General features: G+C 47.2%; 3 protein-coding genes across 3 annotated transcripts; 1 reads left to right on the top strand and 2 right to left on the bottom strand.

The window, feature by feature from the left end:
- Positions 1 to 36413: 36413 nt before the first annotated feature.
- Positions 36414 to 36895, top strand: UCN3 (urocortin 3). Its single transcript, XM_063134424.1, has one exon. The coding sequence runs from the start codon at positions 36414 to 36416 to the stop codon at positions 36891 to 36893; it is 480 nt and encodes a 159-aa protein (XP_062990494.1). The 3' UTR covers positions 36894 to 36895.
- A 5929-nt stretch (positions 36896 to 42824) lies between these two features.
- Positions 42825 to 47355, bottom strand: LOC134404038 (tubulin alpha-3 chain-like). Its single transcript, XM_063134594.1, has 3 exons — positions 47160 to 47355; positions 45392 to 45540; positions 42825 to 43805 (listed from the first exon to the last, which is right to left on the bottom strand). The coding sequence occupies exons 1-3, from the start codon at positions 47338 to 47340 to the stop codon at positions 42825 to 42827; spliced, it is 1311 nt and encodes a 436-aa protein (XP_062990664.1). The 5' UTR covers positions 47341 to 47355.
- Positions 47356 to 56048: 8693 nt separating this feature from the next.
- TSGA13 (testis specific 13) lies at positions 56049 to 70057 on the bottom strand. Its single transcript, XM_063134505.1, has 5 exons — positions 70001 to 70057; positions 65369 to 65575; positions 59757 to 59845; positions 57906 to 58012; positions 56049 to 56242 (listed from the first exon to the last, which is right to left on the bottom strand). The coding sequence occupies exons 1-5, from the start codon at positions 70055 to 70057 to the stop codon at positions 56049 to 56051; spliced, it is 654 nt and encodes a 217-aa protein (XP_062990575.1).
- Between the last annotated feature and the right edge of the window lie 986 nt (positions 70058 to 71043).

The raw sequence follows: 71043 nt of genomic DNA, 5'->3' as shown, positions 1-71043 counted from the left end.
TCTCGAAGTTGTTAAAAGCCATTAAGGCTTCTTTTTATTGCTGCCGATCCTTTCCGCCACCCGGCGATTGCTTCCGTGACATTTTTATTGAGAGCTCCTTGTGCCACGGGCGAGGGAAGGGGGAGGTGGAATCCGGCGAGCCCGCAACGATCAATATTTAAATCACAGCTAATTTATTTGCATGCCCTCATTAGCCGCCGGTTCCATTTCCTTCCACGGCAGCGGCACCGAGGGATGAGCAGATAATGGATCCGTCTCGGCGCAAGCAGTGGTGCGCCCCGCGGCCCATTGCGAGGTGAAGAGCGCTGAATTAAATGGCATTTAGGAGAGTCACTGCCACACGGTAGCTTTTATAATGGAGCTCGTGGGAGACACTTAAAAACCGGCTCAACCGGTCCTACAGAACCCCCCCCCCATCTTTTCTGCACGGAGGACATCAGGCGGCACGCCAGGCCTTTGCTCGCTGTGGAGATAAACTCAGTGCAAAGTTGAACGAGCTCTCCCTGAAAACAGCCGGCTGGCAGTGACGCTGCGGTTCCCCTTGACTTCGCTTTACAATCTGACCACCTGTCGGAGGCAGGTCTTGTGGGGTAAGGTTGGGTCGACGGAGTCCATGTGATCATAGAATCAAAGAATAGTAGAGTTGGAAGGGGCCTACAAGGCCATCGAGCCCAACCCCCTGCTCAATGCAGGAATCCACCCTAAAGCATCCCTGACAGACGGCTGTCCAGCTGCCTCTTGAAGGCCTCTAGTGTGGGAGAGCCCACAACCTCCCTAGGTAACTGGTTCCATTATCGTACTGCTCTAACAGTCAGGAAGTTTTTCCTGATGTCCAGCTGGAATCTGGTTTCCTTTAACTTGAGACTGTTATTCCGTGTCCTGCACTCTGGGAGGATCAAGAAGAGATCCTGGCCCTCCTCTGTGTGGCAACCTTTTAAGTATTTGAAGAGTGCTCTCATGTCTCCCCTCAACCTTCTCTTCTCCAGGCTAAACATGCCCAGTTCTTTCAGTCTCTCTTCATAGGGCTTTGTTTCCAGACCCCTGATCATCCTGGTTGCCCTCCTCTGAACACACTCCAGCTTGTCTGCGTCCTTCTTGAAGTGTGGTGCCCAGAACCAGATGCAATACTCAAGATGAGGCCTAACCAGGCCCGAATAGATACTGCCTTGCAGCCATGTCCAACCATCTCTTTTGGACCAGTGGACCACTAGACCACTGGCGTTTTTCTCCCTCTCTCATAATACTAGAACCCAGTAAGGTCATCCCATGAAGCTGATGGGTGGGAGATTCAGGACAGAGAAAAGGAAAGACTGCTTCACACAGCACAGAGTTAAACTGTGGAATTCAGGATGTAGTGATGGCCACCAAAGGAGCTTGAATGAACCTATGGAGGAGAAGGCCATCAATGGCTACTAGCCCTGATGGCTACATGCTGCCTCCAGTATCAGAGGCAGTATGCCCATCTGCACCAGTTGCTGGGGAGGGTGGGAGGGTGCTGTTGCACCCATGTCCTGCTTGTGGGTTCCTGGCCTACAGCTGGTTGGCCACTGTGTGAACAGAGTGCTGGATTAGATGGACCTTTGGTCTGATCCAGCATCAGGGCTCTTCTGATGTTCTTATGCCTTGTACTAACTCAAACCATTGGGACAGCTTGTCCAGTGTTATCAGCGGCTCTATAGCGTCTTGGGCAGAGAGGAAATCTTCTCTATCCCTGGTTCTTCTGAGTGGAGCTGTGGGGGATCAAAACTGGGACCTTCTGCATTGAAAGCAGGGGCTCTACCACGGAGCTACGGTCCTTCCCTGTCACCAGCAAGGGGGGCAGAACCTTCTAGTTGCTCCGTCCGATTTATATACAATTTATTTGTTTAGAATATTTCCCAAGGCAGTGTACCACAATAAAATGCATATAATGGAATGCATATAACAAAACAACAACAACACCCTGATGTGGTGATGAAAACAGCAAATGTTCCACAAAATAGCAAACACCAGCGGAAGGCAGAAGCTACAACGCAATTGCAGCTATCACTGGGGATGGATGGACTCACCCCAGTCCGCCTCGCGTGCCACGCACTGGACCCCCGCCTAACACCCACCCTTGTTTGACACACTGCACAAGCTGCCAGATGGCCTGTGAGAGCCGGGTGAGCGGCCTGTGGTTGCCCGTTCCCTCAGGGAGCTGCCATTTTGCATCAATTATGGCCATAAAAGTGGCCATTTATGCAAGATTCTGGGCCATTTTCAAAGGCAGCCCCACATATAACGCATTGCAGTGATCCAGACGAGAGGTTCTCAGAGCATAGATAACTGTAGTTAAGCTATCTCTGTCCAGGTAAGGATGTAGGTGGTCTATAAGCCTAGCTTACACTGTTTCTGCTTCCTTAGCAAGTGAGTGTTGGGGCTAACTGGCCTGTTCATAGCTACTGGCATAGAGAAGTGGGCAAGAACATGAACTGTGGAGCCAGGAAATCCCCAGTTCCAAACCCGTCTTCCCCACCCTGGTGCCCTCCAAATGTGTTGGATTGCAACCCCCATTCTCAGCCAGCAATTAGAAAGATGGGAGTTGCAGTCCAACACATCTGGAGGTCTAAACTCCCATCTCGGTCCAGGGGACACAGGCCAGAAACATCAGCGGTATGCCTGGGTGGCAACAGGGCCGTGATGTGAAGTCTTGCCTGCCCCTTGGAATGCAAAAACTTCCTCAAAGACTTTGTCGAAATCCTTGCCACAACTGAGTCCGCATATCCCCTCAGAGAAGACTAAGAGGAGACGTGATAGCACTCTTCAAATACTTGAAAGGTGGTCACACAGAGGAGGGCCAGGATCTCTTCTCCATTCTCCCAGAGTCCAGGACACGGACTAATTGGCTCAAGTTACAGGAAGCCAGATTCCAGCTGGACATCAGGAAAAACTTCCTGACTGTTAGAGCAGTACGACAATGGAATCGGTTACCTAGGGAGGTTGTGGGCTCTCCCACACTAGAGGCTTTCAAGAGGCAGCTGGACAACCATCTGTCAGGGATGCTTTAGGGTGGATTCCTGCATTGAGCAGGGGGTTGGACTCGTTGGCTTTGTAGGCCCCTTCCAACTCTACAATTCTATGATAATTAAGCCCAACTGAAATAAATGCACATTCTTCCACTGTATACACCGCCTCCCTCCCTTCATCTCAGCCCCCCCCTTCCTCTATATTGCCACTCCTGTGTTGGGTTTTGTATTGTAAGCACCTTGGGGGCAAGGACTTTATCTTCGTGATGCATCGACTCAGCACCATGGTTCGTTTTGCACGATGATTTCTTTATCTGCACTTTGATTTGAATTGTTACATGTTGTTACCCCACTCAAGGCAACAGTAAAATGTCCCTCCCACCCCGTTCATGAATTGTTTGGTGGGAATGTGTCCCCATGCAGATCCGTGCGCCCTGCCGATGGACGAAGGCTCCTGTCTGCAATACACGGTGCTCTGGTATTATCACCAGGAAACCAACAACTGCCGGCCATTTATATTTGGAGGCTGCGGTGGAAATGCAAATCAGTTTCCGTCCAAGCAGGAGTGTGAGCTGTGGTGCAAGAGGACGACAGGTGAGGTGTCTTTGTGAGGGTCAAGACTAGAAAGAGCCAGAAAGTCTCCATAAGCATTTTCCCCTTTTACACAGCCACTTAGGTCCTGCCTGTACGTTCTGAATGATTAGCCTGGAGAAGAAAAGAGGGAAGGGAGACATGATAGCACTCTTCAAGTGCTGGAAAGGTTGTCACACAGAGGAGGGCCAGGATCTCTTCTCAATCATCCCAGAGTGCAGGACACGGAATAACGGGCTCAAATTAAAGGAAGCCAGATTCCGGCTGGACATCAGGAAAAACATCCTGACTGTTAGAGCAGTACGGCAATGGTACCAATGACCTAGAGAGATCGTGAGCTCTCCTACACTAGGAGCCTTCAAGAGGCAGCTGGACAGCCATCTGTCAGGGATGCTTTGAGATGGATTCTGCATTGAGCAGGGGGTTGGACTCCATCGCCTTAGAGGCCCCTTCCAACTCTACTATTCTATGATAAGTGGAAAGGCTTTTCCTATACCAACTCAGGTTCTGGTGGATAGTGCAGTGGGGTGTAGTGGCAGGTTGCATATGTGAATACATATCCCAGAGTGCAGGACACGGAATAACGGGCTCAAGTTAAAGGAAGCCAGATTCCAGCTGGACATTAGGAAAAACTTCCTGACTGTTAGAGCAGTACGACAATGGAATCAGTTCCCTAGGGAGGTTGTGGGCTCTCCCACACTAGAAGCCTTCAAGAGGCAGCTGGACAACCATCTGTCAGGGTGGATTCCTGCATTGAGCAGGGGTTTGGACTTGATGGCCTAGTAGGCCCCTTCCAACTCTGCTATTCTATGATTCTATGATACTCCTCCATTGAAAGACTCCCTACATATAGAAAGCCAACATGTCAAGGAACCGGTGTGGCTATAACCTTCATTGCTGACACGCTTAATTTCTGCGTGCATTGAGGCATGGGTTTTCTCTCAGTGGAGGAGTATTGATACATGCGCACGCACACACGTTTCATGGCCCAAGAGTCCAGGAATGGCCTGAACCTGGACATGAAGGCTGAGGCACCTGAGATCCCAATGCAGGAAGCATCCGGCCTGAGCATCACGGTGGAAGTGCAGATCCTTGAACCTGAGATGCCGGAGAGCCAGGACCAAAACCTGCAACCCCTGAGCCCAATTCCAGCAATGGGCCGGTATACCCTCCTCCATGGAGCCAGTGCACCAATGCAGGCAGCGCACCCGACTGTGAGCTTTCGGAGGGAGGGAGGGAGGTGTGCGAGGCTCCTTTAAGGCTGTCCACATTGCAAGGAAGGGGTGGAGCCTGAGAGGGGGTGGAGCTGTCCAGGCATACCAAGCTTCAGTCTGGTCTCAGACCTTGCTGGAGCAAGTGGCTCACTGGGAGCTCTCCTTGGTGCTGCAGCATCTGGCCTGCTTTGCGGTGCTGAGTTCCATGAGCGACCCCTTGGGATCAGAACATGCCAAGACCTGTCAGAGCTTGAGCCGCAATTCAGCAAAACATTGCCAGTCGATATCCTGTTGGCTGTACCCAAGCTGGCTTTCACCTCCTTTTGCTGAGCAAGCTCTATTTCCTTAAGACAAAGGGGAGGGTCAGTCCGTCGGTCAAAGGAGGCGCAGGTCCAAACAAGAGGACAGAGGCTGCTTACGGGGCCCTGTGCCCGCTCCTTGCCTTCGAGAGGGCTGTGGAGCAACGCAAAGGAAGATGTGTGGTGGGTAAGAATGGAACAACATCTAAGGTGACACGCCCATCAGGGCTTGTCCCAGGCCCGGGGTATGGCCTGGGACAAGCTGGCCTTTCGCCTTGGCTGAATATTTATGCTCTGACTACCAGCATCGCTGTCCACCCAAATCCATAGAATTCCGCTTGTCCTCATAGAATCATAGAATAGCAGAGTTAGAAGGGGCCTACAAGGCCATCGAGTCCAACCCCCTGCTCAATGCAGGAATCCACCCTAAAGCATCCCTGGCAGATGGTTGTCCAGCTGCCTCTTGAAGGCCTCTAGTGTGGGAGAGCCCACAACCTCCCTAGGTAACTGGTTCCATTGTCGTACTGCTCTAACAGTCAGGAAGTTTTTCCTGATGTCCAGCTGGAATCTGGCTTCCTTTAACTTGAGCCCGTTATTCCGTGTCCTGCCCTCTGGGAGGATCGAGAAGAGATCCTGGCCCTCCTCTGTGTGACAACCTTTTAAGTATTTGAAGAGTGCTATCCTGTCTCCCCTCAACCGTCTCTTCTCCAGGCTAAACATGCCCAGTTCTTTTAGTCTCTCTTCATAGGGCTTTGTTTCCAAACCCCTGATCATCTTGGTTGCCTTCCTGCTCCAAAGCTGTAGATCCGGTGCTGAGTTTCTTTCCCTCCAAACCGCATCCCTTGGTCACAACAGTGGTACTTAGGAGCCCTGCTGGGTTGCCGTTGCTATGCTGAAAATCTGCCAGCTTAAGGCTAAGGCAGGAGACATAGAATCATAGAATCATAGAATAGCAGAGTTGGAAGGGGCCTACAAGGCCATCGAGTCCAACCCCCTGCTCAATGCAGGAATCCACCGTAAAGTAATCCACATATTTCTTCCTGCTCCGCCCCTTGCAAGCCTGCTGGGGGTGCTGATTTTGGCTACTCTTGAAGGAATTGGCTGCAGCGGACAATGAAACAGCCCATGCCAGCTGCTGCTCCTCCCTTTAGCAAAAGTTTTGATGAGCTAACATGCAGCCATCCACTTCTGTGCAACCTAGAAGACGCGTTCCCCATCCAGGTGGCCTCCAGGTGGGTTGGACTGCAAGTCCCATCATTCTCAGCCGTACTGACTGGGAATGATAGGAGTTGTAGTCCAACCCATCTGGAGGCCACCCAGTTGGAGAAGGCCGGCCTAGAGCCTCAGCACAGGGGTTGGTTTGAGTCTCTTCGGTTCCTCTCTTTTTTTCAGTGCGAATGAGAGTTGAATTGCAATATGGGTAGAAAGTAGACCAAGGAAATTCCCAGTCACTCCAAGCTTTTTGCAAGAGCACAGATTTGGAACAGAGGTGTGCACTCCCCTCCCTGAGAAAGGTCCTGAATCTCATCCAAATACTTCTTCATTTCCCTCAACATAGACATGTAATAGAAATAATAATAATAATAATAATAATAATAATAATAATAACAACAACAACAACAACAACAACAACAACAACAACACTGGCCAAGGAAGTCAAAGAACTATGGCAACAGGAAAAGGTCACAATTATTCCGTTAGTCACATCAGTCACCAGCATCACATCAAAAAACTGTACAGAAAACCTTCAGAAACTGGGCCTATCAGAACCTTTAGAAACTGGGCCTACCAAATTACATCCACACCAACATCCAGAAAGCAGTCATACTTAAAACAGGCTCAATTGTCAGGAAATTCCTGAATCTGTAAAAGACAGCATGACTTGGCAATGCCCGTCATGTCCGTCTAGAACAGCCTTCCTCAACCTGGGGCGCTCCAGATGTGTTGGACTACAACTCCCAGAATGCCCCAGCCAGAATTCTGGGAGATGCAGTCCAACACATCTGGAGCGCCCCAGGTTGAGGAAGGCTGGTCTAGAAAAACCTCCACGAGCGAGAAAGAGATGATAAATAATAATAATAATAATAATAATAATAATAATAATAATAATAATAATGTATTGCTTTTCTATACTGCCTAACTCTCTACAAACCCTTTCAAACTTGTCTCAAATTTCAACCCAGGGAAAAATACACTGTCCCTAAGAAAAAATAAGAAGAGCCCTCTCGGATCTAGTCCATTATCCTTTTCCCAGCATTCCACCCAGATGCTTTTGGGAAGTATGCAAGCAGGGCATGGAGGCAAAAGCCCTTCCCAGGTGTTCAGTCCCCACCTACAGGTATTCAGGGGCCTCCAGAAATGGAGGCTCAGTGTAGCCATCATGGCAAACAGATCAGGGGTGAGGACCCTCCAGCCCATGGGCCAAACATCGACCTGCAGGCCTCTCAGTCCAGAACTCTGGGTCCTCCCTAAGGCCCCCTCCCCCCTCCCTCACCAGCGCTGTTCCAGGTTATCATTATCGTACTGCAGAGCTGATGGAGGGGACCTTGCACAAGTCCTCTCCATCATTCCTTCCTCCATTGGGGAAGGAGAATGCCTGGATGCAAACGCTTTTTTCATTGCATATTGAACTGACGTAAGAATCACTCCCTCTGCCCATTTTGCGGCTTTGACCTGGCCACTTTTTAATCTGCCTCCCCCCCCCCCCCGTTGCTGGGGTGCAGATGTTCCTCCAACAGCTTTTGATTGAGGTGATGTGGACTTCGACTGGAAAAAGTTTCCCCACCCCTAGTTTAGACTAGGATCTCTCCTCCATGAATTTGTCTCGTTTTAAGTGTTCTAGGCCAATTGTGACCATTGCTACGCAGTGAACTCTACAAGCTAAGTATGTGTTGGGCAATTCTATGGTCAGTCCTGGATCTGCTGGGCATACGACCACAGGCAGGAACTGAATTGTTCTGCAAGCGAAAGGGACCATCTTTCTTTCCATCTGCAAATGCTCAAGAGACAGAGTATATCTCACTTCCAGATGGCTTAAAATATACCCATTCCTTTGTCTGTTTTTCCCCCTTTCTTTGCTTCTTGAAATCTATCCCAGGAAGGTGACCGGTTGCAGGAACGAAGAGGCGATGGCAAAGAGAAGCAGAACCCAGCCATTTCCAAGACTGTATATATGGCAAATGGAATAGTTTGACAAAAGCTGTATTTTTGCCACTTACCTGTTCTGTGAACAAAGGAGATCCCAGTTGTGAAAATAAATCCATTGGGGGAAAGGGGCATCATTGATTTGCTTGGTTTACTGTAACATTCTGTTAGGCTCAGAGGCTAGGAAAACCCCAAGTGTCAACTGACCGACCAAGACACCATTGGTTCTTTTCTCCATGGAGATCCCACAAGATTGTATTTAGAGGGGGGGGAGGAGGAGGAGGAGGAGGAGGAGCAGAAGAAGAAGAAGAAGAAGAAGAAGAAGAAGAAGAAGAAGAAGAAGAAGAAGAAGAAGAAGAAGAAGAAGAAGAAGAAGAAGAAGAAGACGACGACATTGTCACTGGTTCAAATGTAGTTAAGGGCAAGCAAGTAGATTTTGCTCTGTAACATATTTTTTGTAGCGAGTTTGTAAAGGCGCCTTGAAGCTATTGATGCAAGTCAATCTAGTCCTACATGAGCATTACTTGGAGTCATAGATATCAGGGTGATATTCACACTGTGAGTTCTTCCACTGAGCTTCCCATTATACTGCCTTTGTCACTCAGGCAAGAGATCCTTCAGGCCTTGCTCTTCCCTTAGGGAAGGGTCGTAGCCCAGTGGTAGAGCTCCTGCTTTGTGTGCAAAAGGTCAAAAGTTCAATCCCATTCATCTCCAGGTAAGGTGGAGAAAGATCCCTGTCTTGAAACCCTGGTGAGCTGCTAGCAGTCAGGGGGTGGATAAGAGAGAGCTAAATCATAGAATAGCAGAGTTGGAAGGGGCCTACAAGGGCATCGAGTCCAACCCCCTGCTCAATGCAGGAATCCACCCTAAAGTATCCCTGACAGATGGTTGTCCAGCTGCCTCTTGAAGGCCTCTAGTGTGGGAGAGCCCACAACCTCACCAGGCAACTGGTTCCATTGTCGTACTGCTCTAACTTTAACTTCAAGTTAAAGGAAGCCAGATTCCAGCTGGACATCAGGAAAAACTTCCTGACTGTTCGAGCAGTATGACAATGGAACCAGTTACCTAGGGAGGTTGTGGACTCTCCCACACTAGAGGCCTTCAAGAGGAAGCTGGACAACCATCTGTCAGGGATGCTTTAGGGTGGATTCCTGCATTGAGCAGGGGGTTGGACTTGATGGCCTTGTAGACCCCTTCCATCTCTGCTATTCTATGGTTCTATGATTTGCTGCAAAAGGGTTAGCAGCCTAACCATGGCTTAGTGTGTTGTCTGAACAAGCCCATTAACTGGTCGTCACTTTATGTTTACTGAGCCATTCTTTTCTTAACGCTTAGACCAAGCTTGACACAAGCTCTATTAAATGCACGCAAATCCGAACAGGTTCCACAATGAGGAGAAACATGGTAGCCTAATATGGGAGAAATACCTCTAATAGGAAACATTTATACAATTGATTTACTATCTTGACGGCTCAAGCCAGAGCATTACGGGAACGTATCTCCCGATTCTTCCCATTATCGTGTTTCTTTGGAAATGTCAGTCTGCTATAATTGAGTTTCTCCGGTTTATTCGATTGCTTGATAGAGGAAGGAGGGTAGGGCCACCGTTATCGAGAGCAGGGCATGTTGCTTGTGTGAATCATAATGGAGGGAGCAAGGGATGTTCAGAGAGGATTTTGATTCCCTAGATACTTTATTATACTGTGCCTCTTAAAAAAGAGTCTGACAAACGCTACGTCTTGCTTGAATTATGCTTTAAGTGAAGCAAGGAGATTGGACTCCGTCTATCTTTTTCCCCTTTGGTAGCAATATAGTGGCTACATTGCTTCAGGACATGACCAACGGCCAGATCTAGACCTTCCAGGGAGCCAAGTCCAGGCTGTTTGGATTCACAGGGACATTCTGTATATAGGCGGTGGGAGGAATGCATCCCCCACAGGCAGCTGCCACGTTTTTCCAGAACAGGTCTATGAATATTGATTGATTGATTGATTGATTGATTGATTGATTGCATTTCTATACCACCCAATAGCCGAAGCTCTCTGGGCAGTACAGAGTTCCCCAACCTCAGCCCTCCCAAGTTTGATGGACCACAACGTCCGTAATCCCCCAGGATGAAAGGGGGGGAAGGGTTGAATAGATTTCCACTGGCCCCCAAAATTATTATTTTAATTATTATTTATTTATATAGCGCCATCAATGTACATGGCCTTTGGGCTCCGTCTACAATGTCACATTTCTGATAGCTGGCTCACGGGAGCCATTTTTTTTAAAAATCAGGTCTTCCTGAGCAAGGACATGGGGTGTGACATGGCTCTCATATCCTTTACCATGTGCAATCCACCCTGGCTCTGAATCTGCTTTGAACCAGCGATGGAGAGGTCCACGTGCTGCTTCAGATGGTGACATGGGCTGCTCTGGAATCCCTCATCCTCCCATCACAGCCAAAGAGCCGTCCAGTCGTCCCCTGAAGGATTCGCTCCGTCATGCTTCAGTCATGCCCTCACCCACCATTATGCTGGCTGTACCATTATCAAATTACCCCGTCAGGCTGTCTGAGCCTTGGTGTCAAGTGATGCATTTTCTCTTGTCAGGGTGACAAGAATTATCTGCTACCATGAGATACCTGGCTAAATCCAGTCCCTCCCTCCACTTCCCACCTTTTGAACTGCACAGTCAATGATCCAGGGACTGGAGCATCTTCCCGATGAGGGGAGGTTACAACAGCTGAGATTGTTTAGCTTGGAAAAAAGGAGGCTAAGGGGAGACCTGATAGAGGTGTAAAAATCATGTGTGGTGTGTAGAATGTGGATAGGAAGACATTTCTCTCTGTGTCTCTATTTTCTCTGTTGTTATTGTTGTTAATTCATAGAATCATAGAATAGCAGAGTTGGAAGGGACCTACAAGGCCATCAAGTCCAACCCCCTGCTCAATGCAGGAATCCACCCTAAAGCATCCCTGACAGATGCTTGTCCAGCTGCCTCTTGAAGGCCTCTGGGATGGGAGAGCCCACAACCTCCCTAGGTAACTGATTCCATTGTCGTACTGCTCTAACAGTCAGGAATCTTTTCCTGATGTCCAGCTGGAATCTGGCTTCCTTTAACTTGAGCTCGTTATTCCGTGTCCTGCACTCTGGGAGGATCGTGAAGAGATCCTGGCCCTCCTCTGCATGACAACCTTTTCAGTCTTTGAAGAGTGCTCTCATGTCTCCCCTCAATCTCCTCTTCTCCAGGCTAAACATGCCCAGTTCTTTCAGTCTCTCTTCATAGGGCTTTGTTTCCAGACCCCTGATCATCCTGGTTGCCCTCCTCTGGTTGCCCTCCTTTATCTCCAGGTTGCCCTCCTTTATATCCAGCCTACATACAGAATACCCTAGGTAGTAGAATATCCTACTAGAACCTGGGGTCAACCCATGACCAAAGGAAGTCCTTCACACAGCAGAGATGGAATTCCTTCCACAAGTTGCGGTGATGGCCATCAATTTTATGGACGGCTTTAGAACAGGGTTGGATAAATTCCTGGAGGAGAAGGCTATTAATACCTACTAGCCCTGATGGCTCTATGCTTCCTCCATGATCAGAGGCGGTGTGCTGTTGGACGCTGTGTGAAAAAATGTTGGACTAGATGGACTGTTGGTCTGGTTTGGCAAGGTTCTTCTGGTGTCCAGAGCAAACACAATTTGTAATTAATTGTTGCCCACAACCACTCCCACCAAATTTCAGAATCTGTCAATGACATTCAGAAAGGATCAGGAAGTTTACATTTTAAATTGAGATTTTAACAAATACCAGTACTTCATTGCTTGGGTCCAAAGACCATTGCAAGATAAAAACAATATCAATCATTAAAACAGTAAAAAGGCTTACATATTTTGGACAAAGATCACAATTTAAAATCAACACATAAAGCATTAAAAAGTTGGATAAAATTAAACAAAATGCCGCTTATACAACCATAAAACATTGCAATTAAAAGGCTAAACGAAGGGTTAAAATATTGTCAAGGTGCAATTTTAAAATTATTTTTATTATTACTTATTTATTTATATAGCACCAACAATGTACTTGGTTCAGATCTCCAAGTTCCTATCGCCCTTTAGGAATCAGGTGAATAGAGGAACTTTTCTCTGTGTTGTGCAGCTTTAGTCACAAACGCTGCAACCCTCTGAACAATGAACTGATTTTCCCATTGTAGAAGGAAGTCCAGTTTGTGTGATATACCCTAATATTTCATTTTCTTTAGAAAATAATCTAAATAATTTTCTCTAATAATTATTAGAGAAACCACCCAGAGAGCTTTGGCTATTGGGCGGTATAAAAATGTAATAAATAAATAAATAAATATAATATAATATTGGAGTATAACCTAAACTCAACCACATAATGGGCCAGATCCTCCAAAACTAGATCTCCACAAATACATAATCTCTTCTGTACTGGGATGCCATATCCAGGGCTGGCACTGCCATAGAGGCCAGTCAGGCAGCTGCCTAGAGCGACAAGGTAAGGGGGCGCTGAACGCCGTGCCCCGAAGTCGCCCTCCCACTCCCAGAGCCACTCTAGCTGAGCGAGGGCAGCTTCCGTGCGTGTTGTTCCGAAGCCTCCCTTCCGGCCCCCCACCCCAGTGTCCCTGGCTTGGCTTTGGCTGGGCGCCTGCCCAGCCAAAGCCAAGCCAGGACACTGGGGGTGGGGGGGATGGATGGATGGCTCCACGTTCTGACATCCTGCGCGCACTGGGACTCAGAACATGGAGCCGTCCGTCCACCCCCCACCCCAGCGTCCCGCCCAGCTGAAGCCAAGCCGGGACACTGGGGTGGGGGTGAGTGGACAGACGGCTCCACATTCTGGCATCCGGGCACACCGCACGTCAGAACACGGAGCCGTCCGTCCGTCCGCCTGCCCGCCACCCACCCAGCGTCCCACCCAGCCGAAGCCAAGCCAGGACACTGGGGTGGGGGTGGGCGGACAGACGGCTCCACATTCTGGCATCCGGGCACGCCGCACGTCAGAACATGGAGCCGTCCGTCCATCTGCCCGCCACCCACCCAGCGTCCCACCCAGCCGAAGCCAAGCCAGGACGCACGTTCTGACTTTGGGCGAGGGAAAGGTAACGCGGCCTCCATCTCCACCTGTCTCCACCTACTGGGGGTGGGGGGTACACTGGTGGGTGGGGGTGAAAACAGCTCACCTTGCCAGCCAACTGAAAGCAGCCTCCAGCCTTGCTCCTCTTCTTCGCCACTGCAGTCTGCTTCTTCGCCTGCCTCTTGCTCTGGGCCCCACGACAGAGGTGGTGAGGTGGAGGTGCATAGATGCCACACGACCTGCTCGCAAATGGTATTGATGGGAAACAGGATGAGAAGGAAGAGCAGCTGGTGACAGTGGCTGTGAGTAGACACGCTCACTGAAAGACGGGGCCTGTGGTGGGTGTCCTGTTCGAGAGCCCTCCAAATCCTGGGGGCAGTGTTGCAAGGGAGCAGTTGTGCGGAACCTCCAGTTTCCCAATCCAGTCCACAAGGACATTCCCTGTGGCAATGCCCCTTCTCCTAAGCCACGTCCCCTAACCTTTTGACCTGAGCTGGCACCATAAGGAGCTAGTCCTCAATGACAGGGCTTCACCCGACGCTCGCCTTCCCCAATCAGGGATGGCGAACAGTGGGAGAAGCCAACGCTCTCTGTGTGTGTGTGTGTGTGTGTGTGTGTGTGATTACAAATACAGCATGGCAGTAGTGGAGGTGTTGTCCACCCACTTTGGCCTGTGCCCCCTGATCTGCTGGTCTCGAGCTAATTCAGCCCTTGGGAGAAGACTTAACTTAAATGCCTCGTGGCATTTTTGTAATATCGGTTTATTTACAAGTCGGCTTGTTGAGTTCGCACAAGGGCCAGCACCCAGGGCCACTGTGTGCAAAGCACGGCTTGCACCAAGGCGCTGGTAACAACGGGAGCGAGGCACTCAGGCGTCAATCCCGGTTTCCATTCGTGGAAAGTTCGGAGGTGTGCCGGCCTCCCCTTCCTCCCCTCTCATCACCGTCTGGTTAGCTGGCCGTTACAAATTCATTAGGAGCAGGGAAATATTACAAAACTACTTTCGGAATTCGCTCCGTGCGGCATAATTAGGCTGATGGGCCTCCTGTTGCAATAAGCCGCCAGACCTCGGTGCTCTCAGAGCCATCATGGAAGAGCGCGTGTGGGCGTGTGGCTGCAGCAGCGAGCCCCTCCGGCATCTTTATAAAAACAGAGAAGCCCTTTGGACGGAGGAGAGCAACGCTCCGCCTTGCCCAACACTTGCGTTCGGATTCTTGTGTTACCTCCCCACTCCACACCAGAATGAATTTTCACCACCACCTCTGCAAAGGAGGCAAACTTTCTCGTAGCTGACAAGTTTTTGCTATGTTAGTAATCTTATGATTCTGTACATTGTCGTCGTCGTCGTCGTCGTCTTAGAATCATAGAATAGCAGATTTGGAAGGGGCCTACAAGGCCATCGAGTCCAACCCCCTGCTCAAGGCAGGAATCCACCCTAAAGCATCCCCGACAGATGGTTGTCCAGCTGCCTCTTGAAGGCCTCTAGTGTGGGAGAGCCCACCACCTCCCTAGGTCATGGGTTCCATTGTCATATAGAATAGCAGAGTTGGAAGGGGCCTATAAGGCCATCGCGTCCAACTCCCTGCTCAATGCAGGAATCTACCCTAAATCATCATCATCATCATCTTCAACATCATCTTCATCATCATCATCATCTTCATCTCCTTCTCCTTCTCCTCCTCCTCCTCCCCCTCCTCTGTTGGACTGGGAGTCGGGAGATCCAGGTTCTAGTCCCCACTCAGCCATGGAAGCCCACTGGGTAATTCTGGGCCAGTCACAGACTCTCAGCCCAACCTACTTCACAGGGTTGTTGTTGTGAGGATAACATGGAGAAGAGGTTTATGTACGCCACCTTGGGTTCCTTGAAGGAAAAAAGGCGGGATATAAATGCAATAAAATTATTATTATTATTATTATTATTATTATTATTATTATTATTATTATTATTATTATTATTTAAAACTAGTACAACAGAATAGAGCCTTGCTGTCAAGGAAAGGAGCCTTATTATTTAAAATTGGAGGCAGGGGAAACAAGGAAGGGAAGGTAAGTGGGGGAAGAGGGAAATTATTTAGCAAAAAGGGGGTGAGTTCAGTATTGCATGGTCCAATTTCAGAGTTGCCCAAACAGTCCTTTTCCAGACACCATTACTCAGGGCTTCACCAAACAAGTAAACTTAATTTTAAAACTCTTACATGGGCATAAAGCAAGGCTGTCAAATGCCCCCCATGAGCTCTGCTTCTTTCCCCTAGCACCCCGCCCCCGTCACCATGAGTTCCTCATGGCCCTGTGTCAAAGCAGGTCCCCCGAGTTTACTGTTTCCATCAGCCAGCTGGAGCAGTGAAAATGATAGGGATACAGTCAGGAAGGTTAAGAACGTAAAAGGAGCCCTGCTGGATCAGACCAAGGGTCCATCTAGTCCAGCACTCTGTTCACACAGGGGCCAACCAGCTGTCAACCAGGGACCCACAAGCAGGACTCTAACCCATGTTCCCCAGCAACTGATGTACATAGGCTTACAGCCTCTTATACTGGAGGTATCACATAGCCATCAGGATTAGTAGCCTTTAATAACCTTCTCCTCCAGGAATTTATCCAACCCCCTTTTAAAGCCATCCAAATTGGTGGCCTTCACTACATCCTGTAGCAGTAAGTTCCAGAGTTTAACTCTGCGCTGTGTGAAGAAGTCCTTCCTTTCATTTGTCCTGAATCTCCCACCCGTCAGCTTCATGGGATGACCCCACTGGGTTCAAGTATTATGGGAGAGGAAGAAAAATGTCTCCCGATCCACATTCTCCACACCATGCATAATTTTGTACACCTCTGTCACGTCTACCCTGAGTCTTCTTTTTTCCAAGCCAAACAATCCCAGCTGTTGTAACCTTCCCTCTTAGCGAAGATGCTCCAGCCCCTGGATTTATTTATTTATTATTGATTGATTGATTACATTTCTATACCGCTCTCTGGGCGGTTCACACAAACTAAAAACATTCAACGTATAAAACAACAGTATAAAACCATACTATAAAATACAATATAAAAGCTCAACCAGATCAAAACAGCAGCAATGCAAAATTACAAATTTAAAACGCCAAGTTAAGATTTATTTATAGACTGTTAAAATGCTGGGAGAATAGAAAGGTCTTCACCTGGCGTCTAAAAGCATATAATGTAGGCGCCAGGCGAATCTCCTTAGGGAGCTCATTCCACAGCCGGGGTGCCACAGCAGAGCCACCTGGATCATTATAGCTGCCCTTTTCTGGGCACCATTACTCAAGTTTAGCAGTGGTGCAGTAGTACCGCCTCATGCTGGGCCAAAAATGCCCCACAGGTCCTATTTTGTGGCACCATTTGCAGCTTGTGGAATTCAATGAGGCAGTTTGGCTATTTTCAGGGGTGGGTCATGCCATTTTTGCCGGGGGTGCGGGGGGGTGACTTCTCAGATCTCACGACAGCTTTGATCACCTGGTGACTGGGTTCTTTTCTCCTTCCCCTAAATGTCCACAACCAGGGCTGCCATTCTCCCACCCCCTAATATTTATTTTATTTTATTTTATTTTATTTATTACATTTATATACCGCCCCATAGCCGAAGCTCTCTGGGAGGTTTACAAAAGTTAAAAACAATAAACATTTTAAAAAGTATACCAAATTGTATACCAAGTATACACAACTTGATGTTGTGCAGACTTTATACTGTTAGTTTTACCCTACCCTGCGCCTGCTTACCCTACCCTGTGCCTGTTTGCATTCTCTTCCCCTCCTTATTGTTTTACTATGATTTTATTAGATTGTAAGCCTATGCGGCAGAGTCTTGCTATTTACTGTTTTACTCTGTACAGCACCATGTACATTGATGGTGCTATATAAATAAATAAATATAATAATAATAATAATAATAATAATAATAATAATAATAATAATAATAATAATAATAATAAATTTATAACTATCAAAAACATAAAAACAGCAGTATAAAAACAACAGTATCCATTTAAAAACAAAAGTTCTGGGGTCCGTTAAATAGAAACATTGGAAGTTGCCTTATCCTTGGGACCAGGGTACCTGAGAGAGCGCCTTCTCCTTTACCAACCTGCCCGGTCACTGAGGTCATCCAAGGACCTGCTCCTGGTGGTTCCACCTAGATCCATCCTCCGATTGGAGTCCACCAGGGGAAGAGCCTTCAGAATGTAAGCCTGAGGACAGGGACTGTCTTCTTTACTAATTTATTGTAAGCTGCTCTGGGAGCCTTTTTGACTGAGGTGCGGGATAAAAATATCTAAATAAATAAATAACCTGAGGATCTGCTCCTGGTGGTTCCACGTAGACCTATGGTCTGATTGGAGTCCACCAGGAGAAGAGCCTTCAGTGTGCTGGCCCCGCTCCTGTGGAACTCCCTGCCTCTGGAGGTCAGGCAGGCGCCAACCTTGTACTCCTTTCGGCACCTCCTGAAAACATCTTTATTCCATGAAGCCTTTCCTTAACGTGCAGCCTTGGATTTCTGTTTTTGCTTCTTTTAAATTTTGTTTTAACTGTTTTATTCTGGTTTTATTTTCATTTTATCTTGTACAATGCTCCGAAATTTTTCAATGGGGAGCGGTATATAAATATTCTAAATAGATAATAAATAATCCTGAGTCAAACCATTGATCCATCTAGCCCAGTACAGTCAACACTGACTGGCAGACGCGGCTCTTCAGGGTTTCAGGCAGGATTGTTCTCTAGCCCTACATGGAGAAGCCGGGGGTCAAACCTGGGATGTTCTGCATGCAAAAAGCGGCCCTATCACTGAGCTGCAGCCCGCCCCCTTCCACCCAATACTCCCAGTAAAGATAACCACCTCTGCTCCTGCTTTGCAGATCTAGTATTCCAAATACAGCTGATGGCATTGTCTGAAAGTGAAGAGTCGGGAACCGTCATTTTAATCTACTAAAATATTCCATACTTGGAGGCACTTTTTTCTAAACGGTGTCATTTCACAGTATGTGATGATGGGGTGAACCTGATGCACGGCAGTTTTCTGGATGTTTATATCGAGAATTCAGACATGAGACCAAGATATTACTTTCGGTGAAACTATTTACACTATCCAGCCCAACGTCTGTATATAGAGCAGAAATTAAACACCGTTATTCGTACTGTTTAAAGGCAGGTTAAAACATGGTGTTGCGTTGCTAAACTCTGCCCTTAACTGTACCTGCTTATGGGGCAAGAGTGTCCCAGTTTTCATCTGTTAAATGAAATGTTGTGAGCTATACGAGAGTAATGATCAGGGGTCTGGAAACAAAGCCCTATGAGGAGAGACTGAAAGAACTGGGCATGTTTAGCCTGGAGAAGAGAAGATGGAGGGGAGACATGATAGCACTCTGCAAATACTTAAAAGGTTGTCACACAGAGGAGGGCCAGGATCTCGTCTCGATCCTCCCAGAGTGCAGGACACGGAATAACGGGCTCAAGTTACAGGAAGCCAGATTCCAGCTGGACATCAGGAAAAACTTCCTGACTGTTAGAGCAGTACGACAATGGAACCAGTTACCTAGGGAGGTGGTGGGCTCTCCCACACTAGAGGCCTTCAAGAGGCAGCTGGACAGCCATCTATCAGGGATGCTTTAGGGTGGATTCCTGCATTGAGCAGGGGGCTGGACTGGATGGCCTTAGAGGCCCCTTCTACTATTCTATGTTTGTTGAGAGATTCAGGACAGATCAAAGGAAGGACGTCTTCACATCCTTCCAACTCTACTATTCTATGTTTCTATGATATACTCTAGATATGGCCAGTGGAGGCTGGTGGCTCCGATGTCAGAAGGGCAGAGTATCCACTCCAGGTTCCAGTCAGAATTCTCAAGTCAGATCTTTAGTTTCAGAACTTTAGAGTTCTGACTGAAACCCGAAGCAGATTCATCACCCCAGTGACATCAGAGTCACTGGCCTCCACTGGGTATGGCTAAATCTGGATCCAGCTCTATGGAATACGTTTAAATAGAGCAGAAAGGATGGAAGCAACCTCTTGAAAATAAAACAAAAGAAATCTGTGATTAAAGCCCCCCACAGCTATCCCTTCCATTTAGGGTTGTTTTCATTGCAACTCTCCTATTTCACGTCTGTCACAACGTCTCCTTCGTCATGACAAATTCCGTGGATAGAATTCCCAGAAGAATCTCTTAACAGGCAATTCAGCAAAGCTTCAAGGCTGGGGGGGAAAAGTTTCTTCTTCTTCTTAAAATAACAAGATGACAAATAGTCCAGAATCTGCTAGCTGATGAGCAATATTTGAATGACAGAGCTAGTAGCCTGGCTAGGAGAGCTCTCTTAGTCAATTCATAAGCGGAGTGGGATTTAAAGTAGGGATTGGCACCCTGATTTTGAAGTCCAGACTCAGTTCCTGTGATATGCCAGTTCCTAAGAAAAGAGGTGAATTCCACCCCTCCTCCTCCCCCAACTGCTTGCAAGGCCCTCATGGAAGTCCTCCACCTTACCATGAATTCCAACTGAAGCTCTTTGAGGAAATGATTCCCCTCCGGCACGTGCAAACAGTCATGATTTAAAGTTGTTTTTAGTTTGCATTTATGCCTTTTGCAAAACAGGCTCCCCTCCCATGCCTGCTTCACAATGGAAACCCCTGATCTTATTTATTTATTTATTTATTTATTTATTTATTTATTTATTGCACTTATATACCGCCCCAATAGCCAGGGCTCTCTGGGCGGTTTACAGAAATTCTAAAATTAAGATTAAAACGAGTATACAAAATTTAAAATTCTAAAACACAGAACATACACACATAAAGCATTAAAAACCGTTAAAAAAAAACCTAAACATGTGGGTGATTAAGATGTGCCGCCATATGCCTGGGCAAAGAGGAAAGTCTTAACCTGGCGCTGGAAAGACAGCAGCGTTGGCGCCAGGCGAGCCTCGTCAGGGAGATCGTTCCATAGTCTGGGGGCCACCACCGAAAAGGCCCTGTCCCTCGTTGCCACACTCCAAGCCTCTCTCGGAGTAGGCACCCGGAGGAGGACCTTAGATGTTGAACGTAGTGACCAGGTATATTCACGTTGAATTAGATTCTGATCTAATTCTGGGGGCATTATTATTACTTATTATTTATATGCTGCTCCCCATTCAAGAATTTCAGAGCACTGAACAAATACAATAAATACATTTAAACAATACATTTTTAAAAGAAACGACGTGCAAATAAAATGACAACTGGTTATTAAGGGAAAGCGTCCTGGAACAACAATGTTTTCAGGAGGCACCGGAAGGAATACAAAGTTGGCGCCTGCCTGACCTCCAGAGGCAGGGAGTTCCATAGGAAGGGGGCCACCACACTGAAGGCTCTTCTCCTGGTGGACTCCAATCAGACCATAGGTCTATGTGGAACCACCAGGAGCAGGCCCTCAGATTATTTATTTATTTAGAGTACTTTTATCCCGCACCTCTGTCAAAAAGGCTTCCAGAGCAGCTTACAATGAATCAGTAAAGAAGACAATCCCTGTCCTCAGGCTTATATTCTAAAAAAAAAAAAAAGACATGACACATGAGGAAAAGGGGATGGGGAGGGAAGAGGGAGAAAATAAAAAGAAATTAAGGAGGCTGTTCAGGATGGTGGGAAGGCCCTGCTCCGCTCTCTCATCTCCCAATGGAAGGGCAGACCCACAGCTCTTTCTTCTTCCCCACAGGGTCGAGATGGCAGTTAGCCTTGTGGGGTGGGGGTCCAACTGAAGCACGCTCTGATGACCTCAGGTTGAGGGGAGAAGACGCTCTCTCAAGTATCCTGGTCCCAAGTGGTTTAGGGCTTTCTACACCAATACAAGAACCTTAAAACTGGTCTGGTAGTGAACAGGCAGCCAGTGCAGTTCCCTCTGAAAGGAGTTGCACGCTGAAAAGGCGCAGCTCCAGACAACAGCCGAGCTGCAGCATTCTGCACTAGCTCCAGCTTCCGGAGCAGCTTCAAGGGCAGCCCCACATAGAGCGCGTTGCAGTAATCCAGCCTTGAGGTTACCAATGCCTGTACCACTGGGGCGAAACTATCCTTGTCCAGGAGAGGTCGTAGCTGGCGAAGCTGGTAAAAGGCACTCCGAGCTACCATGCCCACTTGGTCCTCTGGGCCATTACACATTTTAAGGAACACTTTGCAAATAGTAGATAAAACGTTTCTCATTTGCACTTGAAGCTGATTGCGAACGATGAAGTTGATACAATGAGTTCCTGTATTTATTTAAGGCTAAAGCCTCTTGTGCTGATGTCCCGTTAATAAAATCATCCCTTGACTGAAGCCCTCCAGTTTGGCATTCCACCTTTCATAGAATCATAGAATAGCAGAGTTGGAAGGGGCCTACAAGGCCATCGAGTCCAACCCCTGCTCAATGCAGGAATCCACCCTAAAGCATCCCTGACAGATGGTTGTCCAGCTGCCTCTTGAAGGCCTCTAGTGTGGGAGAGCCCACCACCTCCCTAGGTAACTGGTTCCATTGTCATACTGCTCTAACAGTCAGGAAGTTTTTCCTGATGTCCAGCTGGAATCTGGCTTCCTTTAACTTGAGCCCGTTATTCCGTGTCCTGCACTCTGGGAGGATCGAGAAGAGATCCTGGCCCTCCTCTATGTGACAACCTTTTAAGTATTTGAAGAGTGCTCTCATGTCTCCCCTCAATCTTCTCTTCTCCAGGCTAAACAGGCCCAGTTCTTTCAGTCTCTCTTCATAGGGCTTTTTTGTTTCTAGACCCCTGATCATCCTGGTTGCCCTCCTCTGAACACGCTCCAGCTTGTCTGCGTCCTTCTTGAATTGTGGAGCCCAGAACTGGACGCAATACTCTAGATGAGGCCTAACCAGGGCCGAATAGAGAGGAACCAGTACTTCACGTGATTTGGAAGCTATACTTCTATTAATGCAGCCCAAAATAGCATTTGCCTTTCTTGCAGCCATAACGCACTGTTGGCTCCTATTCAGCTTGTGATCTACAACAATTCCAAGATCCTTCTCATTTGTAGTATTGCTGAGCCAAGTATCCCCCATCTTGTAACTGTATTAGCAGCAGCAGTATAGCGGAGGCTGGGCTCACACGGTCAAAACACCAGGACATTTTGTTTAGCAGGGTCACTGACATCCTCTGCCGCCCCCCTCAGACTTCTCTGTTCCTCTGAGCTTAGCTGCAGTCCTCACTGTAACGACTTTTCCCAACAACAATAAAGAGGTTCATCAGAAGAGCATTTTATTGTACGCTCGCTACTGCCCCCTTACGGATCTTCGCACGTCCTTTAGATGACGTCGTCAGCCTCTTCCTCCTTCCGTTCCTTTTTCCGCCCCAAAATAGACCCATTTTAATCTGACTTTTTAAAAAAACGGAATGTGTCGTGATCTCCTGCAGTGTGCAGGAAAAGCGGCACGATAAAAATGGCCCCTGAATGGGCCACGTGGTCTTTGTTTACTTCCTCTTTCCTCTCTGGGCAGAAGAGGAAGTAGTGAGAGACAAACGCGGGGGTGGTGAAGCGATGGTAAGGAAACTCGATTCCCCCCATGTCATGACGCTTGTATCCCTGTTGTAATGCAAAGTATTTTGGGGTGGCTGGTTCTTGAATGGGCAATTTAGAGCCATTAACTTTACAAAAGACCTGACGGAGATGAAAATGGCTAGAAGTGTTTGACATAAACGGTTTTTCTGTCGTACTGGAAAAAGAAACTTCTGGAAAATCTTGAGCTGGTAGTCTTATGTTCTTTAGGGATGTGAGATCAGGGGTGGGATAGTGGTTAGCATGTTCAACTAGGACTTGGGAGATCCGGGTTCTAGTCCCCACTCGGCCATGAAATGTACTGGGTGACTTTCAACCCAACCTACCTCACAGGGTTGTTGTGAGGATAAAATGGAGAGGAGGAAGACTATGTAGGCCATCTTGAGTTCCATACAAGAAGGAAAAAGGCATAATAATAATAATAATAATAAGAAGAAGAAGAAGAAGAAGAAGAAGAAGAAGAAGAAGAAGAAGAAGTAGTAGTAGTAGTAGTAGTTATGTCCCTCTTTCCTCCTTTCTCTGCAACCTCAGAACTCTCCAGGCCAAGTACAATGTGCTAACTACTACGCTGTCTTTTGCTAGCTCACTACTCTACGGCTGTCTGCTGATCCTAATAAATTCTATATTATTCTATGTACTGCTGCTTTTTGGTGCATGTGTGCTTGTGTGTGTGCATGTGCACCTGGATTTCTGGGCCTCCCTTGGGAACATGGCTACAGAGTTTGTCACGCTGAGAGCCTGCACTGCAAAATTAACCACTAAACTATTTATCAGAAGAACTATTTTATATAGAATCATAGACTAGTAGAGTTGGAAGGGACCTACAAGGCCATCGAGTCCAACCCCCTGCTCAATGCAGGAATCCACCCTAAAGCATCCCTAACAGATGGTTGTCCAGCTGTCTCTTGAATGCCTCTAGTGTGGGAGGGCCCGCCACCTCACCAGGCAACTGATTCCATTGTCATACTGCTCTAACAGGAAGTTTTTCCTGATGTCCAGCCGAAATCTGGCTTGCTGTAACTTGAGCCCATTATTCTGTGTCCTGCACTCTGGGATGATCAAGACGAGATCCTTCCAGAACTCTAAAGGAGCTGTCAAAGATACTGAAACTATCCCTAAAGTGGGTGTTGCAGCACCTTGGATAGCTCCTTTACCTGGCTGGTTCTAACTGAAATCCAGAATGGATTCCCAGCCCCACCAAAATCAGAGTAACCAATCTCCACTGCAAACCGTCAAGGCTACATTTAAAAAGAGATTTAACTCTCTTATAAGCACATGAGTGGATTCAAGAGGGATTCTACCTTAAGAATGAGAAAGACTAAATGGCCTTCAGGGATCCATTCCACCTAAATCAATCTGTACATTGCAACGGTCATATAAATAGCATATCTGGAAGCATGCTATTCCACCATGTCCTGCCTTGTTGGTCCCTGGGCGATGGCTGGTTGGCCCCTGTGTGAACAGAGTGCTGGACTAGATGGACCCTTGGTCTGATTCAGCATCAGGGCTCTTCTGATGTTCTTATTTCATTGCCCTTATTCCGCGAGAGCTGGATCATAAGGAAAGCTGAATGAAGGAAGATAGATGCTTTTGAACTGTGGTGTTGGAGGAAAATTCTGAGAGTGCCTTGGACTGCAAGAAGATCAAACCAGTCCATACTCCAGGAAATAAAGCCAGACTGCTCACTTGAGGGAATGGTATTAAAGGCAAAACTGAAGTACTTTGGCCACATAATGAGAAGGCAGGACACCCTGGAGAAGAGGCTGATGCTAGGGAAAGTGGAAGGCAAAAGGAAGAGGGGCCGACCAAGGGCAAGATGGAGGGATGATATTCTGGAGGTGACAGACTTGACCTTGGGGGAGCTGGGGGTGGCGACGGCCGACAGAAAGTTCTGGCGTGGGCTGGTCCATGAAATCACGAAGAGTCGGAAGCAACTGAACGAATAAACAACAAAATTCTGCCGGCTGGAAGAGTCTGGGGCTGAAAAAGAGCATGACATCCCTGCTCTGCAGTCAACATCTAAAACTGCATGTCAGGCTCTGAGCGTTTTACAACAACCCAGCACTTTTGTCCAGAGTCTTGCGCTTGCATGACGGATCTGTAGAAGAGCCTCTGGCTAGTTGTCGTAGGAACACGTTACTGGACTAGATTGACTTTTGGTCTGATGCAGCAGACCTTTAGGCAACCCTGAAACTGCTGCTGATCAATCTCACTGGGCGACCCCCGGGTGTTTTAGTACTATGATTGTGGGAAGGAGAATTCTACCCTTCCCTTTCCCCGCGCCAGTCATAGTTTTAGGAATCTCATGTCAGCTTCCCTGCCCCAAGCTAAAATAAACTTCAAACACTTTTTGCCTTTCTTCGTACAAAAGGGTGCTACTGTTTTGACCCCCTCAATCATTTCTGCACCTTTCTGAGCTCTGCAGCATAATGGATGAGGCTAGATGACAGACAAATATATATATATATATATATATATATATATATATATATATATACACATACACACACACACATACACACACACACACACACACACACACACACACACAAGGACCCAGATCTTTAGGCTAGTGATGTCTCCTGGTTCAAAGGCCATTGATGTAAGAAGGTGTAAATATAATCCCTCCCCCTGAAAAAGTAGAGGGCATCTCTGCTCTGTGACGTTGCCTGTCCGTCTGATTTCATTCAAATGAAATCATATCGTAATAAAATCCCTACCTCTCTGGCTTTGCGTTTTAAACCCCGTGATCCTCTCCCCCACCCCACCCCCAATATATACAGGAGAGAAATCGTGTGGGGAGGAGGAGGAAGAGGAGAGGTGTTTCCATAGAGAGAGAGGAGTGTGGGGTTTTTTTTTTTTTAAAAAAAAAAAACCCAACCCAACCTCATATCGCCAGTTTCTTTAACAACCGTCAAAAGCCAGACAAGACGAAGTGAAGTCCAGGTTAACGTGCCTGATGCCTCTCTCCTTATCCTGAGACAGCTGCTTTACCACACTGACTGCAACAAGGGCTTTGCTCTCCTGGCTGCACAGCAGAAGCACAGGTAAGTGGATTTTGTTAGTCTATTTTTTAAGGGAAAATGGAATTTGCTTGCAAAAAACACACCAAAAAAGGTCTAAATATTTCAGCGTTCATTGCAGGTTCCACGCAATGAAGACACAGAATGTGTCTTCTAAAAGAAGACGCAGATGTGGTTAATAGAGGTGAATCTGACTTAGAGTAGTAAAAGAACTAAAATTGTCTTCTCTGTTTTGTGGAGTTGAAAAACAGTTACACACACACACACACACACACACACACACACACACATCTTGGAAACTGGATGTAATTTGCAAACCGGGACATTGATTCATCATCATCTGAAGATGAAGGTTACTTCTGTAAACCGCCCAGAGAGCTTTGACTATGGGGTGGTATATAAATGATGATGATGATGATGATGATGATGATGATGATGATGATGATGATACCATGAGGAACACAGGGGAGTTTCAAAGATGACCAAGGCCCCAGAAAGCAATTGGATATGATAGCCCTGGGATGAAAGTTGCTTTCTAAAAAGAAGGTCGGGGATTTTTAAAACAATTAGAGTTAGAAGATGTGAAGGGGGGGCAGGGGGCCACCCTCTGAAGATAGATAAGAAGCCATGGGCTGAAATGTCAGGCAGGATGGTTTAGGTTAAGGAGTAAATGTTGTGAGGAAGAGCAGCCTTGAACACCGTTCAGTGGGATGTGCTCCTACCCAAGACCTGCTTAAAAGAAAAGGCAGGTACATTCCCTGCTAGATGGTGCCACTGTACGTGCAAGCAATTCAGTCATGGAATAAGTGATGGGTCAGGGAGGCTGTTTTCCTTTCCTGGAAGCCAGGTTCTCCCAACCTCCAGGTCTGCTGGAATACAACTCCCAGCATCCCCATCCAACATATCTGGAGGTTGGGGAAAGCTGTTGTAGGTGTTCAAAGCCCTGGGGTACTTTCAGTAGTTCTAAAACGATTTTGTGACTTTGCGTGCATGTGTTTCAGGCAGCTGAATGTGGTGTGGCGAGCTAGCATAATTTATCACGGTGCACCCGTGCCTTTTTACGGCCCCTCCGTCATCTCTGGTCAAACAGGTCACGCAGGTTTTCGAAGCAGCAGGGCAAAACTGCGGGGCAAAACCCTCCCTCAAGAGTGGGAGGTACATGCTGCAGTGCCGCTATTCTAATGCTTTCAGAAAGGACAAAACACCATCGCTTGACAGCCTCCAGCCCAAAACCTGCACAACCTGTTTGCCTGACCATTTTTGCAGAAACAGTCAAATGTCTGATGCAGGGGTGTGTGGAAAGGCAACTCAGGGGGGACATACCACAGATTGATTAAAATGATGGATAAAAAGGAGAAAGTGAACAAAAAACTTTTTCTCCCTCTCCCATAACACTAGAACTCAAGTTCTTGTGGTACCTTAAAGACTAACTGTTTTATTCTGGCATAAGCCAGCCTTCCCAAACCTGCTGCCCTCCAGTTGTGTTGGATTGCAAGTCCCATCATTCCCAGCAACCATTCCCACCGTAGGCTGCCGTAAGATTTAACAGACAAGATGCCAAGTAATGCATCTGATGAATTGGTCTAGTCCACAAAAGCCTGTGGAATAATAATAATAATAATAATAATAATAATAATAATAATAATAATAATTTAGTTAAGGTGCCACAAAGCTCTTGGTCTCCCACTGATTTAAGAGTAGGTTCAGGACTGATCAGAGAAAGTCCTTCTCCACACAATGCATCATATTAACCAGTGGAACTCACTGTCACAAGATGAGGGTAGGACCATAGGTTCAGAAGGCTTTCAAAGGAGATTGCAGAAGTTGAGAGTGAAGAACAGGTTATTAGTCATGGTAGCCAAATGAAACCTCGAGGATCAAAGACAGTCTACCTCTGGATATTAGTTGCTGACTATTAAGCTGAAGGCATCTGGCTGGTAACTGCTGGAATGAGAATTGATCAGGACTCTTCTTATGTTCTTATGCAGTAGATCACCAAGGTATCTTGGCCCTAGGTAACTTTTTTTAGATAATAAAAATGCATCAAGCTAGCTGCATATCAGGGAAAGAGAACCTGCCATTTTTAGTACCTGTTGAGGCACAGCTTTGGTTGTGTTTGTTCAACAGGTGGGGCAAACCAAAGAAATAAGGCAATAATGCTTCCATCATAATGTCCTCAACTCTCTTTAAAACAACTGTCTGTCTCCCGATTGCAGAATTGGAGTGTCCTTTCCGCCTTTCCTAATGCGTTGATGATTCTGTCATTAATTGGACCACTGTTAATATCCAAATTGGGGGGGGGGCAGAGGGCAGAGGGTGGGTGGGAGAATAGCCAAACAAGGGGTGGAGTTTAAATGATTTCCTTCAGATGAGGAATTGGTAACACTGACAACTCCAAAAGGGGGGGGGGAATGGGGGGACGACAACCGAATCCAGGCTGTGTGGAGCGCTGAAAAGAATATGAAAGCTTCAGGCACACATCGGATGTTCCGACAAGGGAGAAGTTCAGACCGTGGCATAATTAAGGACGACGGCTTGCGATCATGAGCAACGTAAATGCTGTAATAGAGACCTTGTGCGGTTAATCACTTATATTTGCGTTGCTAGGTTCAAAATACACAGAATTCACTGGATAGAAAATAGAGGGGAAATGGAGCCAAATGGCAGCACAGACCCATCCAGTTTATGTGCCTGCTTATATACCTACCAAGCAGCAAATCAGTTCATCGAGTCACAGAATTTTAGAGTTCGGGGTCATTTAGAGCTGCATCACACCAGCGTTATATTGTGCAATCACTGTGAATTGCATGCAAAGGACTGAGAAGTTTTCCACCTTAGAATCTGCTTTTATTGTGAAGTACTCCCATGCATCCTGCCTTAATTGCACTATAAAAGCAAAAGACTCGCCGTATTTTGATACTAGTTTTTGAGCGTCTCATCTGAGCGGCCACTGGGGCACAGGAGCAGGATTTGAAGAAAAAATAACCAAATGCTTACATCTGTGTAAGCTTTAAAGATAAAGGCATCAAAATTGGCACAGTAATAGATATTAAGGAGAGCTTTAAGCATACCAAATTTGAATCGAATTTTTTCTAATGATTTTTTTTTTTTACGTTTCCCCCCTTAAACCCATTTCCTGGTAAGCAAAGGATCTAGCCGCCTGGTAGCAACAACAAAACACCTACAGCTTAGTGCTGTAGGGATAATTTGAGGGAAACAGGTAAGTGGGATGAAGCTATTAGTTCGACGTCTTGCTGAGCGCCCATCTCAAGTAAACTTTAAAGCAAGAGGACCCAGCGGTCTGAACTGGGTGTATTTATTTTCATTACATTTTATATCCCTTTCACGTAACAGGCTAACCCACCCAGTGTAGGTGGTTGTTGAAGCGTGGGTTATCGTGTTGTGTGAAGGCAGTGAATTTTCCCACAGGGTGGGTTATTGTATCGTCTGAACGCAGCGCTTTTTGGGCAGGGTGGGTTACCGTGGTGTCTGAACGCAGCACGTTTTCCACCCAGTTGTTTGTCAGCCATGCAGCATGGCTTGTCCACCACCTTGAACAACCCAACAACTAGCCATGGGTTCTCAAAGTGGCTTGTTTGAGAAAAGTAAACCACACTCAGGGCCGGTGCTACCATAGAGGCCACTCAGGCGGCCGCCTAGAGTGCCAAGGCAAGGGGGGCACCTACCCGGAAGCCGCTCTCCCACAGCAGCTCTGAGAGGGCAGCTTCCGGGCGCACCGTTCCAAAGCCACCTGCCCGCCCCAGTGTCCTGGCTTCGCTTCGACTGGGTGGGCGCCAAAGCGAAGCCAGAACGCTGAGGTGGGGGAGCGGGGGGCGGCTTCGGAACAGCGCTCCTGGAAGTCACTCTTCCAGAGCAGCTTCCAGCCGGGCGCGCCATTCCGAAACCACCACCCCACCCCCACCCCAGGGTCCTGGCTTTGCTTCGGCTGGGTGGGCGCCAAAGCGAAGCCAGAATGCTGAGGTGGGGGGCGGGGGCGGCTTTGGAACGGCGCTCCTGGAAGTCGCTCTCCCAGAGTGGCTTCCTGCCAGGCACGCTGTTCCGAAGCCACCCACCCCACCCCAGGGTCCTGACTTCGTTTCGGCTGGGCAGGCGAGATGGTGCCCCGCGCCCAGGTATGCTGGGGTGGGGGTGGGAGGGTGAAAGCAGCTCACCTGCCTAGGGCGTAAAATAGTCTGGCACCGGCCCTGACCACACTGCATAGTTAACAAGCCTCTGTGCGGAAAACATGCTGGGTTCAGACAACACGATAGCCCACCCTGCGGAAAACGCATTGCGTTGAGACAATATGTTTGCACAATCACACAGGAGAAATAAGTCACGGGTAGCTTATTCACCCACCCCAACGCAAGTGCCGGCCGGGATTAGCATAATTTCCTTCGGCAACACGACTTGTAGAGCCAACAAGCCACCCCAGAACCCTAAAACAGCCCATGGGTTGTGGGTGGTTTGTTAACCACAATAATTAAGATAACTCCCCAGTGTGCATTGGGGGGGGGGCAGAAATAAGGCACCACGGCTTATTTCCCCTCTGTGATCATGTGAAGCCGATCAGCTTGTGATGTTAGATCTACTGTGCATTTGGAATGAAAGGACCGGAAAGGGGAAAAGGCCTTCAGGGAGAGAAAAGCTATTAATATTCTTTCTTTCTTTTATGCCTGCGAAGGCATTCACAGTCTTCTTCTCACTCACTGCTAATGAGACGGGTTTTCCATATTCCGGGTTGTGGTTTTTTACATGCGGTGAATTGAGACTGGGAGGCAGAAATTCTTTAGAGACACCAGACTATGCAGTCACTCAAAAAAAAAAAATTGCTGAGCTGGAGAAGGTGTAGAAATGGGTTACCACAATGATCAAGGGGATGGAGCAAAAAAAAAAAAAAACCACCAAGGATAGGTGACACAGCTGTGTGTGTGTGTGTGTGTCAGCAGGGCAGGTATTAGCTGACAAAAAGAGTCATAGAATTGTAGAATAGTAGAGTTGGAAGGGGCCTCTAAGGCCATCGAGTCCAACCCCCTGCTCAAGGCAGGAATCCACCCTAAAGCATCCCTGACAGATGGTTGTCCAGCTGCCTCTTGAAGGCCTCTGGTGTGGGAGAGCCCACAACCTCCCTAGGTAACTGATTCCATTGTTGTACTGCTCTAACAATCAGGAAGTTTTTCCTGATGTCCAGCCAGAATCTGGCTTCCTGTAACTTGAGTCCAGTATTCCATGTCCTGCACTCTGGGAGGATCGAGAAGAGGTCCTGGCCCTCCTCTGTGGGACAACCTTTTAAGTATTTGAAGAGTGCTATCATGTCTCCCCTCCATCTTCTCTTCTCCAAGCTAAACATGCCCAGTTCTTTCAGTCTCTCTTCATAGGGCTTTGTTTCCAGACCCCTGATCATCCTGGTTGCCCTCCTCTGAACACGCTGCAGGTTGTCTGCATCCTTCTTGAATTGTGGAGCCCAGAACTGGACGCAATACCCTCATGTTTATAGGGATTAGAGAAATTCATGGAGGAGAAGGACTCCTATGAGTCATGATAGCTATATATTACCTAGGGATGGAGGAGAAATTTGTTCACTTTGCATTTTAATACGAACTTACCTTAATTTTGCACTTTCAAAGTAATACACAATCAGCAACTCAGTTGTCCTTCGAAATCTGCGGTTGTCCGGGTTTTGCAGTGGAATTTTCTGATGAGAAAATAAGTACAAAAAATACATATATTAAGGGAAAGTGGACATAAAGTGTGTATTAGTGGGAAATAACGTTCAAAAATGTGTATTAGGAAAAAATGTACATATTTCAGTCGTGAATCAAAATATCTACAGTCAAGAGTGGCCTGTAATAACTGGGGTTAAGAATGGCCAAAGGCACAATCATTTTAAAGGAAGTTTAAAGTGATCTGAGTGAGGCTTCATTTCCCAATGTACACACACACTTACTTTGCTTGGTCCGCCATCACCTCTGCTTAAACAGGTTTGCAGGTTTCTGAAACTATTCAAAAACCTACAGAACTTGTTTGTTAAGGGTAAAGTGGGATGAGTCAGTTCACACAAATGAACTGTCTCTGCAGAGGCCACCAGTGAGGGAGGAAGCAGCAGCCAGGCACCTCTCCACCATGCCTGGGTCCAGCTCCAGCTGAGAGCCCCCTCCCTCCTGCTGTCAACAGTAACTGCTGAACTTTCCAACTAAGATTGTAGTGCCTGAATTTGCTTTCCTTTCCCCCCTCCTCCTCCTCCCTCCCAATCCCCTTTCCTTTTGTGTCATGTCTTTTAGATTGTAAGCCTGTGGGCAGGGACTGTCAAGAAATACTTTTGTAAGCCGCCGTGAGAGCCTTTTTTGGCTGAATGGCGGCATAAAAATCCTTAAATAAATAAATAAATAAATACTTCTTCTAAACTGCTATCTTGGAAAGATTTAAAAAAAACTAAAACCCACAGCTACATAGCTTCATCCCACGTACCTGTTTCCCTCGAATTGTCCCCTACAGGGCTAAGCTGTTGCTGTTGTTGTTGCTACCGGGTGGCTAGATCCTTCGCATACCAGGAAATGGGTTTAAAGGGGGAAATGTAAAAAAATCATAAAAAATCAATGGATGACCCAATCAGATTCAAATTTGGTACGCTTAAAGCTCTCCTTAATATCTATTACTGTGCCAATTTCGATGTCTTTATCTTTAAAGCTTACACAGACGTAAGCATTTGTTTAATTTTTCTTCTAATCCTGCTCCTGCGCCCCAGTGGCCGCTCGGACGATACGAGTGAAAGCTAGTGTCAAAATACGGCAAGTCTTTTGCTTTTATAGCACAATTAAAGTGGGATGCATGGGAGTACTTCACAATAAAAGCAGATTATTGTCCAGGTCCGGGCCCAATTCAAAGTGCTGGTATTAACATTTAAAGCCCTAAACGGCTTGGGGCCGGGCTATCTGAAGGAACGCCTCCTCCTGTATGTACCTGCCCGGACCCTAAGGTCATCCACAGGGGCCCTTCTCCGCAAGCCCCTGCCAAAGGAAGTGAGGCAGGTGGCTACCAGGAGGAGGGCCTTCTCTGCTGTGGCACCCCGGCTGTGGAATGAGCTCCCTAAGGAGGTTCGCTTGGCACCTACACTATATGCTTTTAGGCGCCAGGTAAAGACCTTTTTTATTCTCCCAGCATTTTAACAATCTATGAATAAATCTTAACTTGGTGTTTTAAATTTGTAATTTTGCATTGCTGCTCTTTTGATCTGGTTGAGCTTTTAGATTGTATTTTATAGTATGGTTTTATACTGTTGTTTTATTCTTTGAATGTTTTTAATTTTTGTGAACCGCCCAGAGAGCTCCGGCTATTGGGCGGTATAGAGATGTAATAAAATAAATAAATAAATAAATAAATAAATTATGAGCTGGAAAATTTCGGAGTCCTTTGCACACAAATTCACAGTGATTGCACAGTATAACGCTGGTGTGATGAAGCTCACAGATATCTCCAAAGCACCCACCTTTTAGACTATCCAGGAGCTATTTGTCAGGGGGACATCGCAGAGAAGCTAACAGGATTGTAACTTGAATTAGTGTATCATTGCATTGCAGTCCTATGATGGAGTTGTTTGCAGATTAAGGCTGCAGAAGTAGAATACTTATTAAGGAGGGTCAGAGCAATTCTAGCCCCTTCCATAGAATTATAGAATCATAGAATAGCAGAGTTGGAAGGGGCCTACAAGGCCATCGAGTCCAAGCCCCTGCTCAATGCAGGAATCCACCTTAAAGCATCCCTGACAGAGGGTTGTCCAGCTGCCTCTTGAAGGCCTCTAGCGTGGGAGAGCCCACAACCTCCCTAGGTAACTGATTCCACTGTCGTACTGCTCTAACAGTCAAGAAGTTTTTCCTGATGTCCAGCTGGAATCAGGCTTCCTTTAACTTGAGCCCGTTATTCCGTGTCCTGCACTCTGGGAGGATCGAGAAGAGATCCTGGCCCTCCTCTGTGTGACAACCTTTGAAGTCTTTGAAGAGTGCTATCATGTCTCCCCTCCATCTTCTCTTCTCCTTGCTAAACATGCCCAGTTCTTTCAGTCTCTCTTCATAGGGCTTTGTTTCCAGACCCCTGATCATCCTGGTTGCCCTCCTCTGAAGACTCCAGCTGAGGGAGGTTCAGATGGGTGAAAGTGCCCCTTCCCCTGCAAGGTGGCATGTCTGCCCCAAGACAACCTGCAGAACACTCCAGAACTATTGTGCATCCAGCTGTACTCCCAAGTAGAGCAAACGAATTACAGCCAGATATGATCCCAACTGTAGTATGAGCCTACGAGGGACATTCCATGGCCATGGCCAAGAGATTTGCTTGCTCTCCTGAAAAGGTCCCGAATTTGGCACGGGAACCTGCACCAACCAGGTGCTGGTGTAGTTGCATCCCTCCAACAAATTGGATCCCCAACTAATAGGATCCCCAAATAGGATTCCCCGAAGGAAACGAAAAGCATGCACAACACTGACCGATCGCTGCCGCTTTACACAAACACACTGCCGTTGTTGGTAAAGACTACTGAGAGAACGGTACGCAGACAATCATAAATGCAAATGGTTGTGGTCTTAATGGCTCACTGGTTCTCTCTTGCTGTGCTTAACTCTAGCCGCGAGGAGGAGCCAATTCACTCTCACAAATGCTATTAGACTGCCCAGCAAAGGAGTGTTTTTTTCCACGATCAGAAACACTTAAGAACATTTTATTCAGCCTCCAGATTTTCTGTTATCAAAGGCTGTAACTACGTCCCACTAACGCAGATAACATGATAATGGATCCACTTAAATGGAAGATTTGCTGCCCTGTTCGACTGCAAGAAGGATTTCTGAGCTATGTTTTTAGGTGTTATTCTGAATTGTGATGATGATGATTTAATTTTTTTAGATGCTGTACAATAAAATGGACTGTTCATGGATGCACGAGAGCGCAACTCACTGGTGCGCATGCATTTGTGTCCCTGTGTGAAATTACCCTCTTCCCATTCATGTTCGGCCTACACATTGCACCAAACTGATACACCATAAGAACATCAGAAGAGCCCTGATGCTGGATCAGACCAAGGGTCCTTCTAGTCCAGCACTCTGTTCACACTGTGGGCAAACAGCCATCGGCCAGGGATCAACAAAGCAGGACATGGTGCAACAGCACCCTCCCCACCCATGTTCCCCAGCAACTGGTGCACACAGGCTTATTGCCTCAAATACTGGACATAGCACACAACCATCAGGGCTAGTAGCCATTGATAGCCTTTGCCTCCAGGAATTGATCCAGCCCCCTTTTGAAGCTGGTCAAATTGGTGCCCATCACTATATCTTGTGGTAGTGAGTTCCATAATTTAATTATGCGCCGTGTGAAAAAGTACTTACTTACTTACTTATTTATTTATTTATTACATTTCTATACCGCCCAATAGCTGGAGCTCTCTGGGCGGTTCACAAAAATTAAAACCAAAATATAAAACAACAGTATAAAACCATAATATAAAAGACAATATAAAAGCTCAACCAGACAAAAACAGCAGCAATGCAAAATTACAAATTTAGAACACCATGTTAAAATGTATTTATAGACTGTTAAAATGTTGGGAGAATAAAAAGGTCTTCACCTGGCATCTAAAAACATATAATGTAGGTGCCAAGCGAACCTCCTTAGGGAGCTCATTTCACAGCCGGGGTGCCACAGCAGAGAAGGCCCTCCTCCTGGTAGCCACCTGCCTCACTTCCTTTGGCAGGGGCTCACGGAGAAGGACCCCTGAGGATGACCTTAGGGTCCGGGCAGGTACATATGGAAGGAGGCGTTCCTTCAGATAGCCTGGCCCCAAGCCGTTTAGGGCTTTAAATGTTAATACCAGCACTTTGAATCGGGCCCGGACCTGGACTGGCAGCCAATGAAGCTGGAAAAGGACTGGCGTGATGTGATCTCGTCAGCCAGTCCCTGTTATTAAGCATGCTGCCCTGTTTTGTACCAGTTGAAGTTTCTGGACCGTTTTCAAAGGCAGCCCCATGTATAACGCATTGCAGTAATCCAAACGAGACGTTATCAGAGCATGGATCACTGTAGCTAAGCTATCTCTGTCCAGATAAGGGCGCAGCTGGTATATCAGCCTAAGCTGGTAAAAGGTACTTCCTTTTATTTGTCCTGGATCTCCCACCCATCAGCTTCATGGGATGACCCCACTGGGTTCTAGTATTTTGAGAGAGGGAGAAAAATGTCTCCCTGTCCACATTATCCACCCCATGCATAATTTTGTACACTTTTATCCTATCTCCCCTTAGCCTCCTTTTTTCCGAGCTAAACAATCCCAGCTGTTGTAACCTTCCCTCATAGGGGAGATGCTCCAGCCCCTTAATCATTTTAGTTGCGCTTTTCTACCTTTTTCCAGCTCCATAATATCCTTTTTTAGGTGTGATGACACAGTATTCTAAGTGTGGTCGCAATATAGATTTGTAGAAAGGCAGTATGATACTGGCAGTTTTATTCTCAATTCCTTTTCTTATAATGCCTAACGTGGATTTTTTTCTTCTCTCCTTCTCTGGTGGCACAGGGTTTAAGGGTCGGCCATGACTCAGCCCAGACTCCTGATCTTCCTGTTGATCCTGTTGGCATCCAGGACGGGCCGACCCCTTCAGCTCTACAAGGCCGAATCTATCTTCAGCTGCATCAACGCCGCTCTCGCGGGGGCCAAGAAAGGCCTCTCCGGCGACAATTCCCCCCTAGAAAAGCGGAGTTTCGGATTCCCTTCAGGGCGTGAGGGCACCTCCTCCGAGGACGATGAAGAGGAAGCCAGGGCCGAGGGGGAGGAGAAGGAGAAAAGGACGTTCCCTGTGGTCACCCGCTATAAATACCTTGCCCAAGCGCAGGCGAAAGGCAAGGCCTACCAAGACCAGGCCAAAAGCGACCGACGCACTAAGTTCACGCTGTCCCTTGACGTCCCAACCAACATCATGAACATCCTTTTTAACATTGCCAAGGCCAAGAACCTGAGGGCCAAGGCAGCCGCCAATGCTCAGCTGATGGCTCAAATTGGCCGGAGGAAGTGATGAGGGCCGGTCTGGGAAGGAGGGAGGCAGGGAACCAAGCTAAAACTGAGGCAGGGCTGGGCGACCACCAAGGGAGGAGACATTGCTTTTCGCCTTCCCTTCCTCCCGGCCCTGGAGGCAGAACTGTCAGCTGTACTATACTAGATGAGCGCTGTATATTTTCCAACCCTTAAAGCTATTTAACATTCGTACGTCTTTCTTTCCGTTCTCTCAGTCCCCCGCTCAATGGAACCTGTGCTAAGTGGAACACTTATCTGGGATCCTGAAGGAAAATTCCGAGTGGGGGAGGCTGTTCGCTTTATATGATGCAGGCCCCCATTAAAGCAAATTCTCTTGAGGTTCTAATTCTGTTCATTTATTTATTTCCCCCCTCCCCATTCAACTGGACTGCCAGGGCTATGCCTGCCGTATTGGCCTCAGCCAATCGCAGTCCGGAAAGGTACGAAGAAGGTTTGCTAAGAGATTTGAAAGATGTAGAGGCAAATGCTATTTTGGGCTGCATTAACAGAAGTATAGTTTCCAAATTGCATGAGGTGCAGGTTCCTCTCTATTCGGCCCTGGTTGGGCCTCATCTTGAGTATTGTGTCAAGAAGGATGCAGACAAGCTGGAGCGTGTTCAGAGGAGGGCAACCAGGATGATCAGGGGTCTGGAAACAAAGCCCTATGAAGAGAGACTGAAAGAACTGGGCATGTTTAGCCTGGAGAAGAGAAGATGGAGGGGAGACATGAGAGCACTCTTCAAATACTTAAAAGGTTGTCACACAGAGGAAGACCAAGATCTCTTCTCGATCCTCCCAGAGTGCAGGACACGGAATAACGGGCTCAAGTTAAAGGAAGCTAGATTCCAGGTGGACATCAGGAAAAACTTCCTGACTGTTAGAGCAGTACGACAATAGTACCAGTGACCTAGGGAGGTGGTGGGCTCTCCCACCCTAGAAGCCTTCAAGAGGCAGCTGGACAACCATCTGTCAGGAATGCTTTAGGGTGGATTCCTGCATTGAGCTGGGGGTTGGACTTGATGGCCTTATAGGCCTCTTCCAACTCTACTATTCTATGATTCTTGACTGAGTGGGAGGAAGAATCTCAGACAGTTCCCATTTTGACAAAAACATACCAGTTTTGCACTTCCCAAATCCACACGCAAACCGGAAGGCAGTTCTCCTCCAGTCCTCACACTGCTCAGAAGTTTGCGATGGGAGTTTTCTCAATAAAAACATGCATGGAAAAATGTAGATGTTGGTGAAAGTAACGTACAACGCGGCATTACAAAGGAAAACTGCTTGGAAGAAGGTGCATATTAAATGTATACATAAACGCAAAATTGCGTGATAAGGTGTCTGCTATGGAAAGTGCGCACAAAAAGGACAATGACGTTTCATGCAGATGTGTGGGGAAGTCACAAACTGCTGTGGAAACGGGACAGAACAAATTGAAGATGGGGAAAAATGGGAAACTGGAAGAAACCAGAGTCGACAGATTCATTCATTCTTCGCCAGGGCTGGTCAAGTTGTGGCCCTCCAGATTTTTGGCCTAAAACTCCTATCAGCCTCAAGCAAAGCCAATGGTGAGGGGATTTCTAGGCCAAAGCAACATGCAGGACAGGCTGAGGCGCATGCACGCGCGCGCACACACACTCACACACAGGGCCGGTGCTACCATAGAGGCCACTCAGGTGGCCGCCTAGAGCGCCAAGCTAAGAGGGGCGCCGGGCACAGCGCAGCACTCACGCGCGTTTGCTGTGAGCCGGCCCAGACCGAGGATTCAGCTGGGCCTGGGTGGGCGAGATGGCGCCCCGTGCCCGCCCAGCCGAAGCGAAGCCAGGGAAGTGGGGGGGTGGCGGGGCGGCTCCATGTCCGGACTTCCGGAATGCGCCTGGAAGAGAGAGAGAGAGAGAGAGAATGTATGGGTGAATGGGGTCTTTGAGTGAATGCATGTGTTCATGCATGTGTTTGCTTGGAGTGAGTGATGCTGAGTGTGCGTGTGCACACGTGTGTGAGTTGGGGGGGATGATTTGGAGGTGATATTCCTATTAAATAATGTATTGTAGACCCATAGACGTTCCTTTCCAATTTGTTTGCTATAATTGGCATGACGTATTTCTTGCACTTTAAAATAAATGTAGCAGTTTCAAGTTCTGTGCCTCTTATTTTTTCCAGGAAACATATGTCCTTAAAAATCAAAGTTGGCATTTTTTTTGGGGGGGGGGGGTGTTAGAGAGAAAGTAGCTCACCTTGCCTAGGGCACAAAATAGTCTGGCACCGGCCCTGCACACACACACAACTGGATGGGAAGATTCCTCCATTGACTTGTATAAGGGGGGGGGGGTCTGCCCTGCCCAAAAAAACCAGCTGGGGAGGTTGAAGTTCACCCCCCCCCCAGACCCTTGGGGAAAACAAGGTTCATAGTGACCTCCAGCAAATTTCTCATGGGCGGTGGGGTGGGGGTCTTCTCCTTTCCCTATTCAAGCCAATGGACTGTTTTTTCCACTAACGCATATAGGGAAGGGGGAAGGCCTTCCTGTCCCCCAAAAATGGCTGGGGGCAGAAACCCCACTCGCACACATACACATTCCAGCCATTTTTTCTTGGGAAATTTTCCCCTCCCTATTTAAGCTAATGGAAAGAGGGAAGCAGGAGACAGAGAAAGCTGAGTGTAGCCAACCCCTCCCAGGTGTTGCGTAAACAGAGACACTCTAGGGTGTCTCCCTGGAGGGTACCCGGATTTTTCGGAAGCAGGACACAGAGGAGATTTATTCCGCGGAATAGATCAGCAGGGGGGCTTAAGAGCCCAAATCACAGCTGATGAAAAAGCAATCCTAACACAGTCTTTTTTATACTTCTTAGTCACACAATAACTTGACTGAAATGCCCAAACTTTATGCTTATCCAGTACAGCAGCAGTTATCCTTCCCAGATATCGCGTTAATGTTAAAAATTAACAGTAAGTACATGTCGGCAGATAGATTCACATCCTTCTGTTGCTACTTCTATTGCTCATTGTTCCAAGAGATTACGCAGGCATAAAGTTCAAGCAGCGAACAGCATGGTCAATGCAAGATACAGATAACAGTCTTAATACAAAATGCAACAAATGGAATCACTTCGGTTCTTTCCCCTTTCTGCTACTTCATTTTCCTAACACAGTCATCTGTAGGCCCTGGGCACAGCTCTGCCCTGGTCATTTGGTTTTTCTTCCATTTGCTCCACCTCCTCAGGTTTTCAGACCACGGCCTCCTTTGACCGCCTTCCTTTAGCTACCTTGCTTCCTGCCTGGACTGGCATCTCTAGCCATCTGCTTTCTCTGGTGACCTGCAGATCTTTTGGCCTACAACTTCCATCCTCCCTGACCATGAAGTGTGCTGGTGGGAACTGTAGTCCAACTCCATCCAGGAGATGGGGAGAGACAGGCCTAGAGCATGCAAAAGCCTCCCTTGAAGCACTTGGGAGCTCTTCTCAGGTTCTTCACCAGTCCCCCCTGCCCCATTCCTCTAGCTCTTCCTCCAGGTTCTTCTTCCTTAGACCATTGCCTAATAGTCTGCATCTTCCCTTCAGGCCTCTTGCCTTTAGGACTCTGAGATGCGAGGCGAGAGGCGTGGCACACACAGCTCTGACCTCCAGCTTCTCACTGCTGCTCCTTGCTCTGATCCACAGCACCTGCTGCTTCAAACAACCTCCTGGACATCTTTACTGGGACTGTGTGTGTGTGTGTGTGTGTGTGTAAGGGGGAGGCTAAAGACCTGATGGGGATGGACACACAAACACTACTGCTACTTAAATTTGAAAAAAACTAGACAGGGCAATGGTGATCAGAGAAGGGCAACCAGGATGATCAGGGGTCTGGAAACAAAGCCCTAAGAAGAGAGACTGAAAGAACTGGGCATGTCCTGGGCCCAGCGCTCTCCAACATTTTTATTAATGATTTGGACAAGGAGGTGCAGGGAACGCTGATCAGATTTGCAGATGACACAAAATTGGGTAGGATAGCTAATACCCTGGAAGACAGAAACAAACTTCAAAGTGATCTTGATAGGCTGGAGTGCTGGGCTGAAAACAACAGGATGAAATTTAATAGGGATCAATGCCAAGTTCTACATTTAGGAAATAGAAACCAAAGGCACAGTTACAAAATGGGGGATACTTGGCTCAGCAATACTACAAATGAGAAGGATCTTGGGATTGTTGTAGATCACAAGCTGAATATGAGCCAGCAGTGCGATATGGCTGCAAGAAAGGCAAATGCTATTTTGGGCTGCATTAATAGAAGTATAGCTTTCAAATCACGTGAGGTACTGGTCCCTCTCTATTCGGCCCTGGTTAGGCCTCATCTAAAGTATTGCGTCCAGTTCTGGGCTCCACAATTCAAGAAGGACGCAGACAAGCTAGAGCATGTTCAGAGGAGGGCAACCAGGATGATCAGGGGTCTGGAAGCAAAGCCCTATGAAGAGAGATGGAAAGAACTGGGCATGTTTAGCCTGGAGAAGAGAAGATGGAGGGCAGACATGAGAGCACTCTTCAAATACTTAAAAGGTTGTCACACAGAGGAGGGCCAGGATCTCTTCTCGATCCTCCCAGAGTGCAGGACATGGAATAACGGGCTCAAGTGACAGGAAGTCAGACTCCAGCTGGACATCAGGAAAAACTTCCTGACTGTTAGAGCAGTATGACAATGGAATCAGTTAACTAGGGAGGTGGTGGGCTCTCCCACACTAGAGGCCTTCAAGAGGCAGCTGGACCACCATCTGTCAGGGATGCTTTAGGGTGGATTCCTGCATTGAGCAGGGGGTTGGACTCGATGGCCTTGTGGGCCCCTTCCAACTCTGCTATTCTATGATTCTATGATTCTATCAGGGCTAGTAGCCGTTGATAGCCTTTGCCTCCAGGAATTTATCCAACCCCCTTTTAAAGCCATCCAAATTGATGGCCATCACTACACCTTGTGGTAGTGAGTTCCACAGTTTAACTATGCGCTGCGTGAAGACTGCACAAGGACTGTGCCTTCAATGTGCCAAAACAAAAATTAAAGTAAGCACCCACTGCTTTTAACTTTAGAGCACTTGTAGTTGAAAACACTTCTAATAACTAGTACTACCTGCGACGTCATCGACCTCATACAGAAGGCCTCGCCTAGCACAGCCTTCTCAAGCCAAGCGCACCTCTTGAAAAACCTGAGTAAAGGGTAAAAACAAGACAACCTCTCCCGTATATGTGAGGGAACAAGGTAAAGGGTTTTGGCAAATAGGTTCGTTACTGCGGTACTGGACGGCAGGTGTATTTGTAGATGTTTTTACACTTTGTAATAGAGCAGGTGATATATCCGAGCTGACGCGTGGTTTGAAATTTAACAAATCTTTAGTATTTCAATTCAGATCAAACCTGCCTATTTTTATATTCAAAGTAACAGTCCCAAGTCCCTTAAAAATTCTCACTCCTCACACCAAACACTCTCACGAAGCACAAGCTAGACTAAAACTCCTAGACTAAAAGCAAACCTCCCTCCAAACAAACAAAACTAAAACTAACTCACAATCCCCCTCAGCCAATCTCTTTATACTCCTCCCGCGCCGCCTCTCACCGCATCACCAGCCACACCCACTCAGTCAAACATTCTGCACTCACTAGACATACAAAGACAGACATACCTAAGCGGCAGAAAGGTGGGTACCGCCACACTACCCTTTCCCCCTCTTCTAAACGCAATAGAAGAAGTGCTACCACATCAAGGATTCGTTTGTTGCACATTTTATTTTGATATGCTTTGTGAGAGCGGAGGGAAGAGAAGCAGAACAGGTCATGCCATTCCGGAGAGCAGACAGCGGCGCAAGGCGAATGGTGTTCCATCCCATCCCAGCACCAGAAAATCTCAGCAAGCAGAAGCAAAGAGATGCTCCGATTTCATGACATGAAAAGGGTGGCTTCACTACAGCACGGACACTCAGTATTCTTGGTCGTCTTCTGCGTCAGACCCAATGCCAGAGTCTTGTCCCACTTCTTCGTAATCCTTCTCCAGGGCAGCCAGGTCCTCCCGGGCTTCGGAGAACTCCCCCTCCTCCATGCCCTCGCCAACGTACCAATGCACAAAGGCCCGCTTGGCGTACATCAGGTCAAACTTGTGGTTCAGGCGGGCCCAGGCCTCCGCGATGGCCGTGGTGTTGCTCAGCATGCAGACGGCCCGCTGCACCTTCGCCAGGTCTCCCCCAGGTACCACCGTGGGGGGCTGGTAGTTGATGCCCACCTTGAAGCCGGTCGGGCACCAGTCCACAAACTGGATGGACCTCCGGGATTTAATGGCTGCGATGGCCACGTTGACGTCCTTGGGCACAACGTCGCCCCGATAGAGCAGGCAGCAAGCCATGTATTTGCCTCGGCGAGGGTCGCATTTCACCATCTGGTTGGAGAATTCGAAGCAGGAATTGGTGATCTCTGCCACGGACAGCTGCTCGTGGTAGGCCTTCTCCGCCGAGATGATGGGGGCGTAGGCGGTCAAGGGGAAGTGGATGCGGGGATAAGGCACCAAGTTGGTCTGGAATTCAGTCAGGTCCACGTTCAAGGCACCATCAAACCTTAAGGAAGCTGTGATGGAGGACACAATCTGAGCAACTAGCCGGTTGAGGTTGGTGTAGGTCGGTAGCTCGATGTCAAGGTTGCGGTTGCAGATGTCGTAGATGGCCTCGTTGTCCACCATGAAGGAGCAGTCCGAGTGCTCCAAGGTGGTGTGGGTAGTCAGGATGGAGTTGTAGGGCTCCACCACTGCAGTGGAGATCCGTGGGGCTGGGTATACTGAGAACTCCAGCTTGGATTTCTTTCCGAAGTCCACCGAGAGCCGTTCCATTAAGAGAGATGTGAAGCCGGACCCCGTGCCTCCTCCAAAGCTGTGGAAGATCAAAAACCCTTGGAGGCCACTGCACTGGTCAGCCTGTAAGAGAAGAAGGGATGGGTCCCAATGTCAGATTTGTTGCCATGATAGGAGCCTGGTCTGAGAAACCTCATACATGGCACAACTCAGAGCAGAGACCAGCAGCAGGACCCATCATCAAAGACTTCTAATTGTACTGAGGATTTGTCTGGTTAGGTGATGTTCACCCTGTTCTGGAGGGGGTGGCACTCCCCCTAAAGGAACAGGTTTGTAGTTTGGGGGATACTCTTGGATCCAGAGCAGTCACTTGAGGCACAGTGGAACTCAGTTGGTACATCAGCTTAGGCTGATATACCAACTGCACCCTTATCTGGACGGAGATAGCCTAGCTACAGTTATCCATGCTCTGATAACCTCTCGGTTGGATTATTGCAACGTGTTATACATGGGGATGCCTTTGAAAATGGTCCAGAATCTTCAACTGGTACAAAACAGGGCAGCACGTTTATTAAAAGGGACTGGCCAACGAAACCACATCACACCAGTCCTTTTCCAGCTTCATTGGCTGCCAGTCCAGGTCTGGGCCCAATTCAAAGTGCTGGTATTAACATTTAAAGCCCTAAATGGCTTGGGGCCAGGCTATCCTCCCATATGTACCTGCCCGGACCCCAAGATCATCTTCAAGGGGTCCTTCTCCATGAGCCCCTGCCGAAGGAAGTAAGGCAGATGGCAACCATGAAGAGGGCCTTTTCTGCTGTGGCACCCCGGCTGTGGAATGAGCTCCCTAAGGAGGTTCGCCTGGCACCTACACTATATTCTTTCAGACGCCAGGTGAAGACATTTTTATTCTCAGCATTTTAACAGTCTATAAATTCAATTTTAAATTTGCTGTTTTAAATTTGTATTTCTGCACTGCTGATGATTTGATCCCGGTTGTGCTTATATATTGTATTTCATATCATGTTTTTATACTGTTTGTTTTATATACTTTGAATGGCTTTGATTTTTGTGAACCACCCAGGGAGCGTCGGCTATTGGGCGGTATAGAAATGCAAGAAATAAAGTATAGCGTTAGCACTGTTGGGCCTCAGCAGTGTACAAGGGATAGACCTGGGACGGCTTCCAATATATCAGGAAGACACCAGGGGCGGATCTACACAGCACACTGAAGTCGCTTGCATGCGCCTGCGGTACGCCCTGAAAGCGACTGTGTAGATCCTGCCCTGGAAGAGGCGGAGGAAGAGGCGGAGGAGGAGGCGGCTGGGGAATCCGGCCGCGTCCTTGCCGCCGCCGCCGCCCACCTCCCCGCCGGCCTCCTGCTGCCGGCGAAAGAGCCACCCGGGTCGGAGAGCTTCTTCCGCTCTCCGCCCTGCCTTCTTCCACCGAGTGGCTCTTTCGCCGGCAGCAGGAGGCCAGCGGGGAGGTGGGCGGCGGCAAGGATGCGGCCGGATTCCCCAGCCGCCACCTCCTCCGCCTCTTCCAGGGCAGGATCTACACAGTCGCTTTCGGGGCGCACTGCAGGCGCATGCAAGCGACTTCAGTGTGCTGTGTAGATCCGCTCCAGGTTGGGGGAAGCTGGTGTAGCTCAACTGCGAGTCACATGTTGCAGCCTTGGGTGGAACCGAGAGGTTCGCCGCCACACTCACCATTTTACGAATGCGATCCAGGACTGTGTCAATGATTTCCTTCCCGATGGTGTAGTGGCCCCGGGCGTAGTTGTTAGCGGCGTCTTCTTTGCCACTGATCAGCTGCTCAGGATGGAAGAGTGTGCGGTATGGCCCCGTACGAATTTCGTCTGAAAGAAGGGATGGGCAGGAGCCATTAGCAACATCTGCACCGCCATGTACATTAGAACAAAGAGTGTAAGTAGGTCAGTGTGTTGGTAAGAAGAGGCCAATTCGTGTTTCATTAAGTTAACACCAGAGCTGGGCTAACTCCCAGGCAAGGACTCAACATGCCAGAAATTTAAATTGTAACCTTGGCATTTTGGGGACCATAGTGAGTAAGGGAGGGAGAGAGGGGGGGGTCTGTTCAGACAACATACTAAGCCATGGTTAGGCCGCTAACACTTGCACAGCAAATGGCTAACGAGCACGTGGCGCAGAGCGGTAAAGCAGCAGTTTCTGCAGCTGAAACTCTCCCCACGGCCTGAGTTCGATCCCAGCGGAAGCTGGTTTCAGGCAGCCGGCTTGGGTCGACTCAGCCTTCCATCCTCCCGAGGTCGGCAAAATGAGTACCCAGTTAGCTGGGGGAAAGGTAATCACGGCCGGGGAAGGCAACGGCAAACCACCCCGCTCTAAGGCCTGCCAAGAAAACGTCAGCGAAAGCTGGCGTCCCTCCTAGAGTCAGTAATGACTCAGTGCTTGCACGAGAGGTTCCTTTCCCTTTCCTTCCTATGTAGCCACCATGGTTAGGAAAGGCTCACAGGACACGCTAAGTCATGGTTCACAGGACACGCTAAGCCATAACGTTTAGCCCCAAATGCTTAACCGCCGTGGCTTAACGTGTTGTCTGAACAGGGTCAATGAGCGTGTGTGTGAAAGAAAACGTTTTGCTATCTCTGATCTACACTCGTGGATGTGACACAACCGTGTAATTAAGGGGGAATTCATTAGAGCAGGGAGTTTTGACCAATTTTGAGTTTGAGTTTTGCACTTGAACATTTTTTTAAAAATTCAGCAGTATTACATGATAATTGAAATAACGTTAACATTTTTGAGTGCTATTGTGCAAATATTTCCAGTTAAGAAGATACGGCAGCTAAAAGGGTAACAACAGGGAACACGATGGTGCTGAGGTATAGAATCATAGAATAGCAGAGTTGGAAGGGGCCTACACAAGGCCATCGAGTCCAACCCCCTGCTCAGTGCAGGAATCCACACTAAAGCATCCCTGACAGAGGGTTGTCCAGCTGCCTCTAAAGCAGCCTTTCTCAATCTGGGGCGCTCCAGATGTGTTGGACTACAACTCCCAGAATGCCCCAGCCAGCTGGCTGGGGCATTCTGGGAGATGCAGTCCAACACATCTGGAGCGCCCCAGGTTGAGGAAGGCTGCTCTAAAGCATCCCTGACAGATGGTTGTGCCTGCCTGCCAATTGTTATAGATAAACAATTGGCAGGCTGGTACGACACACACGAACAGTTCACTCAACAGGTCATAACTGTGCCTGTTAAAGATCAAAATATGCCACTCTGCGGATCCAGATCATTGGAGATAATGCTACTGCTGTCCGAATCCATTCTTTCCAAATGAAGTCCAAGTTTTTGAGGTCTAAAACCAGACAGAACCACCCCAAGACCACAACTGTTTGCCAACACATGTAGATGCCCCGTAAAGTGGAAGGCATCATCCTCTACTCATCCCTCAAGAAATGCCCAGGGTAAAACCACCCTCTCTCTTAACTCCAGACGCTACCTACGACTGTCGGCTCCAGGTCTACGAACGCTGCTCTGGGGACGTGTTTGCCTGCTCCCGTTTCACAGAAAAAGGTCTCGAAAGATGAGTCCGTTCGGCTCGGCATGTCAGAGCTCTGGATGGTCCCGTCCGGCAGGAAGCCGTGTTCCTGGCAATACAGTTCCCAGCAAGCATTGCCCATTTGAACACCAGCCTGGCCGATGTGGATAGAGAGGCACTCCCTCTGGAACAAACAGTGCAAAGCAAGAGTTATGCAGGTGTCTAGGAAGGCAAAGGTCCACGATGCACCCCCAATGTCTAGACTATGCTTGCTTAATAAGCATTGTTGCTGTTGGCACAACATTCCTACCCAGTAGGAATGTGAAGGGAAGATGGCAGCTGAAACTAAGAAAGAGAGGCTGGGTTCACACTCAGTGCTTGAGTGTGGGTTGTTTTGAGCGATGGTCATAGAATCACAGAACAGCAGAGTTGGAAGGGGCCTATAAGGCCATCAAGTCCAACCCCCTGCTCAGTGCAGGAATCCACCCTAAAGCATCCCTGACAGATGGTTGTCCAGCTGCCTCTTGAAGGCCTCTAGGGTGGGAGAGCCCACCACCTCCCTAGGGAACTGGTTCCATTGTCACACTGCTCTAACAGTCAGGAAGTTTTTCCTGATGTCCAGCTGGAATCTGGCTTCCTTTAACTTGAGCCCGTTATTCCGTGTCCTACACTCCAGGAGGATCGAGAAGAGATCCTGCCCCTCCTCCGTGTGACAACCTTTTAAGTATTTGAAGAGTGCTATCATGTCTCCCCTCAATCTTCTCTTCTCCAGGCTAAACATGCCCAGTTCATATGGGAGGAGGCATTCCTTCAGATAGAATCATAGAATAGCAGAGTTGGAAGGTGCCTCCAAGGCCTTTGAGTCCAACCCCCTGCTCAATGCAGGAATCCACCCTAAAGCATCCCTGACTGATGGTTGTCCAGCTGCCTCTTGAAGGCCTCTAGTGTGGGAGAGCCCACAACCTCCCAAGGGAACTGATTCCATTGTCATACTGCTCCAACAGTCAGGAAGTTTTTCCTGATGTCCAGCTGGAATTTGGCTTCCTTTAACCATGGACTAGCATGCTGTCTGAACCAAGGACATTTCCTGCAGGGTGAACTGTCAACCATGCACTGTGGCTTGTTAATCACCCTGAACAACCAACAACAAACCATGGGGTTTGCTAAGTGATTTGTTCAAGAAGAGTAAGCCACTTCACATGGTTATCAAACCACCCTGCGGAAAATGCGTTGTTGAAACCCAGGCTGCTAACCTGCAGTTCAACAACCAACCCACAGCTCAACAACCAACCCATCATTGTCACTGGAGGCTCAAGTGACCTCAGTGGCACGGAGTGCCTTCTACAAACTCCGGTTGGTGGCCCAGCTACTCCCCTATCTGGACAGGGATAACCTGCCTTCAGTTGTCCATGCTCTGGTAACCTCCAAGTTAGATTACTGCAATGCGCTCTACGTAGAGCTGCCTTTGAAGGCGGTTCGGAAGCTGCAGCTCGTGCAAAATGCAGTGGACGGATTGATTTCGGGAACCAGAAGGTTCGACCCTATAACACCTACTCTGGTCCGCTTGCACTGGCTGCCTGTATGTTTCCGAGCCCAATTCAAGGTGCTGGTTTTGACCTATAAAGCCTTACATGGCTTGGGACCACAATACCTGATGGAACGCCTCTCCCGACGTGAATATACCCAGTCACTACGTTCAACATCTAAGGTCCTCCTCCGGGTGCCTACTCCGAGAGAGGCTCGGAGTGTGGCAACGAGGGACAGGGCCTTTTCGGTGGTGGCCCCCAGACTGTGGAATGATCTCCCTGATGAGGCTCGCCTGGCACCAACCCTGCTATCTTTCCAGCGCCAAGTTAAGACTTTCCTCTTTACCCAGGCATATGGCGGCACATTCTAATTACCCACATGTTCAGTTTTTAATCGGTTTTTAATGCTTTCTGTGTGTATGTTCTGTGTTTTAGAGTTTTAAATTTTGCATACTTGTTTTTACCTCAATTTTAGAATTTCTGTAAACCGTCCAGAGAGCCCTGGCTATGGGAGCGGTATATAAATGCAATAAATAAATAAATTAAATAAATAAATAAATAATACAACCCACAATGAATCGCTTAGTGTGGGTTAGCATGTTGTGTGAACCCAGCCAACACCTCCAATACAGTTGCCTCCGTTTCTATGATTTGTTCTGCCCCATTGCTCCTGAATTCAGGTTTAATTAGGAGATTATGGAATAGCATAATGGTTGTAAGTCATTTATACAGTTTCCAGTGGCGCAGCCGTGTCAGTCTGCCACACCACTAATACATTTATTCTTGCATAAGCTTTTGTAGACACTTCAGCCATATATGTTGCTCACCTTTGATTTAGGACACGATCCTAAAGAAGTCCTATAACAGCCAGTATACCCCAGCCAGCACTGCTGGGCGGGGTATGGTGGGTGTGGTGTGGACAGAAAAAAATCCTACATGCATAAGTTTTGTCGCCTAGAGAATCTAGCCACAAGGCGAAGAATTAGCTTCTGCTCTCCAGACCGCCTGGTGACCTTCCAAATGCCCCTTTAACGTCTTGAACAGAAAGTTATTTAGCTTTGAAACATTGTCAAAAGCCTTTCTAAGACAGCGCCTTATAGAACTTTATGTACATTACACGTTGTCTTACTCCTCAGAGAAATAGTAAGCACTATGTTGTCCGGCTGGAAAACAAGGTTCAAATGTCTACTTCAATTATCTTACCATAAGCAGTTACTGAAAAAGCAAGAAAGTCCTAAGCTAGGGTGACCATATGAAAAGGAGGATAAGGGTCCTGTACCTTTAACAGTTGTACTGAAAAGGAAATTTCATCAGGTGTTATTTGTATATATGGGGAAACTGGTGAAATTTCCTCTTCATCGCAACAGTTAAAGCTGCAGGTGCCCTGCCCTCTTTTAAATCTGGTCATCTAGTATAGCTCCTGCAGCTTTAACTGCTACAATGAAGAGGGAATTTCGCCGGGGTGGGGGGGGGATCTACACTACTGCTTTTAAAGCGCTTTAAAGCACTTTGAAAACGTTTTGAAAACTGTATATGCAGTGTGTCCTGGGACCCAACAGTTGTCAAAACTGTTATAAAGCGCTTTAAAGCGCTTTAAAGCAGTAGTGTAGATCCCCTCCAGGTTCTCCATATATACAAATGATACCTGCTGAAATTCCCTTTTCTATGCAACTGTTGAAGATACAGGAGCCCTGTCCTCCTTTTCATATGGTCACCCTACCTAAGCATCTCACCCTGAGGTACTCAGAAGAAACAGTTCACCTGTGACACTAAGGAAAGGATCTCTGCCAAACCACAAGGCAAACAAGATCAATAATCTACTTCTACTTAAAACAATGAGCTTAACCTTATTATAGGACAGAGCCATTAAAATCATTATACCTTCACATACTCTACAGCCCCCACCCAGCAATGCCTCTTTAAAACCTTTCAATATACACCCCATAGAAATACATACCATGATGACAAAGAGACCTGAAGTTTTCAGAAGTAAGGCCGCCTCGAAGAGTCTACCACCTGCATCTTTCTGGAAACTTTATAGCTAGCTTGGAAAAGGATGCAGCTGTTGAGGAGGACACATTGACCATCTTAAAGGGCCACCGATCCGTTTCCCGAGGGCCGTATATGAACACCACCAAGGGATATCTGAGAAATATGGAATGGATTCAAATGCATTCGGATTTCTATGCCTCCGGCTAGAGGGTTCTGAAGCAAGCCGGCTTTTTCCAAGTTCTACTGAACTTTCTTTTTACTCTTGGGGGAGATTTGCCCAATTTCATTCGTTTGCAAATGCCCACTCACACCAGGGTGGCACATTTGGAAACGAATGAAACTCTGGTGCCCAAAAATCTGATTCTGAGCAGCTGATGGAGACGCCTGACACTCTGTGAAACGCAGACAGAAGGGAGGTGATGAAATGTCTGTACATCCATACATCCCTGGTTGCGATTTACAGCTCAGCTCTGGTTTGCTTACTTGGAAGAAACTCTTGCTGAGAAGTTCTGTGGAGTTAGCCTCAAGCAGTTGTGCATAGGACAGCAGCCTTACTCAAAGGTAACGGCCTGATCCTAGGCATGAGGTGCATCACATTCAATGCAACAGGACTTACTTCCAAGTAAGCAAACATAAGACTTGTGGCATAAGTTTGTCTGATTTTCTTGTGAGTAAACTTGTGCAGGATCGGGATTCCCAATCCTCTGTATGCTTTCATGGAAGTTAAGTCCATTGTATTCATTGCAATGTGCAGTTTGATCCTACGCGTGTGCATTCAGAAGTAAATCCCACTGAGGGTAAATGGAACTTATCCCCTTTAAGACTGGATAGGGTTGTAGCCCTTTTTTTGCCGCAAATTGCCCTGACCTGAGACAGATTATTTTCCTGGGGAGGGAAGAAGGAGAGGAATCTTAAATCTGTGTTAATTATAGGGACCAGATGGCATTTTTGGCAGGGAGAGAAGTAGGTTTTGGGTACCACACTTCAAGAAGGATGCAGACAAGCTGGAGCGTGTTCAGAGGAGGGCAACCAGGATGATCAGGGGTCTGGAAACAAAGCCCTATGAAGAGAGACTGAAAGAACTGGGCATGTTTAGCCCAGAGAAGAGAAGATGGAGGGGAGACATGATAGCACTTTTCAAATACTTAAAAGGTATTACACAGAGAAGGGCCAGGATCTCTTCTCGATCCTCCCAGAGTGCAGGACATGGAATAACGGGCTCAAGTTACAGGAAGTCAGATTCCGGCTGGACATAAGGTGATCCACTGTCTGTCAATGTGCTCCATTGGTCCACACGGAATAATGGGCTCAAGTTACAGGGAGCCAGATTCTTGCTGGACATCAGGAAAAACTTCCTGACTGTTAGAGCAGTACGACAATGGAACCAGTTCCCTAGGGAGGTGGTGGGCTCTCCCACACTAGAGGCCTTCAAGAGGCAGCTGGACAACCATCTGTCACGTATGCTCTAGGGTTTCCTGCATTGAGCAGGGGGTTGGACTCAATGGCCTTTTAGGCCCCTTCCAACTCTACTATTCTATGATTCTAGGTGGGTGGGTGTAGGTTCACTTCTCCTGTATTCCCAGGGATCTGCTTGGGGGAGGGACTGTGGAGGAAAAAGCAGCAAGCAGGGAGAACTCTGCCTGTTGAATTTTTGCCTGATGCGCAACTGATTCAATTACAGTGTCCCATTAAGGGAGGGGAGGGAAAGGTGAGAGGGCTTGTATGGAATAAACTGATAGCATCTGAGTTGGCAGTAACTGACCAAGAAAGAGATCATGGGATTGTAGTGGAATGCTTTTTGAAAAGGATGGCCCAGCGCACAGCTGCTCTTAAACGGGTAAATTGTTTTAACTGCTTTAATTGTTTTTACTGCTTTTAAATTACATATCGTTTTAACTTGGTTCATGGTTAGGGTGACCATATGAAAAGGAAGACAGGGCTCCTGTATCTTTAACAGTTGCAAAGAAAAAGGAATTTCAGCAGATATCCTTTGTATATATGGAGAACCTGGTGAAATTCCCTCTTCATCACAGCAGTTAAAGCTGCAGGAGCTATACTAGTGACCAGATTTAAAAGAGGGCAGGGCTCCTGCAGCTTTAACTGTTGTGACGAAGAGGAAATTTCACCAGGTTCTCCATATATACAAAGGACACCTGCTGAAATTTCCTTTTCAATACAACTGTTAAAGATACAGGACCCCTGTCCTCCTTTTCATAGGGTCACCCTATTCATGGTTTAATTTGTTTTTAGCTGTGTATATTTATTGTTCTATACTGTACGCTTTTATCTGTATGCTGCCCTGAGATCTTAATGATATAGGGCGGGATACAAATGTTTTAAATAAATAAATACATTCCACATTGGGAAAGAAATTGAAAATAAATTGCCCAGATCATACTGCGCTTGTACAAATCTATATTGCTAGACTGCTGTATAACTCTTGCTTTGTGTGGTCCTAACACTGTCTGTTTGATCCAGAGGGAGTGCCTCTCTATCCATATTGGACAGGCTGGAGTGCAGTCCAGTGTTGTTGAGACTCCTGGCATTTGGGGCAGGTGGAAAGAGGAAGCACTGTGGGGTGCCATGAAGTTGGTTGTAGCAGCAGTGCGATCCAGAACTTAGAGGAGGTCAGGAGAGCCACCCTTTCTTTGTATTTTGCTTTTCCTTCCAGAAGGAACGCTGGAACAGCTATCATCCCACAGGAAAGCTGGGGAAATAACTATGGTCTTCTGCAGGGGATGGAGAGATATCGTCCAAACAGCAAGGCTACCCATTGAGAAACACCAACAGAATCGACCTGGCGTACAAGATTTCTAGGGGCCGGCTGCATTTGTGTGATAGGCTCGGCAATTCTTTCATAGAATCATAGAATAGCAGAGTTGGAGGGGGCCTATAAGGCCATCGAGTCCAACCCCCTGCTCAATGCAGGAATCCACCCTAAATTATCCCTGACAGATGGTTGTCCAGCTGCCTCTTGAAGGCCCCTAGTGTGGGAGAGCCCACAACCTCCCTAGGTAACGGATTCCATTGTCGTACTGCTCTAACTGTCAGGAAGTTTTTCCTGATGTCCAGTTGGAATCTGGCTTCCTCTAACTTGAGCCCGTTATTCTGTGTCCTGCACTCTCGGAGGATCGAGAAGAGATCCTGGCCCTCCTCTGTGTGACAACCTTTTAAATATTTGAAGAGTGCTCTCATGTCTCCCCTCAATCTTCTCTTCTCCAGGCTCAACAGGCCCAGTTCTTTCAGTCTCTCTTCACAGGGCTTTGTTTCCAGACCCCTGATCATCCTGGCTGCCCTCCTCTGAACACGCTCCAGCTTGTCTGCGTCCTTCTTGAATTGTGGAGCCCAGAACTGGACGCAATACTCTAGATGAGGCCTAACCAGGGCCGAATAGAGAGGAACCAGTACCTCACGTGATTTGGAAGCTATACTTCTATTAATGCAGCCCAAAATAGCATTTGCCTTTCTTGCTATCATGTCTCCCCTCAATCTTCTCTTCTCCAGGCTCAACATGCCCAGTTCTTTTAGTCTGTCTTCATAGGGCTTTGTTTCCAGACCCCTGATCATCCTGGTTGCCCTCCTCTGAACACGCTCCAGCTTGTCCAGAGGAGGGCAACCGGGATGCAACCAGGATGTTTGCATCGTCTTACGCCTGCCGCCCAGTTAGGAAATTCTATAATCAAGTACCCCCAAGAGAATTCTAGAATTAAAAATGAGATTGCAATGGCTAACGTAACACAGCTTGGCCTCTTGACACACGAGGAATAAAGTCGTCGCATCTCCGAGGTTTGCCAGATGAGAAACAGCAATGCCTGGTCATTAGGGATTGATCATTAGCATTCTTTACTGCTAAGAAAGGAATCCAGATATACTGTAAGGAGGTGCCCATGTTAAATTTATAGTTGTTTTCCACTTAGCATCATTAAAAGACAGTATCATAAAACAACTGGCTACATAATGAGGACAGATGAACCATTGGATAAGTAACCAGAAAGCCTATCCAAGTTCATAAATACAACACATATGAAATAATAATATATATATAAAAAATCAAGCTCACAAGACAGGATGATGACAAGGAAATATTTGTGTCAAAGTTTACCTGTAGCATGTCAAGCGAGGCTAAAATGTTTGCCTAAGTATGTTGTTAGGGTCATTTATCTTGATGAGAAGCTTAGGGAGCAATCCCATGTCCCCTAGGCAGCATCTGGAGGGACATAGGATTTGGGGGTTTTCTTGTTCAGAGCTCAGAGACAGCGCTCAGGGCTCAGAGCCAAGAAACCAGGCTCCTCTCCCTCTTGCAACTAGCATGGAGTGAACCACAGCAGCTGCCTCTCTGTGCTCAGTAAACTAAAGTTCAATCCTGAAAAGTTGGAGATATATTAGAGAACATGAGCGGGAGGGGGTTATTGCACTCATGTTCTGCTTGTGGGTTTCCTGTGACCAGCTGGTTGGCCTCTTGTGAACAGAATGCTGGACTAGATGGCCCCTTGGTCTGATCCAGCAGGGCTCGTCTGATGTTCTAGCAGGAGGTTCATGTGTCCGGATAAGTGGTGTTGAGGGAACTGGTACTAACATTCAAAGCCCTAAATGGCTTTGGGCCAGATTATTTGAAGAAACGCCTCCTCCCATATGTACCTGCCCAGACCTTAAGATCATCCACAGGGGTCCTTCTCCCTGAGCCCCTGCCGAAGGAAGTGAGGCAGGTGACTACTAGGAGGAGGGCCTTCTCTGCTGTGGCACCCCGGTTGTGGAACGAGCTCCCAAGAGAGGTTCGCCTGGCGCCTACACTGTATTCCTTCCATCGCCAGCTGAACACCTTTTTATTTTCTCAGTATTTTAACACCTAATTCAACTTAAATTTAAACTTTGCTGTTTTAATTCCGTATTTTAATCTATATCCATTTCTGCTGTGTGGTTTTATCCTGGTTGTGCTTTTCATATGGTATTTTTTTTTATTTGTGCTTTTAGACTGTTGGTTGTTTTATTATGCTTTTCATGGTTTTAATTTTGGTGAACCGCCCAGACAGCTTCGGCTATTGGGCGATATAAAAATGTAATAAATAAAATAAAATAAACTGTGCTCTCCCAAAAGGATCAGCTCCATCGTGTGAACATGCCCGCACCCACTGGATTTTCAGAAGGTTTCACTGGAGCAGTGTACTGGAGCAGGGAGCGGACTGTGGGACTTCCATTCATCCCTCTGCTCCCTCTTATATCCTGCTCAGTTTTGCTCTCCCAAGTAGTACATATTAGTGAAATCAGATTGCACCAGGATTGAGGCTGTGAAGCAAAGAGTCAGAACACGAGGCGTCTCAGGCAGCAGAAGGCTTTATTGGGTGTTTTTGGGCACAACGGAGTCGTTTATGACCCAGAGTGGGGCCTTCCCGTACCTGAAGCCATCATCCCCTGGTGCCGTAAGAGTGCGCTTCGTTTCGGTCAGGCATGCAATGGTTAGAGGCTCCCAATGGGTCATTTGGGGGGCCCACCCTTGAATACTGGGCAGGGGTTCTCTTTTCTGTTGACCTGGAAGCAAAAAACACACAAAAGGCACAGGTGAGATTGGCCTACGCTCACGGGACTTCGGCGCATAAGAACTGTACAGCATATACCAAATGGGGCTGCTCCAGAAATCTATACAGACAGTGTATGAGGTTATGATTCTCTTGGGTTGAGGGAGAGGTTATGACTGCCTCCTCAGCGCCTCTTTCTTTACTGTGTGTACTGTGAGCTAGGCAGCACCGCCTGCGGAAGAATCTCTACCCCATTCAAAGACGCTGCTCGGGCCGCTTCCCCCTCGCGTGTTCTTCCATTCGAATAATCCCCCCTCCCACCCGGCGGCTCTTCTGGCGCGTCCCACCGGCGGCGGCTCCTCCTGCAAAACACTTTTCTCCCTCGGTGTGTTTGTATTTGCGTTTGCGTGCGCGAGCACACACCGAAGAGAGTCCCGGGGAGATGACACCGCGGGGGAGAGCGAGAGGCAGGAGCTGAACTCGTCCGCCGCACGCACGCAAACGGGTGGGAGGGGGGGTTATTCGAATGGAAGAACACGGGAGGGGGAAGCGGCCCGAGCAGCGTCTTTGAATGGGGTAGAGATTCTTCCGCAGGCGGCGCTGCCTAGCTCACAGTACACACAGTAAAGAAAGAGGCGCTTCTTTTAGGTACGTCTTTTAAAAAGGCGCACGGAGGCGCCTTCGCAACGACGTGTAGATCTGGCCCAGAAGTAATTTGGGACAGGTTGATGTTTTCTGGAAGCTTCTGTCATTATTTCGAGGGCTCTTTCTTTCTTAAATCGTTTTTATCTTGCTCTTCTAAGCACAAAGGAATTGTGCCGCCACGGGATTCTGGATCACCTCTAGTTTCCAAACACGCCTCACACAAACGCTGTGTAGTGCCGTAGGTATCATGGTTTCCAGCTTTTCTCTTCCTTGAGGACGCTGCTCTGGGATTCTGGTTTGAGGACAAACTACAGCTTGCACTAGGATATATGTTTCATCACCAACACTTTTAAAAAACTTTCTTATTTATATATTTTGATTTCCCCCCCCCCCCCGAGGAAATTAATGAATAATTCTGTTCATTAATTAGTTTTCTAGCATTTAAGAAAATGTAATTTATTTATTTATTAGGAATACTTATATATCTCTTAATATAATAAAATTCCTAAGCAATTCTTATATATGAGACTGGCACTTTGGGTAAATACCTAGGGGCTATGCAGCACCATGTGCAGTAACTTGGCTTGCTTTTAATTATATTTTTTAACCAGATGTAGGTATTATGCCTCTTCTGTTCTGGTATGTTTACGGTATGTATTGATGTATATTTGGAACCTGATCCTCTAGATGTGTTATGTCTTTTTTTTTAACATATTTTTCAGGTCCTGCCACTGCTGAAATTTATTTTTTATTTATTTATTTATTTATTTGTTACATTTCTATACTGCCCAATAGCCAGAGCTCTCTGGGTGGTTCACAAAAATTAAAAACATTCAAAGCATAAAACAACAGTATAAAACCATAATATAAAATACAATATAAATTGTTTGTTTAGTACATGGATCACCTTCTGCATCCCTGTATTGTTCCTGACGTGTGTCATGGCCAGGCCTGTTCCCCTTAGCCTGGGCTACTCAATGAGTCTCTTAAGAGGAGAGAGAGAAATGATCAAATAAGGGGGCTGGTCTTACCTAGTCTCGAGGAAGTACGCAAGTGGGGGTACATTCTCTGAAGGCGCCTCTCTGCGTAACTTTTCGAAAAACTCGCTTCACCGTTGAAATCGTTGTTGGTGGCAAATCTGTTTAGGGGACAAGATATGTTCAGATTACTGCAATTCCTGGAGACGAAGGCTATCCATGGCTATTAGCCGTGATGGTTGTGTGCTATCTGCAGTATTCGAGGCAGTAAGCCTGTGTGCACCAGCTGCTGGGGAACATGGGCGGGAGGGTGCTGTTGCACCATGTCCTGCCTTGTTGGTCTCTGGTCGACGGCTGGTTGGCCACTGTGTGAACAGAGTGCTGGACTAGATGGACCCTTGGTCTGATCCAGCAGGGCACTTCTGATGGTCTTCTCCAGTTAGAGCAGCCTTCCTCAACCTGGGGCGCTCCAGATGTGTTGGACTACAACTCCCAGAATGCCCCAGCCAGCTGGGGCATTCTGGGAGATGCAGTCCAACACATCTGGAGGGCCCCAGGTTGAGGAAGGCTGAGTTAGAGCCTGTAGATCAGCCATTTCCGCCTGAAACTGGGAGGAAGGTAGGAGCCACTTGATACTGAGCAAAGCGTCTCAGTCCATACAGCCCAGTACCGGCAGTGACTCTCCAGGGTTTCTACCAGGGAGCATCTGCACGGCGCCATTTTGGTAAGTGGTTGCCTCAAAGCCCTGCAGCATTGCTGCTGCAAGGCGGAATCACTAAAGTAACCTGGCAGGAGGGCGCGGGGGCCATCTGACCAGGAAAAAACACGGCACCGGTGGCCGTTTGGAGCTCCATCACCCCTGAACGTTTGCCCTTGTATTATCCCCCTCTGTTTACTTAGCGTTTGAAAGCCTTACGTTTCATTCATCTTCACACCTCTCCGTGGAATCGCTGTTTCCCGCCCCCCCTGCAGATTCCATTGGTACCTTCCCTGACAATCTGTTGGTTGCTCACAGGGACACCACACCCCTCCCTTCCATCAGCAATGCCGCCGCCCTCAGAACGTTGGATTGAGTGCGATGGGATAAAAATACACGTAGAGGGTTGAGCGCGTTGCTGGGAAAAAACATTCCTTCCCCGCACTTGGAACCCTCGCAAAGAGGGGAGGAAGAGGCGAGATCAGGGCAGGACATGGGCGGCGTCATATGAGTCCTTTGTATGCAATGCACCATGACAGTGGGACGGTGCGATGGAGCTCTTGGTTGGTCAAGCCCGCCCCCCGCCCTGCGTTCCCGCGCTTACCGGATCCGCCCCTAGCAATGGCCACTTGCTTAACCCAAACCAAGGGCACCACTGACTGACAAAGAAACAACGTGGTGACCTTGGAGCAACTGAAAAAGTTGCAGTAAAATAACAGCACAAAAAAGCAGTTTCAGGGAGGAAGACCAATGTGGCCGCAAGTTGGCGGCTACATCATATAAACACCGCAGCGCCACTGCGCAGCCACGATGGGATAGACAGGTGTATAGACAAGCCCCTGGAGATGCCAGGAATTGCAAAGCACACGTTCTACTGCTGAGCTATGGCTCTTCCCTGAGGAGTGCTTCCTCCAGAATGCCTGTATTTAACAGGAGGAAATGTGAACTGTGGAACTTCCTGCCACAAGAAAATAGCAGTGGCGAAGAATTTAGCCATTTCCAGAGCGGGGTTAGAAAATGAGATCAGTCATTGCCATCCTGTGACAGGCTCTGCCATTTTGTGGCCGGTGGGCCTCAGGAATTTTCAGTTTTCAAGTGGCCCCTGACTGAGGCTAGCAAGTCCTGCTGCTATATTGTTGTATATTCTTGCCACACTGTAAGCCACCTTTGGGATGAAACACGGTGCACGTTGTTCTCCATGGCTTTACCTGAATTGTGGAGGCTTCCTCAGTTTCCAGACGTCCGGACCTATCAGCTGTTTCTGTGACGTCCTCAGCGGGGGTAAGCAAAGTGGCTCCTGGTTGTTTGAACTCTATGAGGAAGATGGGGTGGGAAACAGGCCGGTCAAAATAGAGCTCATGGGGCAAAGCTAGGGTGTCCATATGGAAAGGAGGACCGGGCTCCTGTATCTTTAGCACTTGTATAGAAAAGGGACTTTCAGCAGGTGTCATTTGTATGCATGCAGCACCTGGTGAAATTCCCTCTTCATCACAACAGTTAAAGCTGCAGGTGCCCTGCCCTCTTTTGTATCTGGTCACTCTAGTATAGCTCCTGCAGCTTTAACTGTTGTGATGAAGAGGGAATTTCACCAGGTTCTCCACCGCCCAGAGAGCTTCGGCTATTGGGCGGTATAAAAATGTAATAAATAAATAAAATAAAATATCTACAAATGACATCTGCTGAAATTCCCTTTTCTATGCAACTGTTAAAGATACAGAAGCCCTGTCCTCCTTTTTGTATGGTCACTCTAGGCAAAGCTGCCATTCACAATGGAATCAGCTACCTAGGGAGGTTGTGGGCTCTCCCACACTAGAGGCATTCAAGAGGCAGCTGGACAACCATCTGTCAGGGATGCTTTAGGGTGGATTCCTGCATTGAGCAGGGGGTTGGACTCGACGGCCTTGTAGGCCCCTTCCAACTCTGCTATTCTATGATTCTATGATTCTGGGCACCCAGTCTTTGTCCTGAAGGGAAAGACGTCATGCTCTGGGTCAGCTAAAACTTGAAATCCAGAACCTTCCAATCACAATAACGCTGTCCCTGTGAAGGATAGAGTGGGACAGGTCCGCACTATCTTTTAAGCACCCCACTGTTAGAACAGTGCATTGTGTTGGAACAAAAGGAATAAATACCAGTCATTCATGTGTTCCCAATATCATATATCATCCATTCCTTGCTAATTCAGAGTGATTTAATTTGCTCTGGCCAGAATAGGTCAGATGGAAGTTAACGGGGAAAGGGAAACAGAGAAAAACAGTGTGTGAACTCAGGGGTAAAGGAAATGGTCCCTCTCCAGTATTCAGCTGTGGCCTAATCAACACCAAGCAGGATATTGCACTATGAAAGTGATAAAAAGCAGGAGCAAAGCGGTATTGAAGTGAGAGCCAGTGTGGTGTAGTGGCTAAGGTGGAGTCCGGAGATCTGGGTTCTAGTCCCCACTCCGCCATGGAACCCCACTGGGTGACTTTGGGCCGGTCACAGACTCTCAGCCCAACCTACCTATTATTATTATTATTATTATTATTATTTATTTATATAGCACCATCAATGTACATGGTGCTGTACAGAGTAAAACAGTAAACAGCAAGACCCTGCCGCATAGGCTTACATTCTAATAAAATCATAACAAAACAATAAGGAGGGGAAGAGAATGCACCAAACAGGCACAGGGTAGGGTAAAACTAGCAGTATAAAGTCAGAACAAAATCAAGTTTTAAAAGCTTTAGGAAAAAGAAAAGTTTTTAGCTGAGCTTTAAGAGCTGTGATTGAACTTGTAGTTCTCAAATGTTCTGGAAGAGCGTTCCAGGCGTAAGGGCAGCAGAAGAAAATGGACGAAGCCGAGCAAGGGAAGTAGAGACCCTTGGGCAGGTGAGAAACATGGCATCAGAGGAGCAAAGAGCACGAGCGGGCAATAGTGTGAGATGAGAGAGGAAAGATAGGAAGGAGCTAGACAGTGAAAAGCTTTGTAGGTCAACAGGAGAAGTTTATATTGGATTCTGAAGTGAATTGGAAGCCAATGAAGAGATTTCAGAAGTGGAGTAACATGGTCAGAGCGGCGAGCCAAGAAGATGATCTTAGCAGCAGAGTGGTGAACAGAAACCAACGGACTGATGTGAGAAGAAGGAAGGCCAACCTCACAGGGTTGTTGTTGTGAGGATAACATGGAGAGGAGGAGGAGGATTATGTATGCCGCCTTGGGTTCCTTGGAGGAAAAAAATGGGGGATATAAATGTAATAAATAAATAAATCGAAGTGCACTGACAACTGTTGGGGCCCATTGACACATACCATATACCACTTTCATAGTGCTATATCCTGTTTTGGTATAGATTAGGCCTCAAACACATTTTAGGAAAAACATCCAAGATCCGGAGAGGCCTTCTTCCCGCACAAGACTGCAAACCTAGTGGGGGTGGGAGGGAGTCGGGAGAAGGGGATGAAATACTGTTTATGGGCTGTGTGACTTCTTTCTCCTCTGATGCTTGGGCATCATCTCTGAGTTGTTCTGCTCTTTGAGCTTTTCTATACAAGGCTGTTAATCCACTGTATCAACTTTCAGTTTTGTGGTAGAATTGAGATCCGAGCACTACATAAAGAGTGTGTCCTTTCCTGCTTTTCAGCTACATAACCTCTAGGTTGTGCTGTGGAGTAGTGGAACAGTGCAACTACACAGGTGGAAAAAGCATTTTCTTTCGCTTTGAAAAATAATACCATATTTTCCCTGCTCTAAAAACAACTCACTGAAAGCGCTGTTTTAAAACAGCAGCAAAACTGGAAGATCATAGGGATGTAGGAAACTACCTGTCATGATCAGGCCTGTTCCCCTTAGTGTGGGGGAAGGAGTTTCAGGCTATCCATCAGAATCAGATTCTGAACCAAAAGAAACAAGACTGGAAATTAGGGCTGTGCACCGCTTCAGATCCAAATCCTGAATCCTGAACTGGGTGATTCAGACCTCCCTGAAACAGATCCGAAGCGGATCGGAGGAGGTCGAAATCGACCCAAACCAAGGCGGAGGAGAATCATAGAATCATAGAATAGCAGAGTTGGAAGGGGCCTACAAGGCCATCAAGTCCAACCCCCTGCTCAATGCAGGAATCCACCCTAAAGAAGATTCACCCAGGCTCTTCACCAGCCAGAGATGAATCTTCACCAGGCTTTATAAGTGAAAACTCTAACAACTCAGAGTCTGTGGGAACTCAGTCATCTTCAGAAGGGGGAAGGGACTTCAGAGTTGACCAATCCCAGAGTCCGCCGCAGATTCAAACGGGCGGAGCTAAAAGAAGGCGAGAGGCGACCAGCTCGGCTAACTTCTCACCAAAGGCTTCTTCAAAGGAATCCTCCCTGAAGTGAAAGGGACTCAGGGAAAAGACCTTCCCTTTTGTTGAAAGGACAATCGCCTCACTTAGCCAAGTTTTAGCCTAGAGGAAAGTTCCTAGGGTTTAACCTCTCTTCAGGTGCGAAGAGAAGTTTATTTGCTGAATAAAGTTTTGTGGATGACTTGGCAGACCTCTTTATTGCCTCGCACCGCAGCAGGAGGGCTAGGAAACACGACAGCACCTTATACAACCATGAGTAGAGAAGGATGCAATCGATGCCTCGTGTAGAAAACCTCTTTGTCTTTTTACAAAAACAGTTCCTACAGTCTCCTCTTAAGATTTTTTCCAATCCATTCCATACTCTGTTTCCCTGTCTTTCCCAACTGCTGGTGCTCACTTAGCTGGCCCGGCCCAAGACATTGCCCTTCCTGAGGCGAACCACAAGATGGCGTCTGTCCCCTTCCCCATTTCACGTTCAAAGGGAGTCGGTGCAAAGGCTAGAATTTGACCACCTTGAACCTAACCTGGTCAGGTTGCTTTTAAACCCTTGCCGCAAAGACTTGCAGCGGAGAATGCTGAGGGAATGGAGGGGGCCGAGGCCTTGGAGATGCATGATAACTTCTGCCAATAACTACATGCCGAGGTAAATAACCACCTTGCCAATAACGAAGAAGCACCTGGCCAAAAGGTCAATCAAATAAATACAAGCAACCAAGGCCGCCTGAGCTTGAAATAAACTTTTTTTTTGGAGGGGGGATATCTAATTTGTATGGACATCTTATTTATTATTTATTTATTACACATATACTGCCCCCACAGCCAGAGCTCTCTGGGCGGTTTACAGAAATTCTAAAATTGAGATAAAAACGAGTATACAAAATTAAAAAGTTTAAAACACAGAACATACACACACAAAGCATTAAAAACCATTTAAAAAACTAAACATGTGGGTGATTAAGATGTGCCGCCATATGCCTGGGCAAAGAGGAAAGTCTTAACCTGGCGCTGGAAGGATAGCAGCGTTGGTGCCAGGCGAGCCTCGTCAGGGAGATCATTCCACAGTCTGGGGGCCACCACCGAAAAGGCCCTGTCCCTCGTTGCCACACTCCGAGCCTCTCTCGGAGTAGGCACCCGGAGGAGGACCTTAGATGTTAAACGTAGTGACCGGGTATATTCACGTCGGGAGAGGCGTTCCGTCAGGTATTGTGGTTCCAAGCTGTGTAAGGCTTTATAGGTCAAAACCAGCACCTTGAATTGGGCTCGGAAACATACAGGCGGCCAGTGCAAGCGGACCAGAGCAGGTGTTATACGGTCGAACCTTCTGGTTCCTGAAATCAATCTGGCCGCTGCATTTTGCACGAGCTGCAGCAATTGGCATGTGTGTGTGTTTTTCCTTTTTGCGTGGACCCTGGCTTGAAATCAGTTTGGAGGTACAAGGCTAAACATTCCTAAGCCATGTCAATGGGAAATGGAATCAAGGGAGGACAAATAATACCGACCAAAGTGATTTTCACGAAACAAATAATGAAACAAATGAGGGTTTAGTAAGGTAAATGAATGGAATGACTAAACAAAAAGGATTTCTTGCTTTTCCCCTGTCCAGCATAGCTCTTCTGCCAGAAAGCCCATTGTTGGTTTTGGACTAGCTATGGAAATACTTTTGAGGTCAAAGGCTGGTAGTTGTAGCCTGGGCAATGAGTAGTCTTAGCTTTATGGGTCTTGTTTATGGACTGTGAGCCTCATGGGACACAGCCTGGGACCAAAGGCACAGTGCCTCGTTGTCAGAAGAGGAGCCCAGCAGAGAGAAGACTGTGGGTTCCAATGTCAGTGGGGCAGTGAATCCGCTCCAGGTTTCAGTCACAACCAGTCAGATCTCTAAAGGGGCAATTGCGACTGATTGATTGCACACTTGTGATTGGCAGCTCATGAAAGTTTGGTGGACCTTTACATGACGTCGTCAACATCCAGGATGTCTCCCGTGCTTTTCCCTGGTAATCTCACTTTTAAAAAAATTCTGAGATAATGCAGTATTGAAATTATCGCAGGATGTCTCCACTGTATAAAGCCAGCATGGTGCTATAATACCACTGTTTAATTGAACAGAAAAGCACTACTGAGAGGGGAAGTTTTCAATTCAAATCACATGGTCACCATCTAAATCATTAATGCAGAAACACTCCAGAAGGAGAAACCCTGGTAAGAATGCGGGATTTTTCCTTAATGTAGAGACATCCCATAAGTGGGGGGACGACGACGACAGCTAGTGACTATGGGAACCATCCAGTATAGAGAAAGCATTTGGGAATGGCCTAGAAATCCCTTTTGTGGTTAGATCTTGGGATTCACTTTCTTTTAATCAGGGTTTTGCTGTTTTATTGTTTTACTCTGTACAGCACCATGTACACTGATGGTGCTATATAAATAAATAATAACAATAAATAAATAATAGGGGGAGGAAGGCGAAGAACCTCTTTCCGTTTTAGCAAGAAAAAGCAGCCTACCCTTCCTAACAATTCTTTCGAGAAATACCGCGAAGGCGTCGAAAGCTGTTGGCCGGAAATGAGCAGAGGAAGTGGGCTGTTAGTCACAATCAAGGTTGTCTTGTCCTGATTGAACTCCGAAGACCTCAGCATGATGGCGATTTCTCCCCGGTGCCGCTCCAAGTGCTCTCGAAATTCGGCATCGGTCAAAGGGACAAAATACTGGACCTGCCCAGAGACAAAGAAAGCAAATGAGAAGGAAAGAAACCTTCTATTCGCCTCCCCCCCCCCCAAAAAAAGCTACCGAGGTCATCGTGAACACATTTTTCCTCCTCTGCTTTTTATTTTTATTTTTTTTCCTAGGTTCAGTGTTGACAGACAGAGCAGTCACGCTCCAGCAGACCCACTGGTTGCATCTTTCAGTCAGGGGGTTAGAAATGCAAGCAGATGTTATTTGGCACCAAAATATAACCTCTGCTTGTTTCAGCTATGGCTGCCCTGAAATATAATCAGTGGAGCCTGATTCACAGTAGGGCTGTGAATCCACTCCGGGTTTCAGTCAGAGCCAGTCAGAATTCTAAAGAAGCTGTCCAGGCACCTTGAATAACTCCTTTAGGGTTTTGATTGGTTCTGACTGAAACCCGGAGTGGATTCACTGCCCCCTGACATTGGAGCCACCAGCCTCCACTGCATATAATCATAATGTTGGAAGGGATCTTGAAGGTCATGTAACCCAACCTCCTGCCCAAAGCTAACTCTGCAATGTAGGATTCAGCTCCAACATAGAATCATAGAATAGCAGAGTTGGAAGGGGCCTACAAGGCCATCGAGTCCAACCCCCTGCTCAATGCAGGAATCCACCCTAAAGCATCCCTGACAGGTGGTTGTCCAGCTGCCTCTTGAATGCCTCTAGTGTGGGAGAGCCCACAACCTCACCAGGCAACTGATTCCATTGTCGTACTGCTCTAACAGTCAGGAGTTTTTTCCTGACGTCCAGCTGGAATCTGGCTTCCTTTAACTTGAGCCCGTTATTCCGTGTCCTGCACTCTGGGAGGATCGAGAAAAGATCCTGGCCTTCCTCTGTGTGACAATCTTTCAAGTATTTGAAGAGTGCTGTCATGTCTTCACTCAGCCTTCTCTTCTCCAGCCTGAACATGCCAAGTTGTTTCATTCTCTCCTCATAGGGCTTTGATTCCAGACCCCTGATCATCCTGGTTGCCCTCCTCTGAACACGCTCCAGCTTGTCTGCATCCTTCTTGAAGTGTGGAGCCCAGAACTGGACGCAATACTCTAGATGAGGCCTAACCAGGGCCAAGTAGAGAGGAACCAGTACCTCACGCGATTTGGAAGCGATACTTCTATTAATGCAGCCCAAAATAGCATTGCCTTTCTTGCAGCCATATTGCACTGTTGGCTCATATTGAGCGTGCGATCTACAGCAATTCCAAGATCCTTCTCGTTTGTAGTATTGCTGAGCCAAGTATCCCCCATCTTGTAACTGTGCATTTGGTTTCTATTTCCTAGGCGTAGAACTTGGCATTTATCCCTATTAAATTTCATCCTGTTGTTTTCAGCCCAGCACTCCAGCCTATCAAGATCACTTTGAAGTTTGTTTCTGTCTTCCAAGGTATTAGCTATCCCACTGAATACCTCCCTATTCATTTTCTCCACAGCATGCATCAGTTTGTACACATCTATCATGCCTCCCCTTAGCTTCCCCAATCCCGTTGTAACCTCCCCCCATAGGGGAGATGCTCCAGCCCCTTGATTATTTTATTTGCCCTTTTCTGCACTTTTTACAGCTCTGCAATATCTTTTTTCAGGTGTGGTGACCAGAACTGTACACAGTATTCTAAGTCATGTTTAGCCAAAAATCATTTTCCTTGCAATTTCCACCCGTTCCTTCTAATCCTGCCCACAGGATCGACAGAGAACAAACCTGTTCCATCTTCTGCCTGACAGCAGTCTAAAAATATGTCTGAAAGTCGATCCATGCTAAACAGATCCAGTCCTTTCATAATCCTGGCCGCTCTCCTCTTGACATGCTCTAGTTTGTCCATGTCCGTCTTAAAATATGACACCCAGAACTACTCCAAATGTGGCCAGACTGATGCAGAACAGAACAGAACGATTATTTCTTGTGACTTGGACAACCTGACTCTGTTTTATCCTGGTTGTGCTTTTGATACTGTCTTTTGTATTTGTGTTTTTAACCTGTTGGTTGTTTTATTATGGTTTTATTTTTGTGAACCGCCCAGAGAGCTTCGGCTATTGGGCGGTATAAAAATGTAATAAATAAATAAATAAATAAATTAACGCAGGTCATAATTGCACTGGCTTTTTTAGAAGCCACGTCGCACTGCTGGCTCTTATATTCACTAAGAGACCTTGGGTCTAAACGTTTTTTAATTTTGTAATTTTGAATTAAAACGGAGCTTTGTTCTAGGAAAAGATGCAGCTGGTAGAACTGTTACCCAATTCCTTGAATGGCATGTGCTGCCGGTAGTGCAGTTTTCCTGTGTTCACCACAAACCTTTCGTTCCCATCATGCTCTGCTCTCAGTTCTCCTTCCATTTCAAGACCTCTTCTTTCTCTTACAATGTGCCCTGAGAGAGGTTGGCTATATCTGATTTCCTGCCCTTCCGGGTTTTGCTGGTGGTGACAGCTGCTGTGTTTCTTCCGCCCAAAATGCTTGTCATTGGCCAACAGTCCTGTGCCGTCTACTGGCCAATCACGTTTCCCGTATGTGGCATGGCATTGTGATTTGGAGCACATAGTGACACAGAGCATAGCACATAATTATGCAATGCAGTCTCTTTTCTGGAGTAATTGCTTAAATGTCCACCATGAAAACATAGCTGTTTTGGTGACAGGCACCAACGGCCTGGCAAGCCATTGAGAGATTTTGTTACTTTCTACTGTTAGTTTTTCCCTACCCTGTGCCTGCTTACCCTTCCCTGTACCTGTTTGCATTCTCTTCCCCTCCTTATTGTTTTACTATGATTTTATTAGATTGTAAGCCTATGCGGCAGGGTCTTGCTATTTACTGTTTTACTCTGTACAGCACCATGTACATTGATGGTGCTATATAAATAAATAATAATAATAATAATAATAATAATAATAATTTTGAAAACGTTCCGAAAAAACTATTTTAACAACAAATTAAAGTTTTGTGGATTTGCATAAGCCAAGGTTTCTAAGTATCTAATTTATTTATTTATTTATTTATTTATTTATGTTATTTACTTATGGTGGAATATATTTACTTTTGATGGAATGTATATGTGTCATTCTCAGCACAGGCTTTTGGCTATTAAAACTGAAACACACCTTTGATCTGTACATTCAAACTGAGTTTTGAATTTTTCGCACAATTGGGGTGCGAAAAAATGGAGTTTTAATTTTATTGATCGATTACATTTCGATACCATCCAATAGCCAAAGCTCCCTGGGTGATTTACAAAAGATTAAAACTTTAAAGTACAAAATAAAACATCATCATCATCATCCCGCTTGCATACAAAAGCAATATGAAACAAATCAAAAATAAAAATAAATAAATCCCCGCACCAGTTAACGCTTTATTATATGCCGCGAGAAGAGAAACATCTTAACCTGATGCTAAAAGGATGACAATGTTGGTGCCACGTGGACCTCACTGGGGACAATGTTTCATAATTGGGGGGCCACCATCAAAAAGGCCTTCTTCCTTGTTGCCATCCTATAAAGCACCTTAAATTGGGCTCAGAAACATACAGGTAGCCAGTGTGAGCGGGCCAGAAACAATGGTTTGTTTAAATAATAATAATAATAATAATAATAATAATAATAATAATAATAATAATAATAATAATAATCAAATTTTCATCACTGTTTTATGCATTTTTTTAATAAAAATGTTATAAGGGAAAAATGCAAAGGCAAAAAATTTAGATGGCTACAGCTATGTTACTGGGATTCTGTGGGGTGGTGAACCCTTTCCTTGGTGCCCTAAGCACGTGCTGATGTTGCTTAAAGGCGAATCCAGGGGTCAGCAACTTTGGAAGGTCTGACAGCCATTCCCCCTAAGTGGTGGGGACACAGGCCACATTCCTGCCGAATTTAGCAGCAGCCACACACACACACACACACACACACACACACACCCTGCTGTTTTGCTCCTGGTTTTTGGTGGCAAACCGCCAAACAAACTTAGTTTGTTTTCATGCTCAATTTGGCTATTGTAGTGTTCTGAAGTGCATGGCTTTTTGTGGGAGGGCGGTTTTGCTGCTACTGCAAATTTTACCGTCACGGTGGTGGCAGTGGCCCTATAAGGCCCGTGGGCTCTACCAGGGGAAAGAGGGTCCCCATGTGCAACGTGAAACTCAGAATGCAAGGCCTGTGGGTTGCCCTAAAGTAGGGTGACCCTATGGAAAGGAGGACAGGGCTCCTGTATCTTTAACAGTTATATTGAAAAGGGAATTTCAGCAGGTGTCATTTGTATATATAGAGAACCTGGTGAAATTTCCTCTTCATCACAACAGTTAAAGCTGCAGGTGCCCTGTCCTCTTTTAAATCTGATCACAGTATAGCTGCACGTAACTAGCTGTTCATCAAACCTCCCGTTGCCACCTTCACGTTCCAGGAAAAGAGCAGGTGACTTCCGCTTACCAGGTTCGGATGGTTCGAGTAATTCGCCTCGTGCTTCAGGAAGAAGTGGCTACTCATCTTGAACGAAATCCTCCTAGGAGGCAAAACCAACAACACCCCCCAAATTCTGTCATTTTCACATCCGGCAAGCCTCCCAATCCAATATCGTGAGTGGGACGCACAGCGGAGGCTGGTGGCTCCGATGCCAGTGGGGCGGTGAATCCGCTCCGGGTTTCAGTCACAACCAATCGGAGAGCTCTGGTTCTTACTGAAACCCGGAGCGGATTCACTGCCCCACTGGCATCGGAGCCACCTGCCTCCACTGGGTACACACTCCCTGCTTCATAGGAAAACAGGAAGCTGCCTTGGTCCATCCAGCCCAATATTGTCTACACTGACTGGCAGCAGTAGCTCTCTCCAGGGATTCAGGCGGGATTTTTTTCTAGCTCTACTGGAGCTAGATCTATGGCACTGCTTTATAACAATATTGAAGTGCACTGATAACTGTTGGGCCACAATCCACATACCGCTTTCATTTATATCCTGCTTTCTATTCCACATTCATAGTGTAGATCTGGTCCTGGAGACACCAGGTATTGAACCTGGGGCCTTCTGCATGCAATGCAGGTACTCGGTCTTTGCACTATGGCCCCTCCCCTAAAGATGAGACAATTCGGGGGCAGCCCTTACCCAGTTTTGATTCTTTTTAAGGGAGAAATCACTGGAGACTGACGTTTTATTTTGCGCTCGTTACTTTTCGTGAGCAAAAATCGTCACTCACGGATTTCCGTGGGTCCCTCTCACGACGTCGTCTGCCTCCCGTGGACCTCCTGCCTCTTATAGCCTTCTTTATGCCACAAAAAATCACCCCAGTAAGTCCGACTTATTTTTAAAGACAGAAGTCGCTGTCTCCTGCTGTGTGCAGGAGAAGCAGCGGGGTCAAAACGGACCACGTGCACAGTGTTTACTTCCTCTTTCAAAAGAGGAAGCAATGAGAGGGACAAACGTGCGGGCGGAGAAGCGACAGTAAGCAAACGCGATTTCCCCCTGTGTGATGACGCTCG

The sequence above is a fragment of the Elgaria multicarinata genome, chromosome 9 (assembly GCF_023053635.1).
Source record: "Elgaria multicarinata webbii isolate HBS135686 ecotype San Diego chromosome 9, rElgMul1.1.pri, whole genome shotgun sequence".
Classification (NCBI taxonomy): Eukaryota; Metazoa; Chordata; class Lepidosauria; order Squamata; family Anguidae; genus Elgaria; species Elgaria multicarinata.
The sequence above is the reverse complement of the archived record's forward strand: the minus strand, read 5'-3'. Positions and strand labels throughout refer to the sequence as shown.

Coding starts and splice junctions, on each gene's coding strand:
- TSGA13 (XM_063134505.1), bottom strand. CDS start 70,057: ATGAGTAGCCACTTCTTCCTGAAGCACGAGGCGAATTACTCGAACCAT. Junction 59,846..65,368: donor CGAAAGAATTGTTAGGAAGG/GTAGGCTGCTTT, acceptor TCAAACAACCAG/GAGCCACTTTGCTTACCCCC. Junction 58,013..59,756: donor AGGAAGCCTCCACAATTCAG/GTAAAGCCATGG, acceptor TCCCCTAAACAG/ATTTGCCACCAACAACGATT.
- LOC134404038 (XM_063134594.1), bottom strand. CDS start 47,340: ATGGGCAATGCTTGCTGGGAACTGTATTGCCAGGAACACGGCTTCCTG. Junction 45,541..47,159: donor CCTGGAGCCGACAGTCGTAG/GTAGCGTCTGGA, acceptor CCCTTCTTTCAG/ACGAAATTCGTACGGGGCCA. Junction 43,806..45,391: donor TGGATCGCATTCGTAAAATG/GTGAGTGTGGCG, acceptor CTTCTCTTACAG/GCTGACCAGTGCAGTGGCCT.
- UCN3 (XM_063134424.1), top strand. CDS start 36,414: ATGACTCAGCCCAGACTCCTGATCTTCCTGTTGATCCTGTTGGCATCC.